Raw genomic sequence first — 72,089 nt, forward strand, 5'->3', positions numbered from 1 at the left:
GGTGGGCATTGTTTTTCGGTCGTTTCGATTTTACACTTTCTTACCGGCCGGGTTCCAAAAACATCAAACCCGATGCTTTATCCCGTCTTTTTGAGCGTTCCGATCGTACTGCTACTCCCGAGCCCATTTTACCGGGGACCATCATTATCTCCGCGCTCAGGTGGGAGGTCGAATCGAAGGTGTTGACCGCCTTAGAAGGGGTAACGCCCCCGGCTCGTTGCCCACCGAACCGATTGTTTGTGCCGGAGAGGTTACGGTCAGACGTTCTCCAGTGGGGTCATTGTTCCAGTGTTGCTTGTCACCCAGGGGTTAGTAGAACTAGATTTCTGGTCAAGCAACGATTTTGGTGGCCTGGTATGGCTCGTGACGTCCACGATTTCGTCTTGGCTTGTTCAGTTTGCGCTATTGGTAAGACTTCCAATCGACCTCCAGATGGGTTACTCTTACCGCTGTCTGTCCCTTCAAGACCCTGGTCCCACATTTCGCTAGATTTTATCACCGCCCTCCCGCCCTCTAAAGGCAATACGGTGATTTTAACCGTAGTGGACCGGTTCTCGAAGGCGACTCATTTTATTCCCTTGCCCAAATTACCTTCAGCCAAGGAAACAGCGGTAGCTGTCATTGACCACGTCTTCCGCATACATGGCCTCCCGACAGACGTGGTTTCTGACAGGGGTCCCCAATTTGTGTCCAAATTTTGGCGAGAATTTTGTAAATTGTTAGGAGCGACTGTTAGTCTTTCTTCCGGGTTCCATCCCCAGAGCAATGGTCAAACCGAACGAGCCAATCAGGATGTCGAGAGGGTTTTGCGATGTTTGGTTTCCAATAATCCTTCGTCCTGGTGTCAGCAACTCTCAGTTGTGGAGTACGCACACAATTCTTTGCCAGTGTCATCTACGGGCATGTCTCCATTTAAGTGTAGTTTAGGGTACCAACCACCTAATTTTGTCAGTACGGAATCCGAGGTTTCGGTCCCCTCCGCACACGCATTAGTCCAGAGGTGTCACCGCACCTGGACCAGAGCTCGCAGAGCTCTGCTCCAGGCTAGGTCGCGCACCAAGGCTAAGGCCGATCGCCACCGGTCGAAGCCTCCCCGTTACGTCGTCGGTCAAAGAGTGTGGCTTTCTACCCAGAATATTCCTATGCGGTCCGTTTCTAACAAACTTGCTCCCAAATTTATTGGCCCGTTTTCTATTACCAAAATTATTAATCCGGTAACCGTGCGTCTTAGCCTTCCTCCGGCGTACAGGAGGATTCATCCCGTGTTCCACGTCTCCAAAATTAAATCGGTGATTTCTTCCCGTCTTAATCCGCCTGCTCCGGTTCCCCCCCCGCCTCGTCTCGTTAATGGGGAAACCACCTATTTGGTTAATCGTATTCTGGACTCTAGACGGAGGGGACGCGGTTTTCAGTACTTGGTGGATTGGGAAGGTTACGGTCCGGAGGAGAGGAGCTGGGTTCCTGCTCGGGACATATTGGATCACCACCTTATAGATGATTACAATCTACAGGTAAAGCAGGCTGGGAACGTCAGGTGACGTCCTAGGGGAGAGGGTACTGTCACGGTAGGAAATCCAGTGTTTCCTCTGTGTCATGTTTTGTTATTGTTTTTGTACTTACGTTGTCTCCATGTGCTCGTTTAGTTGATTGTCATCACCTGGGTGTTGATTGTCTCGCTCCAGCTGATCGTCATCATACCTCTGCTACTTATACTCACCTCGCTCTCTCTCTGTTGTCAGATCCTCTCTTATGTCTCCATGCACTAGCTGGATTACCGTCCTCCGTGTTTGTGTGCTGGTTTGGATTCGTGTTGTCGTCCGCGTGTCAGTGTTCCGGTCTGTTCCTGGTTCCAACCATTGACCACCTTCACCTGCACCGCTGACTTCACAATCCCGCTCTTCTCACGCCACCGTAGACCTTCCTTGCCATTGCCAACACTCTGGACACTCTTTATCAATAAACAACATCTGATTGCCTGCAATTGCTTCCTCCTCTTTTATCTGTCGTTACATTGTCTCAATTATGTATTCCATGTTTAGCCAACTTGATTCACAGTTGTAGGAACTTGATCAAATAAATTCAACCAACATATCTTACAGTTATCTCAAATTATATTTTAAAGTCCATTTACTTGATACCGGAAGTTGAGTCAACAGACGGCATGTTGCATTAATTCGTGTTTTGAAGTGTAATAAACTTGACACTATAAGTTGACTCAAATTAACGCAAAGCAACAAGATGACTTGACTTAGTTATATGTACTCTTTTTTTTTTTTTTTTTTACATTTTACGTTGCATAATTGAACTTTTTTGCTGTATTATGAATGAGTCAGGTCACATTTATTTCTATAGCACTTTATGCAACATTGATTGTTTCAAAGCATCTTCACAATAAAAAACAGGAAAATAACAGTTAATGTTGTTATTAAATTATTATTTTATTTAATAATTATAAATTATTAAATAAACTCAATTTCAGCTCTAAAACTGATCTATAGAAGTTAAGTCATTTTTCAGCTCATGATGTCACTGTTGGTAAAAGTTGTTCAATAACTGTGTCAGTGTTGCAGAGTTAATCAATTATTAAATAAGTTCAATTCAGAAAGTAATAGTATCATTATTGAGATCAAGTCAGTTGCTGTAAAGTGCCATTATCCAGCTCAGGTTTTTATTTTATTTTAAAGGTGCTATATAAATAAAACTTAGCACCCTGTCCTGTGGAGGCAGTTGATGCTGAATCATGTACTTTCAGTTGTAAACCCATGAAGACGTCTGAAACAAAACAGCACCTCCTAAATCCTAAGAACAGGCAGAGCAGGGTTTACAGGTAGAGCTGGATCAGAGAGAAAAAAATGTGACATGTACGGTTAAAGAGGAACTGATTACTGCATTGTGCGTGATGTTACAGGTGGATGTCATCCAGCTAAGTGATCAACTGCAAAGATAATGAGGCCTCGTGACTATGTCGTTACACTCCTGCACAACATAACCAGTGGCAATGGTCACTCTGCCTCGAGTCAGAAACTCTTGCATGGCCATAAATACACAGCGGGCTCAGCTCATTCTTGCTCAGTAAACACAGCTGTGGACACCATGGGGCATTTAAGGTTGTACTGTACAGCATCTGCTGATCAGGCACACTGTCTTGAACTTCATTTACGCTTCACTGGCATTTGGCCCAACAAAGATTAATGCAGTTGTATAATTGAATTACAGCCTCACCAGGAAGACAGAAGATTGCCACATGCTCTCACTGTGCAACAAGGCATTTGAGCAAACATTTGAACACATGGCACTTCCTGAGGTTTGTTATTGTCAAAACAGCACTTGTGCACAGTGAACACAACATAAAACAGACATGGGCACACATATAGGGGACATGTGATCATGCAGATGTATTCTTTGGACAGGTTCAAGAGCTGCACGAGCAAGGGCTTGTTTTCTGCTCTGAAAATCCACAACCTCATTTGTCTATCGCTCGTGCTGTGAACTGGTCATATTGACCTGAAGGGGATTTTCTTTTCTTCAAAAGTGCTAGTAAATGTTATTGCGCTGGACTAAAACTTATTGATTTTGCTCACACAGTATATAACAACTTAATACAGCAGGCATGTACAGAATGTAGTTTCAGACCACAAAATGCCTTTATTGTAAGAATGCTCTGTCAGTTTTCTTCCTAGAAAGCCAGAGTCAGGTTCTACAAGCCTATATTAGAGGCCTGCTGACACAATATTTAGTATGCAATTTAATAAGAGTTTGTGACAAAGCAATTTGGACTTGAGCTGCATGCAAAAGCTGCTCTGTGAGAGTATTTAGACTATGCATCTGAAAATAGAATTGTATTGTATCAAGCAGGGGTGTGAAACCACATTACAAAGTGTCTCTCTCACATGCAAGGCAGTTAATATTTTTTGAAAGGGAATTGTTACAGCGCAGATTTCTCTTTTTTTTTATTACATTCTCATTCAGCAGGCTGAATATATTTCTGTAACGGCCGGTTAAAGAGCGGCATGTGGCCTCAAAGCATGTTGTGTTAAAAGAGATTAACAGAAATGGAAAATGACACCTGAATGGTGAAGCCTTTTGATGCACTAAGGCTCTAATGCTCGAGAAAGCAAACCCCAAACATCCCAATCAAATAACTGTTTTGGCGGGGAAAAAAAACAGGAGTAAACTGTATCTGTGGCCAGTATGTGTAAAAAGCATGACACACGAGGCAGTTGCTGTCATAGATATGTATACGTAGATGCCTCATTAGCGACTGTTACGGGCCGTTACAGAGAATGGGAATCTACGTCGCAACGTTGGATTCTTCCATGTTTTAGGTCACGCTCAGGAGCACACAGTGTGAACACATGCAAGTCACCAATTCAATTCAATTCAATTCAAGTTTATTTGTATAGCGCTTTTTACAAAATAAATCGTTACAAAGCAACTTTATAGAAAATTATGTTTCTACAATATTTAGTAGTAGTTAGTAGTTTGTGCACATTTGGCAGGATTTTAGAAAAAATAAAAATAATAATAATAATACAAGACGTAGTCAGCTAGACGATGAACTATCAATATTATTAATTAAGTTATTATATGATTCAGTCACACATTTAGCAATAATTGTTAGTTCTGTTTGTTGATTCAAGGTTAGCATCATCTGAGGTCCTCTGAGGGTCAGCATCATCTCTTCTCAGGTGTTCTGGATCCAGACTGGAGCTTGTTTAAATCCTAGTTACCACGGGATGTAAATCCCATGGCGAAACATAGAAACAAAATCCAGACATCATTAGCATAGCTGCTGATCCAACAAAGTAAAATTAGTTTAACCCAAGCTAATGAATAAAAATGCAACTTTGAACAGATGCAACTACACTCACAATTAAAAAGATACATTATTCGAATGCTTGGCGAAAGAGATGTGTTTTTAATCTAGATTTAAACAGAGAGAGTGTGTCTGAACCCCGAACATTATCAGGAAGGCTATTCCAGAGTTTGGGAGCCAAATGTGAAAAAGCTCTACCTCCTTTAGTGGACTTTGCTATCCTAGGAACGACCAAAAGTCCAGCGTTTTGTGACCTTAGGGTGCGTGATGGGTTGTAACGTGGTAGAAGGCTAGTTAGGTACGCTGGAGCTAAACCATTTAGGGCCTTATAGGTAAGTAATGATCATTTGTAACTGATACGGAACTTAATAGGTAGACTGGTTACATTTTTAACACACTCTGTTAGCTTAGATAATTGGGAAGTTTCATCTGGTCTCAATGAGATATATAGCTGAGTATCATCAGCATAACAGTGGAAGCTAATTCCATATTTTCTAATAATATTACCAAGGGGCAACATATATATTGAAAATAGAAGGGGACCTAGGACAGAAAAAGATGACCATTTACTATTAATATTTTTTGAAAACCATCTTACATACACTTATACTAAAATGAACTAATATGTAAATCTCTTTAAATAAAAAACTGCTAAAACACTTTGATTAGAGTAGCAAAACCATGGCTATTTTTAAAGGGGAGAATACATCTCAAAAAGTGGATAATTTATCTTTGTTATATACAGTATCATCATATTGCCCAGTAAAACGTCTCAGTGTAAAAGAATTAAGCCATTTAAGTAACAGAACTTACTAGAAGCTGCTTTTAAACTGTGTATTGTGGATGCTATGTAAATAAATATCTTGACTTGAATGAACCAAGTTGAAGATTTCTTACTATTAGAGATGCGAAAAACAATGCAAGCGATCAAATTAATAAATAAAATTGAATGCGTACAAACAAGTGGCTGCATCAATGAGCTGCCGCAAGATAACTTTTCATATATGATTTTCTTCTATTTGCAGTGTGAGGGGTTACAGTTTAATGTAAACAACTGTATAATCTACAGAGATCAATTATCAATGATCTAACCCTAAGACACTTTTGACATCTTTTGAGTTGTTTACCATACCAAGTTTCAGTTTAACTTTCATACAAGTTATGTGGTGAATATAGACATTTTTTATTATTTAGTGTTTATATGATTCAACTTAAGATTGCGTTGGAATCATGAACACTTACTGTATCAACATAGGGTTAATCAAAAGCAGAGATATTTGCTGCAGACATGGATGGCATAACGTTACTCCTTATCAATGTCTTCAGAAAATACCATTTATTTATTGTATTTTTTCAGCTTTCTAACACTGTGGCAAATTATGTAAAGTAGAATAATATAAACATTAAATAATATCAAACGTCTACATTCATTATATTATCCGGTCTCCTCTGTAGCTCCTGTGACCTAAATTCCCATAATGCATTGACGCCAACCGTCCGGTCCGCCGAAGGGTCAATGTGACGTGAGTTAATACATAGGAATAGAAAACAGGTTAATACATTTAAAAACAGAAACCAACACATTCTCACCTGTGAAAAGTGATACAATTATGATACGATTTATTCGGAAATGTAAATACCGAAAGTTTTTACAACCAATGGCTTCGAATCTTCATTGATTCTTATGGTGAATGACGTCAAAATGACCGTTAAAAATTGCGAACTCTTCTACGTGCTTGATGCAGTCGAATGGGGAATCTACCCAGGGTTGCCAAATTGGACTACTTTAACACTAGTGCCGCGGGATGTTTTTCATGTCCGCTGGTTTAAGCAACCCCAATAACGTTATATCGAGCCCCTAAAATGCATATTTTACCAGGTGAACCCCACTAAAAACTTTATTTTACCTCACCGATTATCTGATTTTTACCTGGGGATTTTACCGAAATGTGACTGAGCTAGTTTTGAGTAGCAATTGAGCGGGTTTTGTTATGAAAACCTGGCAACCCTGAATCTACCTGCACTTGGTTGCTGTGTGGTCACGTCCCTGTGTTCATATCACGGAATAACTCGGAAGCAGGAAATATTAGGAGTTACTGGTGCACCTGACGCCCGAGAAAAAGCGTCTAGTAAAATCATAGCAGGTTGATTTAATTATTGCAGCCAGCGGTAAGATATACATTTCCTGCCCACATTTTGTATTAACTATTATAGCATCTAAATCATTTTAATATATAATATTGTTGCAGGCTATGAACAAGAATTGTAAGTTAAGTTAGGCTACTGGAAAGAAATAACGTTACTGGGTTTGATTTCAAATCCTTTTTGACATATAATAACGATTCTTTTAGTACTATTGTGGACGAAAAAAATATAACTTTTAATGCCATTTATTGTCATCAGCAGCCTGTTTCCAAACGATGACTTTTACCAAGCCAGCACGACAGCATCGCACAGTTCTTGGTTAATTTGGGTTCAGATTCAAAGCTCACCAAATGATTCTTTGATTCATTAAAAGGAATTGGTTCATAAGAATCAATTGTTCGGAGATTGGACTACGTTTTTTGCACGTTTATTCATCAGCTGTTTAAAAGATTCACTGCAGTTTCATGTTGCTGATTAGTGCAGAAAGGGTTTTTTCCCCCCTCTAATTTATTTATTTATCATTTATGCATTGTGGGTGTTTTCAATGACAGTTTAATTTCACTGATAACTTTGCAAACGATATAATCTTTTAGGTCACTATGTCAGAGAAAGATGAAGAGACATTCAAGTCTGTGGACTTGGAGCAGCAAACTGAAAAGTCTCCGGAACCAGAAATCAATCCTCAAGAATCTCCTAGTGAAACAGACAGAGAAATAGACAAACCCAGCACACCACCTGCTGAGGCCAAAGTGGAAACCACACCCTCGACCTCTACAAAGACTTCAACAGTCAAAGCTAGATGGACATCATCTGTGGAACAGTTTAAATTGAAGAGATTTTTTGTCCTCAGGGTAATGTCTTTCTTTTTCAAGTCTTGTTGTTTTCTGGGTTGACCACAAACTGGTGTTCCACTCTGTTAGTAATCATTTCTGACACATTATGTACATTTATTTTGTGTGTTGGTGCAAACAAACCATGGTTGCTCTGTGGTATAATATAGTGCTGCTTACAACACCTTTTGTAAATATGAATATCCTTAATCACCTATTAAGCAAACAATGACAGTCATAATACTCTTTAATTGTCTGTTGTCTGCCAATACTAAGTCAAACATATATCTTAACCTAAAGAGATAGCAAAGGCATGTTCCTGTGTTTAGTTTCCTCAGTCTACCTGAGGTCATTTGATTAGCAAATAGTGTTTGTTGGCCAGCTCAAAGGCCATATTTTGCTTTGTGAAAGTGGTGAAATGGAATCACCCATGCCATAAAACTATTGTATACATTTGCATTTGCAGCCAACACTTGCAACTATTGTTTGCACTTGCAATACAATTGCATTTGTATGACTAAGCAATACAATGTGTTATTACTTGTATTTTAATCAAAAGCATCTCTGGCTTTGTGTTTCTGGTGTTGCACAGCACTGTAGCTAATTAATAGTTCGATTTTGGTGTGGCACAACACTATAGTCTATTAATAGTTAGAATCAAATCAGTTATACTAACCGATGAAGGAAAGAATTAAATATGCATGACAATCTGTAATACTTTATGCACATTTAAATTGAAAGTACATAGGTTTAATATTATAGTTTTAATCTTTTTCAAAGCTTCTCCCATATGGACCACTACAACCATGTTTACACAAACAAGAACATTATGACATTCTAATATTTGGTCAGTGTCAAACACACCTTTTTGGAATTAATAGATGATCTAGCATTTTGCTCTACAGCACCCTCTAGAGGGGTCTACCCCCACCAACACCAAATGTACAGATGCTTAATGAAGATTGTTGTGTTTGACATTTTAGCCTGGAACGTTGAGCCATGGTATTGAAGATGTTAAATCTCTGGTAAACCCCACAGAAGATGGTGCTGTCCAGAGTGTCTGGCTCATGGCTGAGTAAGTGTTTTTTGTTGTTGATGTTGTTGTTGTTGTTCTCTTAGTTAAGAGTACTTTAAAAAAAAATATCCGTAGAATGTTCTGCAAATGTGCAACATTTACATGGAGTAAGCAAATCTCTCTCAGGTCTTTTGTCAAGTAAGCACTCACTACAGGACGCAATCCATTATCTCACTCAGTGTTCTGTAAATAAGTGAAATGTGCAGGAAATAATTCAAATTAATTAAACCGGCAGCAGAATGGAGCTGCTAGAAGACATTTTGCTAAATGTGCTGGCAGATGTCAACTTCTATTTGTCTTCGAGCAGGCTTACAGGAAACAGTTTTAAGGCCTTGCTATATGATAATAAATAATATATATTATAGTTCCCAAGTTCCAGACTGGTACTCACGTGTGCACACCCACACACAGAGAGACACACGTTTTTCCAGCAATGCCTGAGCAGTTCTGTGGTTTGAGATTAGGCTTGAAACAAAAAATGAAGTTAATGGAATTCATGCATTTTGACTGCTATACATTTTTTATGGAAGACTATGTTTTTTTGCTGTCAAAACAAAGACACCTGAAAGGCATGATATACAGGTTAGTTACTTAGTCTCATATGCCACATTTGTTCATTATCAAACATTCATATAACATTAAATGCATTATGTTGCCCTATGTGTGTCCTCACATTATGTGCATAATTTAAAATCTATGTAGAATTTTCTTAGAAAAATCTTACTACTAGTATGTTACTGCTTATAAAACAGATCTCTGGGGGGCCCAAAAGTTTGTGGGTTCTCAGAATTGCCTTAACTACCAATTGCAGAAGAACTCACAAAAACTCAGCATTAGAATTCACAGCCAATGCAGCTAGCTATTGATTGATTGGCTGATTTGCAATAGAATAGTCTTTGAAATGTATAAAATGCACTATGCATAGAATGGGGTCGGTGAAAATTTTGAGAGAAAATATAAATGTTTGTATATTTTTGTAAAAATAAAGAAAGAAATAGGTTTATCTCTTCTTACTTTGCCTATAAATGTAAAAAAAAATAAAGAAAGAACTAGGTTTATCTCTTCTTACTTTGCCTTTAAATTAAACAATGATTGCTTTTGTTGTATCCATGAGTTTTTAAAGACAATTTTCTAATTGGATTAATATTTACACTTAATATTAAATAGTCCATCATTAAATTAATTTTAATTAAAAATTTACTTTTGTACTTTAACTCTACTCTAATATTTGGTAGAAAAAAGTTAAACTGATACACTATTTAGTACAAAGTAAATATTTTCCAAATAACATTTAAATAATTGCTTTCAATGTGACAATTTAACTACAAATCATTAATTTAAGCATTTTAGACCGGGGGTCCCTCGCAAAAGAATCAACATGCTTTGCAAGAAAAGGCGTGAAAAAGCCTGCTCTAAGTTGCCATTTAGAATAAATGGAATAGAAACAATACTGAGACAAGATTCATTTGTCTGCATGTTCCAAACTAATCTGTCAAACTGTGAATTAACGTATGTCCAACAACTTGTTTTAGAATCCTACTGTGCTTGATCAAAGTTGTGGAAGAATTGTGAGAGATAGATATGTGGGAATGTAGGCCAGTGTAGTTACATTGATGTATTGTATGCATCACAGCAGAGGTCTGCAGTCAGGCCCAGTAGGCTAACATGTTCCGGATAATTAAACTCTATTTTAATGAAAGATGCTGTAAACAATATTAGCTAATCTGGAACTCCTGCCAGACCACAAACATCCTTATGTACTATTGAGACATAATTTATTGTGCAGGAGAGCAGCAGCACATCATCTGAGTGATGTCAAAGTAGTCAAAAGCAGCAGGAACAGAATTTTTGCATGACAAATTGCTTATGAAGTTTAATATGGTTCTTAAGTGATTGATCCGCTTCAACTACCAGGTGATATTTCAGAACATTTGGTTCAGACAGAAATCATAAAAATTCAGTCATTCCATAAAAAATTTGATACAGCAAAGTTAAATAATTACTTTACTAAATGAAGATGGCATTTATAAATAATCCAACACCAGAGTAATTAGCGATGCACAATATTTTTATTATACTGTATCAATTGAGATTTTTGTCTTGTTTATAGTTGTCGTCAATATGGGATATATAAATGTATACATTTAGATTACCTTTACTGTTATGTGATTATGTTATTCTTTAAAAATATGAATAATTTAATGACGTTCTTAATCCTCAAATCTTAAAATGATTTTTTTTTTTTGCTGTACATGATAATGTTACATTTGCGATTAACTTGTAGCATATAAGACAACTGAATATCAGTGTTGGTTGTTTATCTGTTATTATTATCTGTTAAGATTTAACTAGAGACAGTGAAGGAGGGGAATAAAATCAGGAAAGGACTGCAAACCAGGACTCAGACTATGGCAACAGACTATGACTCTGCCATTGGCCAGAATTTTAGTATTGTGCATCTTTACAATATCCATATTTTTACTACTCTCCCCATTTTCCTGTTTGTGTAGGATTGATCATTGGAACAATGAGAAGGAGCGTTTGGTGCTCATCACAGAGAACACCCTCCTCATCTGCAAATATGATTTTGTCATGCTTAACTGTGAGCAGATTCAAAAGATATCACTCAACTTCATTGACCGCATCTTCCATGGTACCTTCTGCTTTCCGCCACATACCCTCCTGAAGTAAGTAGCACCCTTGCTCTCATCAGCATCACTTCATTCATTGTTGAAAAGGCCACATCTCATAAATGAAACAAAAAAAAGTCTTAATTTGCCAGTATTTCCTCATCTTTTACACACACATCTGATATTCACATTGTTTGCTCAACTCTGAACAACAAAACCAAAAACACAAACACAAAAAATTGTCTACACTTCACTGATTGTTTTTGCCATGTGTAACAGAGCCTCGTAAGTTCAAGGACTCTCAGAACATATTTTTCTGAGAAACATCTTTCAGACTGGCATAATGCCAGTTTTGGAAGTCAGTTACAAATTCCTCCCCACTTTTTGCATGTCATGCTTAATTGCATGATAAGAGGAAAGTCTGGGGAGAGATACAGGTCATAGAGATGTGCTCTTCCAGATGACAGCTTGGCAGGGCTTGTTGAGATTGAGAGATAGACATGTGTTCTGCTTCGGTAATGACATTGTGTTTGTATTCACAATATGTAAACAAAGGAAAAAGTCAGTGTTACCTTAAATTCTTGGCGGTCTTAAAAATGTAGGCGTGGGCTAATGGTCAGAGTCTGACTTGTAACCCAAAGGTTGCAGGTCTTGGTACCGACAGATATTGTAGCTTGGTGGAGTGAATGACCAGCGCTCTCTTCCTCTCAATACCATGACTGAGGTGTGACTCTTGAGCAAGGCACCGAACCTGCTCTCCGGACGCCAGAGCAAAAATGGATACCCAGTGCTCCGGGTGTGTGTGTTTGTTCATTACTCACTGCTATGTGTGTGCACTTGGGTGGGTTAAAAGCAGAGTACAAATTTAGAGTATGGGACATACACTTTCACTTCCCCTAATAGCATATGAACACTTTATGCAGAAAACCAAGGCAAGTGAGCGTTTTTTAGTTTTCTGACATTCGAAGACAATCAGGATCTTTGCTTTATGTGTCTTTGTGAGGAGTTGAGGAACTGAGCTGCACCACAGACTTAACAGACCGCTGCTTCCATTGGGTGTGCGCTTGCAGCAGTGATGGCTATGGAGAGGCATTTGTGGTTAAATCTTAGAAGAAAGAGAAAGCCTTTCTTCTAGATGCTTCGCTTTCACCTTCTGGGCTTTCTGGCATTTCCGTTGAGGCGGTGGTTGAGAAGTTCAGGGAAATTCAGTTGTAGTCCGCTGCTTTCAACTAATTTATTCCCTGCCGTCCCAAGTCTTCATCTTAAATCTCTGAGGGGGCTGGTCCATCTCGATCTTAGGATCATTGGCAGGATCAGAAGAGTAGTGTGTCTACTCGGGGCCCTCCTTCCTTTAGGAGTCAGGCGCAGAGGCGGGCAAGTGCTAAGAGGACGAGAGCAGATCTCAGGATGGTGCTGGATGAGAAGTGTCACCATTCTAATCTGCACTCTGATTTGAACACTTCTTGTTAGTATTTATTTGATCCCCTGCTGATTTTGTAAGTTTACCCACTAATAAAGAAATTAGGGTCCTGTAATTTTTATGGTAGGTTTATTTTAACAGAGAGATACAAAATATTAACCAAAAAATCCAGAAAAATCACATTATATAAAGGTTAGAAATGAAATAAGCATTTGATACCCTACCAACCAGCAAGAATTCTGGCTCTCACATGCTGGTTATGTACCCATGTGCAACACAGATTAGTCTTGCCAATAAGAAGTTACTCCTTACATCAGCTCATTAGGTGTATAAGACACCTGTCCACCCAATCTGTGTATTCCATTCCAACCTCTCTCACCACCATGGGCAAGACCAAAGAGCTCTCAAAGGATATCAGAGACAAGATTGTAGATCTGCACAAGGCTTGAATGGGCTACAAGACTATCAGTAAGAAGCTTGGTGAGAAGGACACAACTGTGGGTGCGATTATTCAGAAATGGAAGAAAAACAAAATAACCATCAGTCTGCCTTGGTGTGGAGATCCGTGCATGATCTTGCCTCATGGGGTAAGGATGATCATGAGAAAGGTGAGAAATCAGCCCCAAACTACATGGGATGAGCTTGTTAATGATCTTAAGGTAGTTTGGACCACAGTCACCAAGCAAAACATCAGTTACACACTACGCCGCAATGGACTGAAATGAGGTCCCCCTGCTCAAGAAAGCACATAAACTGGCCCGTTTAAGGTTTGCCAAAGAACATCTAAACGATTCAGAGAAGGCTTGGGAGAAAGTGCTGTGGTCAGATGAGACAAAAATTTAGCTCTTTGGCATTAACTCGACTCATCGTGATTGGAGGGAGAGAAATGCTTTCTATGACTCCTAGAACACCATCCCTACAATCAAGCAGGGGATTAAATAAGTATTTTCGCCACTGTACTAGCTCTCTTACTGCATGACACAAAGGCAGCAATACGATCACTGGCATTTATTTTTTCTGATAACAGTGGAAACAACTTAAAGGGTACATAACATACACGGTTTCACCTAATCTCATGTTAATCTTGAGTACCTATAGAGTAGTACTGCACCCTTCATATATCCAAAAAGTCTTTAATTTTACCATATTTATAAAAGAAAAATATAGCTTTCCGATTCTCTCCAGAAAAAGCAGAGGCGTGCCATGGACGGGGCTATAATACTGATGTTTTGTGTTGTTTCCATTAACATACATTCACTTATGTGCTGATTTCCAACAAAAGATGCAATTGTACTTACATGAATGGGGTATTTTATCCCAGGGACCGCTCCATGTTTTAATAGCAAACGATGTGCAAATCCAATGTCGACTTGGGCCTTGTTTATAAAACATTCGTCACTGAAATGACCAGAACACACAAAGGCACTCCGTTGCTGTCCCTGAAAAACAAACTGCATCCACTGTTCGTGTAACGCTGGGTTCTTTAGGAAGCTGAACATGGTAAACTTTCCTTTACATCCAAAAATGCAGTTATTTGGAGTCATTCTCGAACAAATCCTATATAGCCCTGCTGACGATTTCCCAATGAAGCGCATTGATGTGCAGGGTCTCGCTCTACTCTGGTCAACGTGTGCGCGGGCGTGCTTTTCCAAGAGAAATGCTCATATAAGGAGTTCACTATCGTCTACGTCATTAATTCCACGATTGAAGAAAAAAACAGCTGAAACTTGTACCAACCTGGAAGTAAGATTTTCGGCACAGAAATTCTCAGTCATTCTTCTAAATTATTTTTTAAAACTTTGGCCATGTTAAGCATGAGAATCCATCTCTTTAACACAGTGAACAACTCTGAATACATGAAAAACCATTGTAACCCCTCTTTAAAATACTCAATCATTTTTTCCTCTACAGAAAAATGTCAAGGGTATACTGTTTGTATGCACTCACAATATCAACAAAATGTTGTGTTTTTGTAAAATAAAGAAAACGCTTTAAACAAAATACATTGCGTCAAAGCAACTGAACAACATTCATTAGGAAAACAGTGTGTCAATAATGCAAAATGATAATTAAAGGCAGTTCATCATTGAATCATACAGGATGTGCTTTCTGCTGTCTCAATCTCTTTGAACTGGGGAAGTTGTGGCTTAGTGGTTAGAGAGTTTGACTCTATAACCCTAAGGCTGTGGGTTCGAGTCTCGGGCCAGCAATACCACAACTGAGGTGTGCTTGAACAAGGCACCGAACCCCCCAACTGCTCACTGGGCACCGCAGCATAAATGGCTGCCCACTGCCCCATATGTGTTCACAGTGTGTGTGTGTGTTCACTGCTTTGTGTGTGCACTTTGGAAGGGTTAAATGCAGAGCACAAATTCTGAGTATGTGTTGCCATACTTGGCTGTATGTCACTTCCCTTCACTTTCACTTGGATTGGCCACAAAAATAAACCGAAACTAAGCCTATAGACTACTTGCCTCACAGACATGAAAAAGATATCTATAGAAAGCTTGAAATTGTATACTTTGAAATGAACCAATTCAACTTGAAAACAAGAACTCTCTGACTATATAATTTGTATGAAAGGTGCATTTCTCTCTGAAGGTGTGTCCTGTTCTGCGAAGATGGTGCTTGATAAGCCAGGGTGATGGCATCCACAATCCAGTGGGCCATCCCTTTTTAGAGAGAGCCTTCCCCTTCTGCCGGCCTCCATAACAGAAAATGAGCTGGTCTGAGGTCCTAAAGTGTTGTGTCCGATCTACATAGCATCTCAGGGCTCGGACGGGACAGAGCAAAGCTAGGGCTGGGTCTGCCTCCTACGGGGGCAGCACTTGCAGGTTCACCTTGTGAAAACTTTGGGCACACAGACGGGCCGGGGCCTCAGGAATACCTTGGAGTCAGCCGGCCCAAACTCTAGGCACAAATCGTCGACAGAAAATACGTGTAGATTTAACTTTATTCCCCCCCTAAGGAACCTGATGACCAGGTCATGCTTACCTACAGACTTACCTTCCACAGGGTCATCGTTAGCAGTGATTGCAGCGACCTAGACTTTCAGGGTGGAGGGAGACAGCCTTCACTCCAACTCTTGCTGCAAAAAGGGAAGCACGACCCTGATTGGGCATCTCGGGGGGTTTCTCGATGAGAAGAACACCACTCGATGAACAAGTTCCACTTCAAGGTGTAAGTGTGTTTCGTAAATTGTGCTCTTGGCGAAGTGATGGTGTCCACTACCTCTTGGGGTAGGTCACCAAGAACCTCCATATCCCGTCCAGGGACGAGACATGAAGTTTCCAGAGCTCTGGACATGGCTGCCACCGGGTGCCTGTCTCCGAGTCATTAGATCTTTCCTCAGAGGAATCCGCCAGGGATGCTCGCAAGAAGCATTAGTTCGGGTAACCAGGTCCGAGTTGGCCAATACAACACCACAAGTGTGGTCATCGCATGACCCAGAGAACTCCCGGTGACCTTCGTCACTCAAAGCGCGAGTTCAGTAATGTTCAGAGCTCTTTCAGAACTTCCAGATTTTTATGAATAGAATTATAGTGAGTGCTAAAGTTAGAGGTTCAAATAAAGATAGAAGAGATGGGTTTTAAGCCGATTCTTGAAGATGGCTAAGGACTGAGTTGGGGAGGTCCTTCCACCAGGAGGGAACATTTAATTTTTGGGATGGCACAATCAAGCGACGTTCACTTGCAGAACGCAAGCTTGCAGAGGGCAAATAAGTCTGAAGTAATAAATTCAGGTAAATGGGTGCAGAGCCAGTGGTAGTTTTGTAGGCAAACATCAATGCCTTGAATTTTATGCAAGCAGCTTTTGGTAGCCAGTGCAAATTGATAAACATGATGTGATGTGTATTCTTTTTGGCTCATTAAATATTGATCTTTCTGCGGCGTTCTGGTTTAATTGTAAAGGTTTGATAGAACTGGCTGGAAGACCTGCCAAGAGAGCATTGCAATAGTCCAGCCTAGACAGATCTTGAACAAGGAGTTGTGCAGCATGTTCCGAAAGAAAGGGTCTGATCTTCTTGATGTTGAATAAAGCAAATCTGCAGGATCAGACAGTTTTAGCAATGTGGTCTGAGAAAATAAGCTGATCATCATTCATAACTCCAAGGCTTCTGGCTGTTTTTGAAGGAGTTATGGTTGATGTGCCTAACTTAATGGTGAAATTGTGATTAAACGATGGGTTTGCTGGAACCACAAGCAGTTCTGTCTTGGCAAGGTTGAGTTGTGATGTGACGTGACATTCAGCCAAGTATGGTGACCCATACTCAGAATTTGTGCTTTGCATTTAACCCATCTGAAGTGCACACACACAGAGCAGTGAACACACACACACTGTGAACACACACCCGGAGCAGTGGGCAGCCATTTTATGCTGCGGCGCCCGGGGAGCAGTTGGGGGTTCGATGTCCTTCATGGAATTGAAGGAGAGAGAACTGTTCATGCACTCCCCCCACCCACAATTCCTGCCGGCCCGGGACTCGAACTCACAACCTTTCGATTGGGAGTCCGACTCTCTAACCATTAGGCCACAACTTCCCCTTTGATGGTCCATCATCCAGCAAGAAATGTCTGTTAGACAAGCGAGAAGTTACCATCGGATCATCAGGATGGAATGAGAGGTAGAGTTGAGTGTCATCAGCATAGCAATGGTATAAAAAGCCATGTTTCTGAATGACAGAACCTTATGATGCCATGTAGACAGAGAAGAGAAGTGGTCCAAGAACTGAGCCCTGAGGCACCCTAGTAGTTAGATGTTGTGACTTGGATACCTCACCTCTTCAAAATACTTTGAAGGACCTATCTGATAGGTAAGACTCAAACCACTGAAGTGTGGTTCCTGAGATGCCCTTTGCCAGTAGGGTTGATAGGAGGATCTGGTGGTTAACTGTGTCAAAAGCAGCAGACAGATCAAGCAGGATAAGTACTGAAGATTTGGATTCCGCTCTTGCCAGTCTTAGGGTTTCAACAACTGAGACCAAAGCAGTCTCAGTTGAATGTCCACTTTTGAAGCCAGATTGGTTGCTGTCAAGGAAGTTGTTCTGTGTGAGAAATCCAGAGATTTGGTTGAACACAGCTCATTCAAGTGTTTTAGCAATGAAAGGAAGAAGGGAAACTGGTCTGTAGTTCTCTAAAAGAGATGGGTTGAGGTTGGGTTTCTTAAGTAGTGGAGTTATATAAGCCTGTCTAAATGATGAGGGGAAAACACTATTGTGGAGGGATGTGTTAATGATGTGAGTGAGTGCAGGTACAACTGCAGGAGAAATGGCTTGAAGGAGATGAGATGGAATAGGATCAAGCGGGCAAGTAGTAGGATGATTAGAAAGGATGAGTTTGGAGACTTCTGCCTCAGAGAGTGAAGAGAAGGATGTAAATGAGTGTATGTTTGTTGGTGATATGAGCTTGACTGATTGTGGTGTGTGAAATTGTGAACTGATGTTTTTAATTTTATTAAGGAAAAACATGGCAAAGTCGTCAGCTACTAGAGATGAAGCAGGAGGGTGAGGAAGAGGACAAAGAAGTGGGGAAATTTTTTTAAAAAGCATGCGAAAGTTAGATGAATTGTTAATTTTGTTATGGTAGTATGTCATTTTAGCAGTGGAGACATTAGCAGAGAAGGAAGATAGGAGTGACTGATACACATTAAGGTCAGTAGTATTTTTGGATTTGCGCCACACCCTTTCAGCAGCTCTGAGCTTAGAACGGTGTTCGCGTAGAACATCAGATAACCAAGAGGCAGAAGGGGTGGTACAGGCTGGCCTGGAAGACAAGGGGCAAACAGTGTCTAAACAATATGTAAGAGTGGAGCAGAAAGTATCAGTAGCACTGTTAGCATCAAAAAGGCTACCAGTTTAGGGGAAGAAAGTGAAGATGAAACCATTGCAGCTAACTGGGAGGGTGAGAGTGAGTGTAGGTTACGTCGAAAGATTACATGTGTAGGGGTAAGTGATGTGTCAGGGAACATGTTGAGGTTAAGAGTGAGGAGGAAGTGATCCAACGTGTGCAGTGGATTAACCAGTACATCATCAGTAGAGCAGTAAGGCCACTTAATATAAAGTGAGACCAATTTAATTAATATAAAGTCAACTAATAACACATTTAGTCGACGACTAATCTACTAGAAAAATCTTTAGTCAGGGGCAGCCCTAATGACTTCCTTGCAAAATTAATTATTGGATTTATGTAAGTAATTTTGTCTTTGGATTGTAACCTTAAGTGGCCCTGAAGTGCTGTTCCAACTTGGATCAGTAACTTATAATATTCTCACAAATATTGGGAATATTTTAGCCAATGGCTTTGAACTCTCATTCATTCCTGTACTTTTCTCCGTCCTCAATGTGCGACGAATGAGGAAAATCTGAGACCATGAGTAATTTTTCCTAACTGCATTAGCAGTTTTTACAGGGTGATAAAACCCACAATGCAGCAGGATTTAACAAATGGTATCAGAGGGGAAGGAGGCTCTTTTCTTCTTTTAATTTTTGTGTGGAGGGATTATTTGAATGGAAATAGGATGTAAGGAGGACTTTATGACACAGGGAGGGAGGGGAGAACTGTCAGTACAGCTCTTGAGAAACCGATTAGAGGTAGAAATTAATGTAGTACTTTCATCTAAACCTTTTAAAGCTGGCTCAGGGGACACCAACCCAAATAAAACTAATTTGATGAATAAAATGTAATGCGGCGTGAAGTACTTAGGAGAGGCAGGCTGTATTGAGCTGACTTTATCTCCCCACATTACATTCAATTATAAATAAAATGCCATCGAAAACCACCCTAGAGTGTAGAAGGAAAAAAGCAAGCTTTAAAGCCACTCTTTCTTTTTTCTTTCTACTTCCACATTTTGCTTAATCATTTCTTTCCATCTCCGACATAATTTTTTATTATCTCTCTCTCAATCTCATACTCAAGCTGTCTGCACTTCTCTCTTTTAAATTAATGTGCACGCAGTTCCCTTCATATGTTGTCCTTTTTAACTTACAACACCTCTTAAATATTATTTATTTTGTCTCATTGACTGTAATCACTGCAGATGATGAGCCCTTCAGTCTTTTATGGTTAGTCACCTCAGATGACACCTGAGATGTTTTTTGTTCAGAATCTCACTTACAGTACAGTAGTGGGACAGTAGAATACAGGATAGTAGAATACTACAGTAGAATTGCCTCAAAAAGGCAAATCTCAGCTATTACTTAACACCATCATTCAGTTTCAGTCCGATTAATTATTGAGCAAATGGAATGTCTTATGGTTCTGTGCTATGGTCAGTATTATCTTCATGTTAGAATGTATACATTGCAATGCTCCAGTGTTATAATTGCAGGCATTTGTGCATTCTATGGAAATTCAGTGTGCAGATTTTAGTCTCTGTTTGTGTTGTTTCTTTGAGCTATCAGTAGTTGACACTGGATCAATGCAGTGAATCAGCAGAATATTATTAAAATATCCCAGACAGTGTGAACAGGACCCCAACAAAAAATGCAGGGCTCTTGAATCATCTTGAAGGCATCCACATTTTCACTTACTACTTCAAGTATATTTCTGGAATATATTGGCACCATATCAGTTCTAATGTTAGTGTTTTTTTATTCATTAATCAGTTTTGGTTAGGATTAGATATACTACCATTCAAAAGTTTTGACTCTGATATATTTTATGGTTTTTAAAGATGAATCTTATGCTCAACAAGTAATACTATGAAATATTATTGGCATTTAAAAAAATTGTTTTCTGTTTTAATATATTTTTAAATGTTTTTGTTTTTATTCCTTTAATGGCAAAGCTACAATTCAGTGTAATATGATTCCTCTGAAACCACTCTAATATGCTGATTTGGTGCTTATGAAACATTTCTTATTATTATCGATGTTAAAAACAGTTAATATTTGTATGATTTTTTTTTAAAGCATCTTTGTTGAATAGAATATTCAGGAGAACAGCATTAATGATATAATGTTATGTAAAAAGTATTTACTGTCACTATTGATCAATTTCATGCATTATAAGATTACATTTACTGTCATCTAGTGTATTAGCACTGTCATGTACTGCATAATTTTTAGCATATCTATTTTTAGAATATCTATTATAATGTTGTGATGCCTAAATTAAATTGAAGCATTTAAAACTAGTGTGTATTATACTTTACTTTTGTTTTCAAAATGTAATGAATAATATTAAAATAATTAATGGCATATTAACATCAGCCAGAATTTGTATATTGTGCATTCAAACAGCATTTGAAAACGGTCAAAAACATCATATTTAAAACCTTTCCTCAAAAGGTTGAAAAAAAAAAAAAGTGTGCCGATTCGTGTGGACTTTTGCCATGAGTCATTACAGTGATTAATGACTTTACTAAGGACAAGACAGCCCTGTTAACTCTTTTTTTTTTTCTGTTCTGTTTTTAATTCCAAGACTGTACATCTCTTAGCAAAAAGAGCATTGGATGTGTATTCAGTCAGTCAGGAAAAAGTTTTCACTTGGTAATGAAATGTATTTACTGTACAGCCAAACAATGCAGTGATTACACCATGTCCAAGTTTTCTTAGCCCCGATGTGGTGCAAAGAGAGTTCATTCACTGCGGCTGGATGAAGGAGTGTTTTCAAAATGTGCTTTTCAACCCAGACTGTCTAGACATTACCCATCTATCCTGCACATCACTCATGTTTTCACCGTAGCTTGTGCTGACAAGAACTTGTTTGAAAAATTTTTACAGAATGTTTCTATAAAAGAATTTTTAAAAAGCAAGTCAAATGTAAAAAGGATGTTTATGAAACAGTGTTTTCAGCTATCTGTCAAAGGAAAGCATCTAGAGAATGAAATTTGCAATTAAGCACAGAAGATTGCCATTAAAAAACTTGGATAGGCGAAGCAATGACCATATATCACCACAGAGATGACCGAGAATAACTGTTCTGTTTATTATTATGAACTGAAATCAAAGCTGAATTTTCAGCAGCCATTACTAAGTCTTCAGCGTCACATTCTAATATACAGATATTTTGCTCAAGAAACATTTCTTAACATATTTTTATGGAAACCATTATAATCTTGGCTTATGTCTTCTGCCACTTTTGATCAATTTAATGAGTCATTGCTTTTTTTTTTGTAATTACTGCTTTTTTATTTTTATAGAACACATAAAAATACATCGCAACAAAGACATCCCAGAACCTCCCCCCATCCCACACCTATCCCATCGCACCCCAAAACCCAGATAAATACAAAAGTAAAACAATACAAGATCAAATAAATAAATATATAAATACAAACAGTACTAATAGTAATATAAACAACAGAATGACATCTTTAGACTAAATAACAAAATCTTCGAGACTATGGAAATCCAGTTCTTCCACATAGATGCGGGGTTAGTCTGTGAAGAAGACAGTTCCAGGTATAGTATTTCCAATAAAGAATGAATCCAACACTTAGCAGAAAGGTCATGAGAGGTGTCATTCCAGCGTTGAACTAGTATTTTTCTTTGCCGCAGTCAAAGCTGCTAGCCAAAATTTCTGTTCTTTCTCATTTACAGAAAATTGAGAATTATTATTCAACAATAAAATTACAGGATCTTTTGGAAAACGAATCTTGATAACCTTGTACTGCATAAAAACATCAAGCACAATGTCCCAAAACACCTGGACAGTCCCATAGCATATTATGTTTCAAAGTGTCAAGGCAACCTGGTCCGCAAAATATTCAATATGGATGGGGTGAAATACTCATAGCATATAACGCATTAATGAGTCATTGCTAAATAAAAGTATACATTTCTTTAAAATAATTTGTATTGAACTTCAAAATTAAATGAAATGCTGATTTTTTTTTTTTTTTTTTTTTTTTTTTTTTATTTAAAAACAAATTTGAAAATGTTTTGTTCTATTGATAGATAAATCTAAACTAATCAACCACGTAACATTACTGAACACTTGATTATGAATCACACAGGTTTGCGGTTTGGTCAGCAGAGGGAGCAGTTTCACACATTTAGAGCAGCATCCACATACAGTATTATTCTCCCCAAACTGCACTGTATCCAAAACCACCTTGCACATATTACCTGATTAAGAACCAGGCTAGCAAAATAACTTCTGAATCACTTTTTAGTTTTGCAGATTTCCTAGACCTTGCGATCTATCTTCGCTTGTGCCATTAAGTGCTCTGGGCGGGGTGTAAACTGCACAAACAAAAGGACTGTATTGCAGCATTCATAGTGATTGACTTCCTGGAATGGATTAGCTAAAGTTTACATAGGGATTTGTTAACCATTTCTTAACTATGTGTCAACATGCTAGTGCTTGTCAGGTCATTCACTGTATTGACTGTGTCCACTGCAGTCATATAGATTAATGTTTCTGCATCGTTTGGACATGAGTGACTCTGGGATGATTTGTCAATGTCAAGAAGCATAACGCTAAATCTCTAAATCGTGTGTGTTTTATACGGTGAGCGCGGATTTATTCCTGACTGCAGTAAAATATTGTCTACAGTGCTATGAAAAAGTATGTGAAACCTTTGGAATTGGTTGGTTACATGTATTAATTGGTCATAAAATATCATCTGATCTTCATCAATGTCACAAGTATAGACAGACACAATGTGTTTAAGCTAACAACACAAAAACAATAGTAATCTTTCATGTCTTTATTGAACACATCTCATTAACTAACACTGCTGTAAGTAAGGAAAAAGACTTTTTGTGATGAATTTCACAATGAATTTCTTCTACATGGCAGTACTAAATAAAAACTATGGTATTTAAACAAAATAAGGAACAATACACTTCATTGTGCGGTAAAAAAAACAAAAAAAACATTGAAAGCTCAAAAATTAAATTTGATGAAAAATTGATGACATTTAATGCAGAAAATCAACCAATTCAAATATGAACATACTTTTTTTGCAACTGTATGTTACACAGAAGCATTACGATATGTATGATTTCCTGGCATTTACTTCCCTGAATCTTCACCCCATGAGGAAATTAGTCACTGGATAGAATAAGGCCCCACCTAGTATGTCTTTCTCTCATCTTCCCTTTTCTCTTATTCTCCGTCTGTGTCTTTCGTTCATGCAATTATCCTGTCAATTAAAACAGTGGCGTATAGACGTCTATGCGGTGAGTGTTGTCAAATCTGGTCATGCTGCTCAATCGTGGGATCTATTGAGCAATCTGAGGATTTGTTTGTTGGCTCTGGCACTCCGCGAGCTACTTGCCATGACAGCTGTGGCAGACCTCTGATATTCATCTAGTGTGTTACCAGTCCTCAGTCATACAAAGAGCAGTGGACCGCTACAGGAATTTCAAGACGCTGCACCACAGCTTTACTAAGAATACATTGGAGTGTGTGTTTCTTGTTGTTTATTTTTGAGCTGTTTAAAAAATGAAACTCATCAATCCTACATTAAACCTCCCATGCTACTGTATATGAATTGTTTTATCTTCTTTCTCATGTCATCTAAGGTAACACTAAATGACTGTAGAAAAAACAGTTTCCCATGTGTTTGTCACTGACATGCCATTTAATCTAAGGAATGTGAAGTGTTTTCCCGTAAAGTTCATTTTGGTGTTTCTGTATTTAAGTACACTACATTGTAGCATTAAATGACAAAATGGCATTAAGAAAATTTCTCATTGATCCTGGCAAACCAATCACATAATGGCTCTGATGAATCCCTTTCAGATATTTATGTCAACCAGTCATCATTTGCAGATAGCATAGAAATCATAGAATAGTGGTGTAAAATGAATCACAACTGTTGCAGAAGTGTTTAAGATCACTTAAAAACAGATGTTTTTTGATAACAGACACCCAAAACACTTTAAATTAAACATGTCAGCAAACATATATCAATTTATAACATGACAATATTTTATTATTATTATTACACAAAAGCAGTTTATTAAGGCATTTCCTTTGTGAAGGGACTCTGACACTTCTGGAAATTTTGAAAATGATTTATATTTTTCATAAAAAAATAATTAATAGTTAAGTTTTTGCATGTCATTTTTTTTTTATTTCTTTGAACAAGAATATTGTCTGCACTATGAAGCAATTACAATTTAATGACTAATGTGACTTTGAAAATGATAAAATGTATTTATAATATTTATATACACTATCCCACTATTGTTTTTTGTAATTGTAAAACTGAGTAACATTTTGTGCCAAAGCATTTTTTTTTTAATTACTCTTTTGCATCTTTATATTTGAAAAATGTTCCTTCAAATACTGTACATAAACAGACACAAAACATTATTCAAATTTTATGGCCAGCAGGAAACATTAAATGAAGTGTGACTTTTTTTCTAGGAATACACTTCTGTGTGTAACGCATCCCAGGGAAGCTTGTGCGTCATGCATGACGGATCTTAGCATTCATTTTTCACCTCCTCTTTTTTGCCTTTTCATTTCATCCCTCCCTTTCCCTCCCTTTCTCAATCATGTAGAGTGATGGAATGAAATAGTCTCTGCGTATGCAAGAGAGAGAGAGAGAGAGACTCGTGGCAATGATCAGTGAAAGCTCAAGCCTGTACCATAAACAGTGAATGTCCTAGCCCTCTGGCTGCTGCGGCCCAGCCCTCTGCCTGTCTCAACTGGCCCTCATGTACTGATAGCTTTCCTCTGGAATCAGCTCACACACACACACACACACACACAGAGAAAAACACACATCTGCTTTCCCACAAACAACGTATGCACATTTGATGCTTTTAAGCAAACATACAAAACGTTATATACTCAAGACACAGTCAAATTTTCAGCCTTTTATTTCTGAGTCAGATTTTGTGCCGCCCCATAATAACCTTTCCTCCTTTTTTCTCTCAACACAGCAGTTTATTCAGCAGGGTGTAGTCAGCGAGACCTCAGCAGCCATTGTCAAGTTCTGAAAGTGTTAGTGTAAACAGGCAGCACCGGGAGAGCTGGAGACACAGCCTTGCCCTGTAGTTATGTTTTTTTTTTTTTTCTATCTAAAGAGTCCCTCTTTCTCTGTAGCTTTAAGGTATGTGTGTTTGGAGAGGATCTGGTCCTGCTTAAGAGTCTGTTGGTTTTGTCAAAGTACGACACACCTGGAAATGCAACAGGAACTTTTTTAAGCATCTGTGCACATAATCAAATCAATCGTCTTGAATTGAAGATGGGGATATGTATTGATAAAAGGATTTATGTGTTAAGATTCCAAGCACTGACATATGTGCACACTGAAAGCAGAATGTTATATGTGCTACATAAAATACCCTAAATGAAAAAACTGACATTAAACATTAAACAAGAAATAATTTATCTCCCCCCCCCCCCCCCCCAAAAAAAAAAATACATTTCATTTATTCATTTACATTGTCATATAATATCTTGAAATAAAAAACTTTAAAATTATTGAAATTATTAACTTTAAGGCGCTGTTGCAACCTTTTTTAACCTGTACAAATTAGTATTATTTTTATTATATATACACTTCTTTATTTAGGTTAATAAACCTAAAGTATATGTTTTTCAGTATATGTAAGCACTGCGTCATAACTTTGAGATATATAATTTGTGACAAATTCGGAGAACTAGTGAATAAGTGGAGAGTGTTGGGGAAAAGAATGAAGAGAAAATGAATCAGTTGTTTCAACCCTCAGGCTGAATGTATCTATCTATCAGCCCAGAAAAACAAAAAAGGACAGTTAAAAGCTCCTGCGGCTAAACACTGAATGCTTTGTAGTGATAACAGTAGATGCTTGACTTTACCTGGAGCCCAGTCTTTCTGTATGAGAGTGAACTGGTTACGTGTTGTGCTGAAGGGCACATCAGTCTCAGTCAGACACACGAGAAGTGTTTGTCTAATGAAATTTCACTTCCAATAAAAACCCTACACTTTAAAAGAAAATAAAGGTTCTTTACTGGGAATGGTTATTTCATGGCATCGCTGCAAAAAACCCTTTTGAAACCTTTTATTTTTAAGAGTGCATCTAAGATGACAAATTCCCGAAGTTGAATTTACACCAAGCTCCTTCCATTAAAAGCTCTCTTGAATTAAGGAAATGCCAATTACATTTCTCTGATTTCCCAGACCTCTCTGTTAACTAATCATTCTGAAAACAAAGAAAAATGTTTTTTTATATATATATATATAATTCCTCATTCTGTAAATTGTAAACAGGCACCATGCAATAGGTTTCTGGTGCAAATGCAAAAACAGAGTGTGATGCGGCACAATAACAGCCAATCACAATCTATTCAGTTTTTAATTTACATTCATAAGGAACGTGATTTTAAACCAATGGCATGTTACTGTGGGCGGGGCTGCTTGGAGCAACAACACAGAAATAGAAACCAAGCAGGAAATAAGCAGGTTCCAAACTCATTTAAACGCTGAAGATGTTTTACTGCTTTTCAGTTTATTTTGTTGCACTAATAGATGATGCAATACTTACAAATTGGTATTAAATGAAGAATGCTGATAAGTCTCTTGGTACAACTGTATGGTCCATTTGTAAAAATCACAGCCTTACATGCCATGACTGATGGAGAAATGGTATATAGTCAATTGTGAAAGATGTTTGCAAAATATGGAATGGTGCCAACACATTTCAAAGAGCGAATGTTTGGAGGTTTTAAAGCCCTGTGTTTGCTGCCAGGCACTCTTTAGTCTTTTGAGGTTTCATCAGCCTGGAAAATAAAGACATCCCCTCTAGGCTTTTCATTAAAATCTATTTACTTAAAATGGCATGAGAGAAAGGCAGGGTGAATGAAAGAAAATCTGATGAGCGGAGGGAATTGCCTCTAAGCTTAGCAAACATTATGTTGGCTTGTGCATAAAAGAAGCAACCTGAAGAAAAATGGTGGCAGTTTTGGCAGGGAGTGAAGCTGGTGGGGGTCTGGGTTCAAGCAGACCTAATTGAATGCATGAAATTGTGAGTCACTGAGCAGATAATGCACTTGTTAGTAAGGGTTTGCAGCTGAAGAAAAAACAGTGCAGTTGAGTAATTTTTGTGCATGCTTTAGCAAACTTTTTGATGCTAGGCACCTTCAAATGTGCTGATCCCCTTTGTGAGATACCCACTTCCTAAAATATATATATTACAAAACTGTTGAGATGAGATTTTGAGTTTATTTTTCCCTCTTAGCAGAGTTTAATGTATATTTCTCTAGAAATGCTGTCATTTATGTCATTGCATACATGCATTACGTTATGTGTTTTTCAGGAGAGAAGGTGAGGGTGTGCGGGTGTTTTGGGATAAACTCAGAGAACCGTCTTTCACTTCCCGCTGGAATCCGTTTTCTGTTGACTATCCTTTCACTACATTCACCTATCACCCTGTCAAGAGTGCCAATGAGGAGCTGGGTCGCCTGTGTGATGTGAGTATTATAATGCAACACTTCCGTCAGGTCTCATGCCGTACATTTCTATAAGATGTCTTGTTTTAGTCATACTATTAGACTTAAAAATGGCAAAACCCAAACTTTAAATGAGCTCAATTCTCAAATGCCGTTTATTGACAAGTATTTCGGAGGCGCTGCTACAGACAGCTTACAGAGGTGGAGTAAGAATCCACAGTTTCTTGGAATTAGAGTTTGGAAGAAATGACGCATTCATGGATGGTGTAATATTTATTTCACCACATGTTAAAGATTTCAAAGAATGACTGCCTGAGGCTGAGGAAAGGTTACTTAAGGCAGCGTTTCTCCAACTTCTAAAGCCACAGGGTCAGGAGAAATTTCCTGAAAAAACCTTACCAAAAAAAACTATTGACTTAAGTTATTGACTATAAGTATTAATGTATGAAAGGCTTACTTGTTTTACAAAGGGGCTTAGTGCTTTCGCATTCATTATACAGGTTTTAAGAAGCCAGGCACTTAAAGTTGATCATTTAGATATCAATATGGTAATAATGATAGTTTACTGTATATCTCATTGCAAAAGTAGGTGTATTATCAAAAACATGTTGTTTTTTAACAATAAGCTTACCAAACAAGGGCATCTTTGTATGCATATAAAAGCAACCTTCTATTTTATTTATGTCTGTAAATAATATTAATTAAAAGATTATGTGCGGACTGAATATAATGACACTTGTGAATTGCAATTAAATGAAAATGTTTCATCATTTCAATTTATGTTAAATGCAATTAGTTGAACATTGGAGTGATTTTTTTGCCCACTTCAGAAGTTTATCTTTATACATGTGACCCTGGACCGTCTTAAGTCAATGGAGTATATTTTTAGCAATAGCCAAAAAAACATTGTTGTATGGGTCAAAATTATAAATTTTTCTTTTATGCCAAAAATCATTAGGATGTTGAGTAAAGATCATGTTCCATGAAGGTATTTTCAAAATGTCCTACTGATACATCAAAACTTAATTTTTGATTAGTAATATGCATTGCTAAGAACTTCATTTGGACAACTTTTTTGCACCCTTAGGTTCCAGATTAATCTTTCAGATAGTTGCATCTCGGCCAAATAATGTAATTTTGTATCATTATGTATTTGGATATAAAATTGTATTTATACATATTTGTAATGATCAGGTTGCAATTTTGTACATTTAAAATGATTACATTTAAATGTAATGATGAATAACACACTACAATTACAAAATCAAGTATTTTATATGTGTAGAATATCAGTCAACATATCAGAAAAAGGTATATATACTAAACATAATTAAAACATTAATAAAATAATAATTAAAAATGTACTTTTAAATTATTACAAAGTGTTCGTTTTAAAACTATACTTAAGCATGTAAAGAAGAAAAAAGCTATTTTATATAGTGTAACAATATATAAAACTTCATAGTCACGGGAAAAAGGAGGCGGGAACCGTCAGACATTCAAATGAAAACTTTAATAACAAAATAAACACAAAACAGCGCGACAGCCCCTCACGGACGACTGCCGCGCACAAACAAAACCAAACCATAAAATTAAATCCATGCCTGGTCCTCTCTCGTCCTTCTCTGTCGTAACTCCTTCTCTTTATACTTCCGGAGCTCCTCCGTGGAACTCGAGACCGGTGAGTAGCGCAGGTTTCGCTCAATTCCAATCTGTTCCCACGGTTCTCGGCCCCGCCCCACTCATCCATATAGTTTTAAGATTTGAAGTACACTACAAATACACTTTCAATATAATTAAGCACTTGCTTTTTCACAAGGAGTGCTTAATTGTATTAAAAGCTGTATGATTTTGTAGTTGTCATTGCTAACTATCTGAAGTAGCCTTCTTCTTATGTCATGATGATCTATTGGAGTCGGGGGCCCGTGGACAGTTTAGGGCTATGAAAATTTTTAGACAATTAACCAGAAATAAAGTCCAAGTAATAGTTTAACCATATGCATAGATAGATCACTTTAAAAAACATGAGCTGCAAAATTGTCCCTGGCTCACTCATCATGGCCATGGGGTCCAGGACAATCTGCTGTCCTTTTAAGTATTTACAGTATGTAGTTCAAGGTGTGAGCGAAGGGTGTTATGCAGGTGACCACACAGATCGCATAACCAGTCATTTGCACTTCTGGGTGTCTGCTCCCACAGCCACATTCCCATTCCTCACATTCCACCGCTGCTGTGTACTCAACCTGACAAACATGAGATGAGTTAAGTTTTCATAAGATGTTTTAGTACTGAATAAATGACGTTTCCATATTTTCCTTCATTGTTTAGATTGAAAACTTCAGGGAGCAGCTGACTTTGGCAGCACAGAATGCCCACAGCAAGAATCCTGTACCTGGGAAAGCCAACGGAGTTCTTGTGCTGAACCAACCTATCCTAATCGAAACATACGTGGGTCTGATGTCTGTCATTGGCAACCAAAACAAGCTGGGCTATTGCTTAGCACGAGGCAACATTGGTTTCTGAGTGCACTTTGTGAGTCTTCCAGTGATGGTTTACACTAAGTAATTCTCTTATACCAGCTTGGCATGTGTAACTAATACTTATAATAAGATACTTAGGATATTTGAAATCAAGGAACATGTATCATTTGTATTCCTAAAATACATTCAATATCCATCAAACCTTTTAGTCTCATCTAGTTATACTGCCCCAAAATCTTTTTAAATAACAATGTCAGTTGGGTCATTTCCTTTGGGTTGTGTCATGACATAGAAAATATGTTGTCCCTCCTCCTACGACTTCCTGTGTAGAAATATCTTGTTTTTAGTTTTGTTATTTCCCTGCAGGATCTGATTCATCGGCTATGTGATTTGTAAAGTGCCTTTACTTTCTGTATTTATGCTGATATTCTACCTCATCACAGGGCTTCTTACAGAGCAACTGATGCATGAAGGTACACTTCACTATTATTACAGTCGAACAGAGAGCTGGATTTTCCCTCATTTTGTAATGACTACATTTGCTTAGTCGTCTTGATTTGTTTCTACAGCAGAATGTCAAACATATTGTGAAGTCTTTTTAAAAATAAATGCTTATACAGAAACTTGGTTCATTAGTGCTGAATACATTTTCATTAACTTCAATTAGGAGTAATTCAAACAAAATTGTGTCTGATGTGTGCTTCATTTATCTGAATAGTCTGCACTATTTTGATTTATAGGGCATTTCCCCATGCATGAATTATTAAGGTTGGGCCAGTGTAACCATATCTGGTTAAAAATATTATTAAATATATTCCATACTTTTTTACATTTTGCACTATATTTGTGTAAATTATACATTTAAGGAAATTGTCCTCTTAAAGACTGGCCTCAGTTAACATGATGTAGAACATTCACTGATTGTAGATACTTTTCATTTGTTATTAAAAAAATATACTTTATTGTGCAGCATCTAACCTTGGTAGTTTAGTCATTTCATAATTTTTTTATTATTTTGTATTATCATAATTAATGGAGAATTCACACTCATAATTTAAAACTATCAAAGACAGATTTTTAATTTTTAAGTAGCTTTAAAAAAAGACTTAAAAAATATTTGTATTCTATTACTATTATGTATTATTTTAGTTTTTATAATCTACATTGCTTTAAATGAATATATAAACCATAATTAGATGATCAAATATAAGGTAAGTGCTTTATTGACAGCCTCGGGGAAATTGGACATGAAATTACAGGTCCTTTAAGAATGCAGGAAAAAAAAGCAGAATCAAATAATAAATGCATACAAAATAAAAATACAATGTGTAATTAGTTGCACAAAAAATGCATAGTGAACACTGGATTGTGCAAGAGAACATGCAAAACAGCTTTTGAATAAATGGAACAATTAGTACATACAGTAAACTAATAGATATGAAAATACAGGTGAATTATTTTATACCTTATAGGCATGCTTTTTATATTTTAAAAAGTTTTGTTTACTATCTTTCTGCGGCACCCTCTGTAAAGCGGAATATATACCCATCACCAGTGTGGAGTCTGCAGACATTATAACTCTGACCTGGCGAACGTTATGTGTTAATCTCTTGTTCATCTGATGACATTTCTATATGCTGCACAATGGCTCGGTGTGTGCTACCAGATCTCAATTCAGAAGCTCTGCGAATATATGTGCATTATTTCCATTCATCAACCTCTCACAATATCAATTTACAGCAGAACAAGCTTGTGGCTTGTTTACTCAACCTGTAAGCTACCCTGTTCGTTTTGTACATGTTACCAATCATGAAGGTTTGTATTTTTGTCTTTAAGGACGTTAATACTTAAAAGGGTTAATACTTTTCCTGTGAAAGCGCGGATGTGTCTCGCAATCCAGGATCAGGCACTGCTGTCCCCCCGGGCCATGGTTTCTCCACCTCTGCTCGTAAAAGGTCTACAAAGAAAACCTTGGAACATTTGCCAAATAATGTCACATATCACTTCTATATCACACTCTAGTGTGGTGGAATCTTGATTCTACTTGGGAATTAAGCAGAAATACCAGTATTGTAACATATGTTTTCAAAAGTGATATTTTCATATACTGACCTCGGTGAATTAAGCACTTTATGGACTGTTTTCAGTTTTTTTCTCATGTGTTTTGTAAGCACATTGATGTCATCCCTGTAATTGCATGTTGTGTGTTGCAGAGCGGTGTTTCCATGGAGGCTTGACAATAATTGCTTTGGCTTTCAGTTATCTTTTGTAAAAATTCACCCATTAGACAAGAGCAGCACATGCCACCCACAAGATTCTAAATATATAAATTATTTCGAGATATTTCATTGCATAATATTTCACTGTTGCATAATTTAGGCTAATATTTTCACAAATTAAAAGTAGTGTATTATTCTATATGCATGAAATAGAGTGATTTGTTTCTTTTTCTTTATAATATTTATATTCAATCTGTATGCATTTATGTGTATTTGTAAAGTCAGTGTACCAGCAGAATGATTTTTAAACTGATATTTTATGGTAATAAAATTATGTCTCTTAAAGACATTTGACAATATTCTTACCTGAAGCCATCAGTGCAGCCCTTGACCTTACATAACAGCTGCCTTACCATGGAGAAATATATTTATTTTAATAAATATAGAATTATAGTTTTGGAAGTCAATATGCTGTACTACATATTAATTTTTATTTATTTATTTTTTTCATTTTTTAATGAGGCACAGCCTCTGACAAACTGATATCCTTTTGTTTTTTCCATGTTTAGTAAATGAGTGAAAGCTGACATGGACTATTTTGTAACTGACTTATTCTTTTCCTTGAGTCCCAATTACCATTCTAAACAATTCTGTTTCCCCATGCTCAAATCCAGTGTAATTTTTGTGACACGGCATAACCATCAGTAGCGGTATCTGAATATATAGTATTTTGATCAAATAAATGCAGAGCATGAGACTTCAAAAAAGTATTACAAATCTCACAGACTTCAAACTAAGTTGAGAGAGTGAGAGTTTAGTCATGAAACTAGGTGGCTCAGGCTTTTTTTTTTTTTTTTTTTTCTCAGGCTGATAGGTCCTTAATGCCATATGCTTAATGCAATCTGCTAGCTCACGTCATCACTACATGGCACAAGGTGATTGGTCTATGTTGCATCTGCAGCAAATGAGCTTGCTGCTTAACTTTTAAATCGTTTGGTTCTGTGTTTGCTGTAAGCGAGTCTTGCTGCGTGCTATTAGGTTCTCTGAAATACACCAATCAGCATCTTAAGATAAGTAAATGGTCTTTAATTTTTCTGAATCACAGACTGGCCTGCATTCAGTTCCTAAATGAAGTATCCATACACAAGGTTGATATTTTAAAGGAGCTGTATGTAGTTTTGAGAATTTTTGCTCTTTCCTCCTGTGTGATGCATTTTATGGAGGACTGTTTCCTGAGCTTGCAGAGTAGCCTACAATGGGTCTGTGCTCAAAGGCTGTTCTGTAAAGTGGGGCAGTTCCAACTTTTCAAGGACAGTCTGGTGCTTTTGACTCACAGTCTGTAAGTACTTTTTTTATATTTGAAAAATTTTCCACTGATTATTCAAATGCAAGTTTTAAGCCGTGTAGAGTAGCGCTTGTTGTTTGTCATTTCTCCGATCACAATTGCAGACATGGGTTCTATGTTTGCCCAGGGCAATACACAACGCAACACGTAAAAACAAAGTATAAGTCATTATAATCAGTAATTATGACCCCATTGGATGCAAAAAAATGCCTCGTATGTAATGAGTTTCATTGGTTTTGTCTCCTCATGCAGGGAGACGGCATCGGCATCACAGTATGTTAAGGGCCATAACATTTCCATCACACACTTGAGGTTTTCAGCCAATCACAACACACTGGATAACTGGCCAATCAGAGCACACCTGACATTTCAGAAAGTTGAGCTTTGTAAAATCGACGTGTTTCAGAAAGGCCGATGTGGAGGCGGAGGCGTGGTTTAGCGAAGCGGGAGAGAGAGTCGGGAGACGAATGGTGAGTGAGTGGGTTGAACAGAAATAATCAACACCTGTCTCTTGTTTCAGTAATTGGTGTAGAGAGAGTATTTAACACCAGGGGAAACCGGAGTAGTTGAGAGAGAGAAGGACTGCTGACGACCGCACGAGCCGGAAGCCGCAACCCGGAAGTGTTTATAGTTTTTGTTGTTGCCGGTGTGAGTGTCACCGTTGAGTTAACTCTTTTGCTTAATAAAAGTGTCAGCAGTCAAGCCGACCCCTCGTCCTCTTCCTTTCCATCCTTGAACCTTTGTACACTGGTGCCGTAACCCTGGAAGGAAGAAGGACCGCCGCCGCCATGCAAAACCCGTCCTCCACGCCATTCGCGGACATTATCGCGTCCCTCGCGGTCCTGCATCGCAAACAACATCAGGCCCTGCTGGACTTGAGGACCGACTAGGAAAGGCGGTTCCAGACCATAGTACAAGCCCAGCAGAAGGACCACGAGAGGTTCCGGAGCTGGATCGACCGGGAGGTTGCCATTGCACAAGATGGGACCCCAGGATGATCCAGAAGCATTCCTGGAGCTCTTCCAGAAGTCAGTAGAAGCGTGCGGATGGCCCCGCGAACAGTGGCCGGTGCGCCTCATCCCCCTGCACTTGGGCGAACCTCCTGGTCTTCGACGACCTGAAGAGGGCCATCATCCAGCGGGTTGGCCGGAGCCCCGAGCAACATCGCCAGCGCTTCCGGTCCCTGGACTTGGGGGAAGCCGGTCGGCCCTTCGCGATGGCCCAACAACTCCGGGACTCCTGCCGCAAGTGGCTGCTGGCCGAGGGAAGTCACGTGGAGCACGTCATTGACCTGGTGGTGCTGGAGCAGTTCATCGCACGGCTGCCAAAGAAGACTCCCGAGTGGGTCCAGTGCCACCGTCCCACGTCGCTGAACCCCTATCCTCTGTCTCTCTCTCTTCTTCTCTCCCCCCTCCTTCTCTCCTTCTCTCTCTCGCCCTGTCCCTCTCTCTAGGTCCCGGCCACCCGGGGGCGGGGCGGGACCGACCAGGGGTCCTACGAGGGTTCAAGAGCCCCGCTCTCTCCACGCCAATCGTTCTACCCACTCCCTGTTACTGGGACGGGGGGAAGTTCTGGGATGGCCTGTTGGCGTTCCGGGGACCCGGACCATTTCGTGGACCGATGTCCAACGATGGAGGTGGGGACAATGATCCGGGTCTCGGATGTCCCGCAGGTCACCCCCGGTCACCCCTGGCGAATACCAAATTCCTGTGAGTATCAAGGGGGTATTTATCCGGTCTTGGTGGATTCAGGATGTAACCAAACCTCGATCCATCAAAGCCTGATTCAACCGGGGGCATTGGATACCAACCGCGTGGTTAAGGTGCAGTGTGTACACGTGGATTTAATGGAATATCCAGTAATGCCTGTCGTTATCCAATTTCGGGGTCAAAAGCATAGAGTCATCCGATAATTTTGGGTATGAATTGGCCTGCTTTCGCGGCTCTATTGGGGTCTCTGTGCGCTAATGCCTCTTGGGGAAATAAGGCCCGGAACAGGGCTGCGCGGGTGCAGGTGGGAGAAACTGAGTCGGGACTGCCAGGCTCTGCTCCAGATGACTTTCCCCTGGAGCAGTCTCGGGATGAAACATTGAAACATGCATTCCAACAGGTCCGTACCATCGACGGCCAGCTTCTCCAGACTACCCAAATGCTCTCTTATCCGTATTTTGCCATTTTAAAAGATCGGTTGTATCGTGTGACCCAAGACGCTCGGACAAAAGAAGATACAACCCAATTGTTAGTTCCAAGGAGCCGCAGGGAAATGCTTTTCCAAGCGGCTCATTCTAATCCAATGACGGGCCACCTGGGACAGGCTGCCACACTAAATCGCCTCATATGGAGGTGGGCGGACGCACTGTTTCGTTTAATCTCCCGGGTGGGGGTTCCGAAAGAAATCCTCACCGATCAAGGCACTGGGTTTATGTCACATACGTTACGCGAACTTTACGAATGATTGGGCATTAAATCGATTCGTACCAGCATCTATCACCCACAAACCGACGGCCTGGTCACATGTTTTAATCAGACACTTAAGTCAATGATTCGTAAATTCATGCAGGAAAACGCCAAAAATGTGGATAAGTGGTTAGAAGTTAGAACCCTTGTTGTTCGCCGTGCGAGAGGTCCCGCAAGCCTCCACAGGGTTTTCCCTCTTCGAGCTTCTTTACGGACAGCAGCCCCGCGGGGTCCCAGCTCACTGACATAGCAAGACTGCAGGCTGAATTTGCTGACGTGTTCTCGCCCCTACCCGTCCCAGCTCACTGACGTAGCAAGATTGCAGGCTGAACTTGCCGACATGTTCTGGCCCTACCCGGCCGTACCAACCTGATTCAGCACCATATGGAGACTGAGCCGGGGGTGGTAGTTCGGTGTGTGGTAGCTTTCACAACGCCGTTTAGTTTACACCAATTTGTTACCCTTCTGTTCGGGTTGTTCGGGGCTCCGGCCACCTTTCAGCGGCTCATGGACAAGATCCTGTGGCCCCAGGTATCTGGGCTTCCACTTGGGGCATGGGCAGGTGCGTCCCCAAATTGACAAGACAGCCGCGGTTGCGATCTGTCCGCGTCCTAAGACCAAAAAGGTAGTGAGACAGTTCTTGGGGCTGGCGGGATATTACAGACGGTTTGTGCCTAATTATTCGGACCTCACCAGCCCCTTGACTGACCTTACTAAAAAGGAGGCACCAGATACAGTCCAGTGGACGGAGCCATGTCAGCAGGCCTTTACCCAAGTGAAGGCTGCTCTATGTGGCGGGCCGTTGTCACACGTTCCTAATTTGTCTCTCCCTTTTCTGTTGCAGACAGACGCGTCGGACATGGGGCTGGGGGCAGTCCTGTCTCAGGAGATCGAGGGAGAGGAACGGCCGGTGCTGTAGATTTGTCGCAAGCTCTCTAGGAGAGAGACTAAGTACAGCACCATTGAGAAAGAATGCCTTGCCATCAGGTGGGCAGTCCTCACCCTCTGCTACTGTCTACAGTCGAGCACTGAGGAGCAACAATAATGTACATTATCTGGAATTTTTTTTTTACCTTAAACAGCGCAAACATATTGCGTTACACCAAATACACAACATAATGTTCTTTTTAGCAATATGACCCCTTTAAAACAAGAAAAATAATATTAATACAAATGGAAATGGAAACAAGACTATTTTTCTTACCCTATTGGCAGGTAATTTGCAAAAAATAAAAGAATACCTTATGTAATTTTTCTTAAGTAGAAAATGCATCTTGACTTAAGAATCTGTAGATATATTTTGACTGGAAAAAACAAGACAAAAATACTAAGAAAGAAATTAAGAAAAGCATTTTTTGCAGTGCAGGTACATTCATTCATTGCATCTTTTCATCATGCAGACACTAAAAGTGACAAAGGACAGTCTTTGTTATTAAGAAATTATTAAGAACTTATTAAGAAATCCAACAGTTTGGATTAGAGACCATTTAATTATGTGAAAAGAGCATTAGACTATGTGGGAAAAGCTGCTACACAGTGAAATATAAACTTAATGATGTTTAATATGTCAAATGCTTGTAAAGTCATATAGTCTATACTCATGAATTAAAGTTACGTATAGACTCCGAAGTATGCAGACATCTTTTTTGCCATGGCACTGTTGCCACGGTCAATCATAATTTCGGAGCTCCATTGATCATGGCTTTACATAATCATGGTGCACTTGCTAAACTCAGAGTTGATTGAACCAACTCAGTTCAGCTGTTCTGAACCCGAAAACTCAGAGTTTCCCATCTCAGGGTAAATCAAATCAGAGTTCAAGTTTCAACCTTCTCAAGTTTTGAACCTCCTTACTGAAACAGGCCCAAATATCCATTTAAGCAGTGTCATGCAGGACCATGTAAAGAGCGAGAATGTGCGTTTGACCTAGTAATTATGGCCAAATTGCTGCACTCATGAAAAAGTCTTAACCAAATTTAAGGTCATAAAAGGTCCATGGGTAGTTGATGGTCCCCATTGACTTCCATAGTTTGGAAAAAAAAAATACTATGGAAGTCAACGAGGACCATCAACTTTTTTTGAAGAAGAAATAAACTTATACAGGGTTGAAACAACTTGGGTAAGTAAATGATGACAAGTTTCACACAAACTCTAGCGTATGCGTACAGTCGAAATATCTAGCCTTTCAAAATATACTATTTTTGATGTTGTGTGCAAATCTGGCAGTCGACAAATGCACTTTTGAGTTACATCAATGTCTAGTTTCTGCTCTATTTTTCCTCCTAAGCTATGGTCAGTAACAAATATTTTGATCTCTTTTGAACAAAAGCTGAGCTATTTCATACCCTCTCACTCACAAACACTTGTCAATGCGTCCATCTTTTGTTGTTGTTGTTCCATCTCTTTAGTTTGTTTTTTACTGTGAAACAACAACACGGGACAGTGTTGCAACCTTATGGACCATCTGATTACTCCAAAAAACAATTAAATGTGCATATGCAACCTGCACATACAAAGTATGCGAAATTGGTCTTTAATGAAAGTCAGGTGGTGTGCTGCTTTGTGTACTGCCATTACCAGGGAAACCGCTATATTTTTGCTGTTCTGAAAGCTCCACCTGCTGGCAGAAATCAATTTGCATTTGTAACAAACACAGTTGTAAATGTGAACTGGTCGATGGACAAGAATGTAATACTAAAACATTATGAAAATCTAAAAAATGAAGACACTAAAAATATTTGTTTAATTAATATAATAATTGATTGATAGTAATTGTGTGAATTAATGTAGTTATTGATAGTTTTGCCTCTTCTTAAAATTTTTTAAAGGCTGAAATGTGATTCATAATTTTATAAAAAATTTTGTGAAAGGTGAAAACCTTTGTGAAAACCTGTTTCTAATCTTTAAATCATGCTTTTAAGTCATTTTACAGTTTTATATGTTACCATAGACATTGCCCTACACTGCTCATATGGTATACATTTTATTTGTGCAGGTCTTGAAGTCTTAAATAAGTTTATAAAAATCCTGGAGATAGCCTATTTATAAATAGGGCTCATTAAGCTCACTTAGCTTGTTAAGATCACTTAGCTGGTGGCTGCTGGGGTTTTTTAGTTATCAGATTGCAACATTATATTTCATTTTTTAAAGGTGTAGTAGGGCATCTTAAAAAATGCTAACTTTAGCCTGATAGCACTCAAAGCATACGTCCCACCCTCCAAATCGCCTTCCAAAGCCACGCATCTTAAACGCATGAACGTGCACAGGCCAGACGACCAGGGACAACATTACTACAAAGCATCATGTGTCATTCCCCGATGAGAAAACTTTATAGTACAGTTAGTAACAGTACTATAATACCAAGGAAGGAAGGTCAGGTTGTGGTTGTTTGCCTTCCATTCTCGTTCTGTCTGCACAGAGTACGTGAACGTGCTGATGACTTATCTTGTCTTCACGAACAGGGTGCGCAGAGCTGTGCAAATACATATGTTGACAGGCAGGTAGGAAAGGCTTTCGTAATGTTTGGACTGAACATTTTGATATGATGAACATTTCTTGGTCCTACACCTTCCAAAGAATATATAAATACATATAAATATATTTAGACCACTTAACGTAATGACTGCTATCAGGATGTGAAGAGACTTTTAACCACCATGACAAAAAATGCACCTTTAATTATAGTGCACATTTCTAACTTGGTAAGGTTGAGCCACATTGGCTTAGACACACATAGATTGTTTAGGTCATTAGTTCAATAGCCTAAAGTTATGACATGATAAAAGGTATACATTGCTAACCCACTAGTTAAATAAAATCTGTCTTCGCCAGATATGTATAATTCAAGCCACTAGATTTAAAGCTATCTGGTCAAGAGACTAGCAGTTGTCCTCTATTGTAAGCCATTCAACAAAGCAGGCCCAGGCAGATGTAGATAGTGAACTTGTGCTTCTCATGATTCTTCAGAGCAGCAGCAGTACACGTCTTGGTGGTAGATCTGATTTTAATATTTCTTAATGTAATTTATTTCTGTGACAGCAAAGCTGAATTTTTTCAGAAGTGATTATTCCAGTCTAGTCCCATGATCCTTCAGAAATCATTTTAATTTGCTGATGTGGTGCTCAAATATTTCGTATCACAGTTAAAAGTTGTGCTGCCTAACATATTTGTGAAAACTGATACTTTTTTCAGGATTTTTTAATAAATAGAAAATTCGAAATAACAGCATTTCATAGTGTGTTTGTGTGTTTTAAGATAATTTATAAGTCTTTACATCCACGTTTGATCAATTAAATGCATCCTTTCCAAAAAATAATTTTGCATTGTGTATTATTTATGGTTTATATATTATTTAAGATGAGAGACGGTATGTGCGTGAGTGGCATATGTATTGCCTTGGAGGGTTTTGTCTTCTAATAGGTCAAGCTTCAGCGGAAAGGCAAATCATGTCCTCTAGACAGCTGCTTTAAATTTCTGTTGTCATATGAAAAGAGACTCCCTATTGCCCTTGAGTGGAATTTGACTGGCAAAGTGGCTGAGGGTGGAGAAAAGTTGAGAAACCTTCAAGGCACCCATGACCCCACATGACCCATCTAACACCACCGCAATATAGCATGCCTGGAGCAAGTAATACTATACAAACAGTTAATTGCCGGTCTGACGTGACACATAGCCTGTAGACTCCCAGTATCCAACAAACACTTACTTGAGACATCTTAGTTTTAGGTTTAGAGGTTGAATGGGGTAACAATTATCGCCATAGCGGGGTAACATAGTAACCATAGTTTCCCTAGTTGATTAATCACAGTACATTAAGACATTGTTTGCAGTTGAAGTTTTATGAAATACATGTAATGGATAAATATGCAAAATGGTGTATTATGTACTAAATGCATAAACATAACATTTGAAATGAATTAGGTGACTTATTTTAGCAATAAAATGGGCCAGTTTGGTGTATGTAAAGCCCAGGGCACACCAAGCCAACGCATGGCTGTCGGGCAATGTCAGGTGGTTTTTGAGCTTCAGTTGGCTTTAGTTTTTCAGTGCTTTCTGCACCGTTGGCTCTAGTCGGACACTGTTAGCTGTTTTTTGGCCGATTCTGCATGTTGACCATCGGCTATTATCTTTCCGGTGTGTTCTAGTGCAATTCTTTTTGCCCTGACGCAGGTGATGCGAGGCGCTAGTTCTTTAGCATCGATATAGTGCTGAGTGTATAGAGGCCCTTAGGTCAGACTAGTGCCACTCCGTCTCAATGTCTCTAAACATTGCTTGTTTGTTCAGTAAACACGAGGCACCTGTTTGCGGAATTCGGGTTGCCAACTAGACGAGTCCAGTGGCATTTATTATGCCTAATGACCCCAGGCACCTTTTCCTTTTCACTTTCTACTCTTTCCATCTGTCAGCCATACAGCTGTGTGTTAGCATGTACCGGGCAGGCGACACAGATAGGAATACTTTGTTTTTATTTATCTCGTCCTCATCCCCCGACGTTTCTGCCTCAGCTGTCAGTGTTGTGTCTGGAGTGTGGTGTCAAACGTAGCGCGGAATGGGACACTTGGAAAAGACTCAACTTCGCTAGCCCTCTCAGCTATGCAGAATGTAGCGGGTAGAGAGGAGCACGCCCTGGATTCAGATCATGGAAAACAATAGCTATGACAAAAATGTCAAAACGCCATTGCTGAGTTGCAGGTTTGGCGTCACCACTGCAAAAGAACAGCCCCTGTAATTTTCTTTACAACCATGAATTATTTTCATTCATCTCCAAATGTTAAAAGATGATTTATGATTACATTCTATTGCTGTCTTATAACTATCTGTCTTCTGTGGAACCCAAAGGTGACATTTTATTTTATATTTTAATGAAAGTATGGAACTGGAACTGTGAAAGTCCAAAATACCAACTCAGTGATTTGTTCTCAGCATTACAACCCATTGAAGAGGGGGGTTGTGAATAAAGATTAGATGGTGTGAATATGAGGAAGCGACCAGTTTAATTAGGCAGTCCTCTAACAGACCTGAAATTATTTCAATTTCTCGAAATCGAAATGCTTTGACCAGTTGGCATCATTGCAAATCAATGAAACAACAGTAACACACACATTACACTGCCAGCTAAGGGAAATAGATAGCCAAATTGCACATCAGTAACATGTTAAAGTGTCTTATTATAAAGTGGCAACACTTTTGGTCATTTGTTTATTCACAACTCCACTGAAAAAAAAATGCTGAAGAGTTTAATTTGAAGCAAAAAATTACAAAAAAAAGAGTATGTGACACTGAATTAAACATTCAGTTATGAGGTAGACTGAAATAGTATTTGCTCGTAAAACATACTTCAATACTCTGTTTTATTAAGAACTTCACGGAAATAATGTTGTTATCATAAGCCATGAGGGGAAGACACATTCCATGAATAATGGCCACTTGCGCAACTTGTTATCTTACCATGAAGAGGAAAAGAGGAAAGAAAAACAACACACCATGATATGATAAAGATCTTTGATCCAGAGAGGTATGTCACTGCATTTAGAAAAAGGTGACAAATGAGCCTTTTCTTCTGTGATTTTTTCTTATGAAGATGCCCACATATTGTTGTCCCCTTAAGTTCCCCAAAGCAAATTTTTCTTCATTTAAAGCTTGATATTAAAAGAGAGAGTGTGTTTCTTTCAGCCCTAAAAAGAAAAAGTTAAAACCCCAATATTCTTAACTCAGATTTTTGAAAGAATAAATCATAGTTTTTCACTATTTATGCATTGCTTATTGCACTTAAATTCCAAGCACTTTCCAAACTGTTAGTTCCTGGTATATTAATACAGTCTTACAAAGTGCAAACCTTAGTGATATTTGTTCTGTATCAAAACTGTTGCTAAGCCACGCAGCTACTGAGACTGCAGGGGGCCAGCGTGAGGCCTACTGACAGGCGTTTAAAGGAGCATAGCTGTAAGAGAAAGAGCAGACGTTGTTCTGGGGCCCACTTTAAGCCCTGAAGGTGCGTTTTAGTGCACACTCCGGGTTCACATCTCGCTTGTGACTCCCAGCTATCTCAAACTTTATGCTCTCCGGTGTAACCGAAGCCCCAAAAATGCACCCCCAAAAAACCCCTACGTGCCTCGCTGGTTTGAGCGTTTAGGATACCACAGATAACGAGCGGCTGCAATGCAAATGCATTCGGCCGCAAACATTTTTTGCTGAATTTCTGTGTGGTAAATATAGTGTAAGAATTGTACAATTAAAAAAAAAAAAAAAAAAAAAATTTAATTACCTCTTGTTTTGTCATGCAATGCACCTGCATGCTTGGTTGCGTTTTTCTATTTAATTTGTTTTGTTTGTTTGCTTGTTTTTATCCCACCTGAAATCAGCATGCAGCATATTTATATTTCAAGTGTGTTTTTGTTTGCCAACAGGGGGCAATGCATGCCTTTATCCAATGTAATGTAATGCAATCCAGTGCAATGTATTGTGGCAAGTTTGTAGTCACTGAAAAACAAGCAGACAGCTGGGTAAATTACACTTAAATATAACAATTAAAAAGAGTAGATTTTTTATTTCTTTGTTAAAATCAGAATTTTTAGGGGGAGGGCATATAGTTCTAATATAATAATATGCAAAAACTAATTTAAAGAATTATATTGTACACAAAAGGAAAATCTAAGATAAAGGTCAGTTCAGGTAAAATGTCATGTGGTGTAACTCCCCTCAAAAATACAATGCTATTTATGAACCAATAATTCAACACATTGATATAAGGAGGTACATTTCTAATAAATACATTAAGTTTGTAGTTCTTTAGGTAGCTCCACCCTTATTCTGCCTTATGACACCTGCTTACAACTTTCTAAGCTGTCTTAAGAAGCACATAATTCTGTCATGTTGTGTGTTTACTTTGGAACCGTGCTAAGCATGCACTTCAGTAGAAATGTTTTCCTCCACCAGCCTTTCGTGTTTCATAGTCTGAGCATGCTCAATTAAAAAAAATAGAAATAAATCCTCATAAACTCATAAATATTGCACATAAAACATGAGCCAGCCAAAGCTCAGGTATTTACATTCAGGCTGTGTATTGGCGACCTGAGCTAGAGCAATGGCCATCCGCTCACCCCTCAGCCCCTGTGGCCCTTAAGCCTCAAACCCCTCTTGACAAGTGGGAGAGTTTATGAGCCGGGTTAAGATGTCAGTGGGTGCACGAGTTCAAGGAACGCTAACGCCCAAAGTGCACGCAACCATATCCCACACCCCAGCTCCATCCCCCCGTACCCTGGAGCTTTTCTCTTATTGACCTCTGAAAGCAGAGCATTGTGATTTGGATCTCTGTTATCGAGAATCACAACACATTTTATGTTATCTCCTTTCTTCCTTTTCTGTTTTGAGCGCTTGCTCACTCTCTTGTACTGCTACTGTTTCTTTACTGCCGTGTCCCCAACAACCTCTTGTAACTCTTGCAAATATGTCCTCCTTGAAATGGTTAGCATGCCACTCGCAGATGTCCATGTGGTGGGAGATGAATTCGAGTGAGTAGATGAGAGCGACAGCTGGGGGGTTACAATTTCACCAGATGTCCACTAGGTGTTAACCCTTGGTCAGAGATGAGCCACTCTGGACCCTCCTCCCCTTTGCGCTCTAGATGTATTTAGGATAAATGGTAAATATTTTTTCTGCGCAGAATGACATGGGGAGGAACGGATATGGGGAGAAGGGAGACGAATTCTCTCGGGCGAGACTTGCATGGCTTTACACATTGCAGACTGTAATGATGGACAGTAGTCTCATAATAACCCGTGTGGTGCTGAGACACTGTGGGTGCCTTGTTTAAGTAGGTTCACATCTGTAAATTTGATATTGGGCGTCACTATAAGTTTGTTTTTTAGTAATAACTTTATAATCTGCGAATTTTCACATTACTGACGCAATGATAATACAACCAAAAAAAAAGTATGGAGCCAAAAGAGGCTCAGTAAAGATAAATGCACACACTACATTCACATATGCACACATAGGATTCATACATGCACACACATGATTCATAAATACACACACAGGATACACAAATGCGCACAAAAGTTTCTCAAACTATAGCGGTGCATGATTCTTAATACTTTATGCACTTTAAGAACTTTTTATTTCACAACTGCAATTTTATTTCTCATAAATGCAAATTTTTAACTTCCAATATCACTTCAGCATATTTAGCAATCACTACTTTATCATGACTGTCTTTACACTTCACAATAAAACTATCTCAGTTTCTTCTTTTTAAACTTCTAATTTGGCTTTATATCCCTTATTAATTAGATTTTACACATTTTAATTTAAAACAAAGGGTTATTTATGTGTGATTTCATTCACTGTATTCACTTTTTGCAGGTTGTTTATATTTATATATATATATATATATATATATATATATATATATATATATATATATTTTTTTTTTTTTTTTTTTTTTTTTTTTTTTAGTTCAATAGAATTGTTTATGCATTTGAAAAGTCACCACATTGACTGGAGGTTGTGCATGTAATTGATTGATTGATTTGTTTGTTTGTTTGAGAGGTACAAAACTAAGATGAAAATGCATTTTCATTACCAAAAGACTGTTAGAGACACACCTGTAAGTGTGTTCTATATTCAGTAGCAGGAAGAATAACATAGTGCAGCACGTGTTTACGTTGATTCCAGGTTCTGGTTAATGTCATGTGACCTTTCCTTGATTGATGACTTGTTTTTTATCTGGTGCAAAAGCCAGTATGGTGCACTTCATTACTAAGAGAGCAGCTGGGTTGCTGGTAATGATTACACATCCTTTTGACTCCTAATTTACAGAGTTTTTAATGGAAAACAAGCTACACTAAGCATAAAATGTAAAAAACATTAATAATGTTTTACTGATAGCTATATATGGTGTATATACAGAGAAGGTGTCTTGTAGTCCAATGTAAATTTGTGTTTCTTTCCATTTGATGTTGAAACAATGGGTTAGGGTTAGCATATGGAACACTGTTTGTCTTGCAGTAACAATAAGAATACTATAACACAATAATACAATAACTTTTTAATCTGGTTTAGACATTTTTGCAATGTACATTCTGTTTAATCATGTCCAATAATGTATTTTGTAGTGTCAGTTAGATTTTTTCCTATTCATTTTAGTACTGTTTCATTGACAAACAAAGTTTGCATCTGTAGTTTTTTTCCTGTTGTAGGTTATTAAGCTGTATTTGCCCTGTGGGTGCACAGCCCGTAAAGAAGAGCCGGGACAACCTGTATTGCAGCTCATTTCTTTTTAATTAACATTTTCGGCTCTTTTCCGCAAGTGATGCACTGAAGCAATTGAACACACAGGGATATAGCCGCAGGTTGCTCCCACAGATTTCACGGTGGTTCCAGCAGTCATTTATCATATATAATCATATATTTATTTTTATTTTAGTTGTAAAGTGTTCCATTCAACCCTCCTGACTTTGGAAGTAAAGAACTAGGACACTGAATGAATCAGCATCAACTTTCATGTCATTTCCTGCTTTTTGATCTTCCGCCCTTTGTATTTCCAGTAGTATATAGTAGTGCTACTTTCATTTGTGAATGCTGTGTCCAAAAATGAGAAACCAAAGATGACGTATTATACCTAACATTTTAAACAAAAACAGATTTATCTGTTAATCCAGGTACATGTGTGATCAGATGTCTAGTTACTAACATCTAAATACAAAAAAACAGAGGTGTAGTTAGCACATTAGTTCATGGTAGCCTAACCATAAGACAGATAAAGTACATGGTGACCCAGACTGGTGTAAATCCAGCTGCTGACGTGTTTATCACCCTGAACTCTGTATCTATCATATCCTATTAAGAAGTGAACCTCATCTCCCAGTCTTTTGAAAACCAATTAGTGCTAGCGTCAAACCACAGAATTGCTTAACATGTGATCGTTTTTCATTAAGGAAGGGTCTTTTGAAGGAGATGATATTATTGGGTTATTCATATAATTTACATAGGAAATGCATAAGCCTTAGAAACAATAGATAGCCTTTACAACCCCTCCAGTGTCCCTTGGAAACATGCGTACACACACACACACACACACACACACTAGCAGCTGGTTGTCCTGATTGGCAGGTGATGTGATCTCATAGGAACGTGGCCCACCTTAGTGTGTGTGTTCATGTACACACACACTATTACCTCCTTCTCACCCAGATCGGCTTTCATTCTCTTCCACGGCAATGTAAATTCCTTGCGCCAATCCAATTAGAAAAACAGATTACATGGCCTTTGCATCTAACTGAGCCCATGACTCTCTATTTCATGTATGAAAAGATTGTTACAGTTGAGAGCCAGTGGAAACACAGTTATTGTTAAACACTGTCACATCAGCATGCTTTCTTAGAGATGACTCACAATGGATTTTAACAAAGTGAACTGAATGGCTTTAAATGTAAAGTAGCCACTAGGCATCCTTCCATCTAAAGGCATATGTGTTCATGTGGATACAGGCCAACACATCTGCCAAAGACAGCAGCTTGAACTAATGTTTGGCTCTTATTTAATGAAATCTGTTTCCATAACGACTGAAAATATGTGGATCTTGCCTTAATGGACATGTTGAGTCCATGACTTTGTAACTGTTACACAAGTAGCTATTGATACCTGATTTGTAGCTATCAGCTAACTCTCGAGCCCAGTAAGATATATTTGCATGAATTAAAGCAGCCCTTTACATCATTTCACCCTGTTTTATTTTTAAAGCCTATCCAGTGACAAAAGACACCTTAGAGCCTCGCTCAGATTACGCATGGATGTGTGGTAGCTCATGGACTCAGGATAAAATGTCATTGAGATGCCACATTATGTACTATGCATACATCCATTTTAATGGTTTGACAGGCAAACCAATCACACTTGTCACTCAGTTGCCTGGATACCAATCTCCTGGTTGCTAAACACCAGGCCATAAGTTTTACGTCATGGGCTATTTTTCTGAAAGTTAGAATATCAAAGATAGGGTTACTTCACAGAAGTGCTGAGCCAGAGACACCTGCTCAGATGTGTACAAGTGCTGTTAAAAGAGGGCTGTCTTTACTCGACCCCTTACTGCACCAACACATACACACGATAACTTTGTCAGCAGTCAGTCTATTATTTTATATGGTCAGTTATGGCAACATTTAAAAAAAATGTCAGACTTGACAATTAAAGCCAACAAGTTAAAGTCACAGTGAAATCTTAATTTTTTTTTTAAGGAATTTTGCAGCATGTATTGTAAATGTTTAAGCCTAGCACAATTTTATTTATTTTATTGTTGATATTTATTTTTTATATCACGTTCTTTCTAAATCTCTTCCCTCTGGCAACTTGTCACTCACATCAGTCAAATGATCCAGTCAGTTTCCAATTGACAAAATAAAGTCCTGTCCAACCACTTTTTTTTTTTTTTACTCGTTTATACATCACAACAGGACAGAAAATATGATTGAAAATCATGCCATTTAATGCTGACTTTGCAATATTTCAATTATTTCAATAAATAACACCCACACATAAATCACTGCTATCAAGAATTAGCTAGATACTGGTCCCGTTGCCTCATGGTCCATGTGAGTTCTCCGACATAATAAGCTGTCAAGTTGGTACAAGTCCTGAGTTTGGGTCCAGCTTTGGTCATGTTCCTGTCCTGGTCTCTCTCTCTTTAACCCACTGATTTCCTTTTTCTATACAATTTGTATATTAAAGTAATAAGTCTCCCAAAAATTAGAATTTGTTTAAAATTTACTCAACCCTCACGCCAAGATGAGTTTTTTTCTTCATCTGAACAGATTTGAAGAAATTTTGCATTACCTCATTTGCTCATCATTGGATCCCCTGCAGTAAGTGGATGAATTTGTGGGTGAACTATTCCTTTAATGAAATAGTCATTTTCTCTGAAAGCCTTAAAACTGTGCTGTGCAGTTAGTATTAGATATCAAACATTGTGCCTTGAGCATCTACAAAACATTGTGCATTGAGCATCTGCCCTCTGTTACACTAGCCTCCCTAAATCTCATTCCCGTCCAGATCTAGGCATTAAAGTATCTGGACCTACTCACAATGCTCTTCCTAGCTTGGCTCCGTTACACTTCTGCATTGAATCCAGAGCATCATGGTGCTTTTGTTGATTCTTGTGTTTAATATTATGCATTTTGCACTGGTGCAATTTACATCCTCCTTCCTTTAAATCATTTTTATGACACTGGAAATGTAAATTCTTAATGACATTGCAGTGATTCGTTACCACTTCTAGAGAAACCAGTGCAACGACTTAGCAACGTTCAGCGATGCTGGTGGTGTGAAAAAGCCTTGAGATCTGAGGTTTTGACTGTTGTTGTTTTGGAGAACTTTACTGTTATGAACTTTGTCATATTTACTGAGTATTTTCTGTCTGTAAATGAAAGGATTTTGTATTGGAGAGGTAATGAAAAAAACAAAGTCCAGAAAAACCTGTTTAAACAAGAACGGTGGCTTACCCATGTCAATGTATGCTCCACTTTTTTAATATGATCAGTGGTAAGGTGTTTTGTTTGTTGCCTTTTTAAATTAAAATCTGTTGAACATTTAATAATAGTTTTATTATGAATAAAATGTTGCTTGGATAACCTGTGGATATTGTCTGGGGGACATGGACATGATGGTTAGTTTAACCTTTGCAGCATTAACTGACCTTTTTGAAATTAAACTGGCACTTGCATAAGAACAAAGGCAAAGGTGAAGAAAGCCAGAAGAGTGTGTTGTGTAAAAACAGCACTATTAAAGACTTCAGGAAGGGTTACAGGTTTTGCAGCTGGTGTAAAATTAATAACAAAACAAATCATTTGTTTGTGGACTAACAACTTTTACTAGATGTGAATAATATTATTCTCCAATAATCCTAAACCTGTTTGTCATTAAAAATGCAACAGAGGAAAAAAAAAAAAGGGTTCCCACCAAAAGCTGTCCTACTGGATGATTCAAATTTGGCATTTCGCCTTTCACTCCTTGCCACCAGCAACATGAATTTTCCCATGAATGGTGACACAACTGATTTTAGGTGGGGAAGTCACTGTGACAAAAGTGAGCTAAGGGTAGTATAGTGTGGGAAAGTATTTGTCTTTGTCTACAGTTTTATACTTAGAACAATAACAAGGTGAAGGAACTAGTATTATCTCTTTAATGACCTTTGTGAGAAGTGGAGTGTTTGTGTGTGTGTGCATGTGATTTATTGTTTCAGTAATATGAATCTTTTACTTTTTTTGGTAGGATCTAATAATTAATTCAAAACCAAATTAAAAATACAGTTTATACACTGTAAAAAAGATCTAAAAGACTCTTAAAATGCTACAATAAAAACCTGTTAATTGGTTGCAATGAAATACTTAAAATTAAAAAAAAATTGGGAAATGAAAAAGAAAGTAATTGTATAATTGTGTATTATTGTATTATTCCATTTTGGCACTACTAGAATTCCCTGCATGAACCACCCACCCCATCCACCCAACACACACACACATTTTGTAGGAGAATCATCTTGGTTACTTATGTATCCCTCGTTCCCTGAAGGAGGGAACGGAGACGTTACGAATGGGATCTCGCCCGAGAGCCAAATCACCTTTGAGTGGTACAAAACGAGCCAATGGTACACAAAGTACCTTGTCTGCGGAATTTGCATCGCGAGCTCCGCCCCGCAGAGCGGGTATATAAGGAGCAACGGGAGCAACTCGCATTCAAGTCTTCACTGAGGAGCCGAGCCAGTGACCCAGCCGTTCAGCGGAACAACGATGTGGCAAAGGGACGTAACGTCTCCATTCCCTCCTTCAGGGAACGAGGGTTACATCGACGTTCCAGCTGGACATATGCTAGCAGGCTGCCTGCCCATGGGAGGACTTACAAAAGGCAGGTATCTACCAAGGTGGTGATACATAAGAACTCTGAGGTACCCAGCCCGCAGGGTGGAAGTTTCAACGACAGAGCTGGCAAGGGGCTTACCAAGGGAAAGACACATGCTGCGGAGAGACTTACAGTGGACATACACATGTAGGAATACCCAGAAAGGGGAATCACGACACATGGAGGCACCTAGTCCCAAACATGGTTGACCAAAGGGCATGTATGCAAGTGTTGGACATCAACAGTACTGGAGGAACCCAGGGTTCTGACTGAGGAACTCACCTGTGGGGAATAGCGCACGCATCCAGTCTGCGGAGTGGAATGGCGCAGCAAGCGGATTGACACCGAGCAGGTCCTTACTGGCCCGAAGGGGCGAGTACCTGGGAGGACACGGGCTCTACACAGAGATTATAAAATCTCGCGAATGTGTTAGGTATCACCCAGCCCGCAGCTCTACAGATGTCTGCTAGCAGGGCGCCATGCACCAGCGCCCAGGAGGAAGCTACGCTCCTAGTTGAGTGAGCTCTCACCCCTAGAGGGCATGGCAGTCCTTGAGCCTGCTAAGCCAGGACAATAACATCCACTATCCAGTGGGATAACCACTGCTTGGAGACAGCCTTTCCCTTCTGCTGGCCTCCGTAACAGACAAAGTGCTGGTCTGAGGTCCTAAGGCACCGCCAGGGCTGGGTCTGCCTCCTCCAGGGGCAGCGCTTGCAAGTTCATCACCTGATCCCTAAAAGGAGTGGTGGGAACTTTGGGCACATACCCAGGCTGGGGTCTCAAGATAATGTAAGAGTTAGCCGGCCCGAATTCCAGGCACGCTTCGTCAACTGAAAATGCCTGCAGGTCCCTGACCCTCTTCACCGAAGCCAAAGCCGTCAGGAGCGCAGTTTTCAAAGATAAAAACTTTAGCTCTACTGAGAGCAAGGGTTCAAAGGTAGCTCTCTGCAGTGCTAATATAACTACTGTGAGGTCCCAAGAGGGGACTTGCTGAGGGCGAGGCGGATTGAGCCTTCTTGCTCCTCTCAGGAACCTGATGATCAGATCATGCCTCCCAAGAGACTTACCTTCAACAGGGTCATGGTGAGCCGAAATGGCTGCCACATAGACCTTGAGGGTGGAAGGAGACTTCGTTCCAACCCCTCCTGAAGAAAGGAAAGCACTGACCCAATCTGGCATTTCCAGGGGTCCTCACGCCGTGAAGAACACCAAGTGATGAAGAGGATCCACTTCAAAGCATAGGCATGTCTGGTGGACATGGCTCTATCTGAAGTGATGGTAGCTACCACCTGTGGTGGCAAGGTACCTAAACCTTCCGTGACCCGTCCAGAACCCACACATGTAGGTTCCACAGATCGGGACGTGGGTGCCAGAGGGTGCCCCGTCTCTGAGAAAGAAGGTCCTTCCTCAGAGGAATTGGCCAGGGAGGGGCTGTCGCGAGGAGTACAAGTTCGGGGAACCAGTTCCGGCTGGGCCTGGCGGCCAGCTGTGTGCCAGGGCATCCGTGCCGAGGGTGCCCTCGGTCAGGGAGTAAAACAATTGGCAGTGGGAATTTTCTACAGGTCTACCTGAGCGTCTCCGAGGTGTTCCCAAATCAGCTGAACCGACTGGGGGTGGAGTCTCCATTCCCCGGGGCGAGACTGCTGCCGTGAGAGCTCGTTGGCTGCACGATTGAGCCTGCCCGGAATGTGAATGGCACGAAGCTACCTCAAATACTTGTGACTCCACAGGAGGAGATGGTGAGCGTGTTGCGACATGCGGTGGGAACATAGACCACCCTGACGGTTGATGCACGCTACGGTCGCAGTGTTTTCCGTACGGACCAGAACGTGCTTGTCCTTCAGCAGGGCCCTGAAGTGGTGCAGAGCAAGACGTACTGCTAGCAACTCGAGGCAATTGACATGCGGCAGGCTGGAGTGATGGTCACTCGGAGCGTGCCCTGTAGCCATGCCCATCTCGGGACTCGGTCCTGAAGCCAGTGCTGAAGCAGTCTCATATGGAGTACCCCGAGCGGTATGACCGCCGCCGCGGACGACATATGCCCCAGGAGCCTCTGAAACAGTTTCAGTGGAACCGCTCTCTTGTCTCAGGCAATTCAGCAGTGACTGCGTGCGCTCATTCGTAAGCTGCGCGAACATGGCGACCGAGTCTATTTCCATACCGAGAAAAGAGATCCTCTGCACAGGGGAGAGCTTGCTCTTTTCCCAGATGACCTAAAGACCCAGTCGGGCGAGGTGTCTGAGCACCAGATCCCACAACCGCTCTCGAGAGTGAGCTAGGATCAGCCAGTCATCGAGGTAGTTGAGGATACGGACACCTTGTTCCCTGAGAGGAGCCAGGGCTCCCTCTGCGACTTTCATAAAGACGTGGGGAGACAGGGCCAACCCGAATGGGAGAACCTTGTACTGATATGCCTGCCCCTCAAAAGCAAACCGAAGAAACACTCTGTGTCGAGGAAGAATGGAGACATGAAAGTACGCGTCCTTCAGGTCGATCGCTGCAAACCAATCCATCGGACGAATGCATTCGAAAATGCGCTTGGGCGTTAGCATCTTGAACGGGAGTCTGTGCAGAGCTCTGTTCAAGGCACGCAAGTCTAGGATTGGCCGTAACCCACCTGTCTTCTTAGGTACTATGAAGTAAGGGCTGTAAAAGCCAGACTTCATGACGGCTGAAGGGACAGGCTCTATCGCGCCCTTTGCCAGCAGGGTCGCGACCTTCGCCAGCAGGGTCGCGACCTTCGTGCGCATGACAGGGGCATCTTTGCCCACCATCGTCACGTGGACACCCCGAAACCTGGGGGGACGCCGGTCGAACTGAATCGCGCAGCCAAGCCTGAGCGTCCGGATGAGCCAGCGGGAAGGCCTGGGGAGCTCTAGCCAGGCTCCCAGGAACTGAACCAGCGGGGTCAAGGGGACTACAGGTGCCGAACCCTCATCTCCCGAGGACTCAAGCCCGCCTTGTGATGCGGCAATCGACATACGGTCCTCTTCGCGAGCCCCGAATGAGATGTCAGGAGCCTGAGAGGGTTCAGCAAACTCATCCGGGAACTCAACCGGCTGCGTCGTATGTGAGGGGGGTGTGGCCCAAGGTGGTTTGCTCGTCGGGGAAGCCCACACAATAACCCTCAGATCACCCTGGCCACCAGCCAAAGTAGCCCTCTTACGAGAAGAAGAGCTAGAACGGGGTGTGGCAGAGGGAACTCTATACCTTTTAAGGTAATCGAATCTCGATCTCAACGCAGAGATGGTCATGTCGCCGCAATGAGAACATGAACCATCCACGAATGCAGTCTCAGTGTGCTGGAAGCCCAGACATGTGACACAGCGATCGTGACCGTCACGAGGAGCGATGTATCCGCACCCAGAAACACACGGGCGAAATGACATCTTTAAAAAGATGATTGCAGCGGTGATTGCAGCATGCGATGTGCTCGGCTCCGAAGCGAAAGCTTGAATGCGAGTTGCTCGCGTTGCTCCTTATATACCTGCTCTGCGGGGCGGAGCTCGCGATGCAAATTCCGCAGACCAAGGTACTTTGTGTACCATTGGCTTGTTTTGTACCACTCGAAGGTGATTGGGCTCTCAGGCGAGATCGCATTCGTAACATCGAACGTGATTGACTGAAAGGGAACTGTACTTTACTTGAGTTTTTATATGTCAGCTTTTACTTTTACTCCACTACATTTCCTAATTAAAATGTATACTTCTAATCCGATACATTTGTAAGGCTGCTACAAAATAAAGTTGGAAAAATGGTGACTGCAAAAAATGCGTGACTGCAGCTTGCAAGTAGAGGTGGGCGATACTGCAATTTTTTGGTATCAACACCAAGTAAATACAGACCAGTCACGCGGTTACAGATACTTTTTATTTTAAAAGCATGCATTTGAATAAACCAATTACACTTTGAAAATTTCAATAATTAATAATGATCTGAATAAAACATTACGTGCACCATTGCTATGTGGGTATTCTTTGCTTTTCTGAAGGGACTCTGCCAGTGTCTTCTGTCTCAGTGGGACATTCTAAAAATGCTTATCGTGAAAAATGGTTTTCAGCCCATGGTCATGATTTTCTCCCATGGAAAACAGTCGGGCTAAGAGAATGCTTGACGTGGATTAATGCATTAAGAAATTAGTATTAAGACCACACTCCATATGCACTTTATTAATGTAGCAAACTATATACAAATGATCAGATGAGCACTGAAAATGAAAGCAAAGTGCAGTTTCACATTAAGTATTTTCCTCCCATAGGAAACCACAAGGATTTATGGTTGAAGGCATATAAAAAGGCCAAATTGGGCATACAGTTTATAAAAAAATACTGTAACGAGGTTCTTTCGTGGGAAGAAGGAGGTAGAACCAGCGGACTATCAAATTAAGCTTATAATAACAAAATAAATACATAAAAAAAACAGAAACCAAACACAACTTAAATCCAGGCCTGGTCCTCTCTCGTCCTTCACTGTCGTCGGTCCTGTTTTATATCCTTCCATCTCCTCCGTGGGACTCGAGACCAGTGAGTGGTGCAGGTCTCGCTCATTTCCAATCACTCCACCGGCCTCGCTCCGTTCCTACGGCTCTCGGCCCCGCCCCACTCGCCACAAATACATACTATGTATTATATGAAGGATCTGCCTCCTCCCCGCTTTATTTCTTTTGCAACTTGGAGTTCTCTCTCACTCTATTTTTTTCTTTTTTTTATTTCTGCCATATCTCCTACTACAGCCAAAAGTGTCTGCTTGCGCTTGGCGCGCTGAGTCACGTGATGGCATGACAACAAAACACAGCAGAGCAGGGAGGGAAGGAGGAACAACACTTGCATATGAGATGTGAAAGAAGAGGTGTATAGACACACTTACACATGTACAGTATAAGGGTCATTCCACGAAATCAGTGCCTTTTGCATCCCTTAGAAATAATCAAACATAGAATTAATATAACAACAAATAACATAACACTGGCCATCTCGAACTAGGCAGCAAGTGAACAATTTCACCCTTTGTTTTGTTCTTAAAAGGAATGATCCCTCTTCATGTTCAATATGACACACTTGTGTAAAACCTGGTGAGTTGCCGGGCAGTTTTGGAGTTTTTCAGAAGCCTCTGTACTCCATGAATTATCACCTCTCAAAACCTGCACTGGACACCGGTCCCTCTGACTCATATGGATACCCCCACCATTAGTCACAGCAGGCAATACAGACACATACACTTGACCCCTGCACAGAGTGGCCAGCGTATGTGCATCCCACGCAGTGTACGCTTGACCTCATGTTGAAGACTGTCTTCACCAGCTGCCCCCCGACAACTGCTTCGTGCCGTTGGACAGGACAGTAATAGGTTCTGTGAACTGCCGTGCCATGATGCATAAAGGAAGATAAAGGCATGAAGATGAAATAAGGGGGATGATGTACTTTAAGTTGCATGTGCTTCAGTCATTGCCTTATAAACAACTACTTTTAACCCATCTATGCAAGTACAGATTAGCATGGGCTTAACCCTGCAGCCCAAGCCTGCAACACTCTGTGAGCTACACTGCAAAGAGATAATCAGCGCATTAGTGATGTGGGATTGGACACAGGTCACACGGCCCACTGTAGAGACTGATGTAATCACTAGGGCTCTTAATGAGGATGTGTATTTCATATGAAGTAATGGGGTTGGAGTGACTAACATTCAGTGTCTGCATTTTAAGAGCAATTAACACTGCAGTGATGTAAGGGTTTCATGTGTCATTGCAATATCACCTGAACTTACCCAGAGATCATATTAGTAAAGCTATTTTGTTGTCGCTTGGAGAACAGGGTGTCAATCACTACAGAGCTTTAGTCCAAGTCTGAACAGTTTGTCTAAATATACATGTGCATGGTGAAAACACTATATGCTACACTAAGTCTTCATGATCTTTTCATATACAGCAGCCCAATAAGTGTCTGTCATGTTTTGTACACAGGTTTTGGATTTTAAATCACAAAAATGTGTGAATTGAATTGCATTTAATATTAAAATAACAAACCAAGTGACTTCTGTAAACACCGGCTGCTGGAGTTTTTCCTCAGGAGTAACATTACTTTTCTTAGACATTTGGTCTGGAGGTGATTTTTAGTGGCGAGCCAGTTTCCCTCTAACAGGTGTCCAAGGTACAGTAACTACAGTCAAAATGAGAAGTTTATCACATTGACATTTGATAACCAGAAGTTAACCAAATAGGTTTAGTCTGTTTTAAAATGCAGATAAATTATTCAACCCACTTGGCCTCCAAGATATTCTGCTGCCATTAACTAAATTTAATGAAAACCACTGAACAGTAAACTGTTATGAAAGTTTGTGTATTAGGCTCCAAACAATTATTCAACCCCCAAAAGTTACATTTTGAGAATTAGAGTGGTGTTCTGCTTATAAGTCTTGCCTTTTTTACACCAGACATACTGCTGATCCATGGGTTCAAAAAGTTCCAGTGTGTTCACATCACTTCAAAAAACAAAAACAACACAAAAAACATTGTCCAAAAACATCAATGTCAAATAAGACATTCGCAATAGGAACACAAGAGGAAATTAAAAAAATAAAAACAAAACTTTATTTTGTAACTTAAAGGGGGGGTGAAATGCTATTTCATGCATACTGAGTTTTTTACACTGTTAAAGAGTTGGATTCCCATGCTAAACATGGACAAAGTTTCAAAAATTAAGTTGTACCTTTGAAGGAGTATTTTTGTTCCCAAAATACTCCTTCCGGTTTGTCACAAAAACCTACTGGCGCTCGTGATTCTTTAGCTCCGCCCACATGTCACGCCTCCAGCCGGTCGTGTTTTTCCGGGAAAAATCGGTACAGACTATCTTTCTCTTATGAATACAATAAAACTAAAGACTTTTTGGAGTTATGAAGGATGCAGTACTACTCTATAGGTACTCAAGATTAACAGGATATTGATTGAAAACGAGCATTTCATCCCCCCTTTAAGTTTATTTATTATATAAGAATTCCACACATAAAAAATGCATTCATGTTACACATTAAGCTGCAGACTGCGAAAGACTGTGCTGCGTTTTGCAAGATTGTGTAGCAATTGTTGTGTTTTGGAAAAATGGCGTGATTCTTCAACTCCATAATAAAATATTTCAAATGTAACTATAATCTGTTGACATTGGCAGAATAAAAAAAAAATCTTTGATTATTACCAAAAACTAATTTGCTGACTCCTGTTATTATCTTGGTAAACACCCGCATTCAACAATAGTTCTGTGTGACCTACACAGCTGGTCTTTCATAGGAGTCCCCGTCCACTTTTCAGTAGATACACTGATTCAAGTTCAACAAAACTGAAACAGAAATGTACCTGACATTTAGCAAGTGAGTCACATGTGGATTCAGTTACTGCTCTGACAGATTCAACAAGTTCATCCAGTGAAGGATTCATCATTCTGATTCAAACAGGTAACTCCTGAGTTTGTGAGTCTTTTTGAAAGATTCATTCGAAGAACCAGCTCCTTTCTGGATCGAACTACACTTGTCACATCACTTGTGTTTGCTTGCTTGCAGCCCACAAGGTAAACTCAACAGAAAGGTGCTTTTTCTTGCAATTATTTGTAATATTAGCCTATTATTTTTTATCTTATTAGATTGCAAACTCACATGAGGTTTATTTTACTGTGCACTGAAAGATTCTACCTCCTCCTAAAAGAGGTGCAGGAATCAGTTCTCTCATGCATTTAGTTATTTAATATTTATCCAGTTCACAATAGAAGTGTAAAATAAGTAAGGTTGTATCGACTGATAATTAAGTTCAAAGTATTTTCACCCCCCAGTAAACTAAAGCCAAGTACAGGGGAGCAAAACATGTTGTTTAAGTTGGATTCTGTTCAGGAATGGCAAAATGAGGACCCACAATTTGCAGATGTTTGAAAAGTTATCTGTCTGGGTGTGTGCAGTGTATGCTTAACTCTGTGCTGGGTGTGTGTAGGGGGTTGGTCTAAAATACCTTGCCGCTTTGGCATGTGTGGGGAAAGATATATCAAAGGACGTCAGACTGGTAAGTTGCTAGTTAGCTACTAGCAAGGAGAATTGTACTGTAAAGTCAATTTAGCCACATGGATTATTGGGTAATACTGCAAACCTACAATCGGGCCTGGTTTCATTTTGGCATAGGTCTTCCAGTTTTCACAATACAGTCAAATTCGAATTGGCAAATGAAGGACAGGACTTAATTTTGTCAAAATGTCACTTTAGTAAACTTGATTGTGAATGAGCATTCATGTAAATGCCCACGTCTTGAACAGAATAGTTTAGTAGACCTTGTCCATATCATAAAGCTTCCCTTTATGGTGTATTATGGGGTTGTGGCATAGGACAGAAGAAGGATGACTCTTGACTGAGGCTCTCTTTAAAGGTACAAAAGTCCGGCACACCAGATCGTGTTCCCTGGATACCCAGCATCTATTTATTATCCTTCTCCCCTCTGTGACCTCCCCTTTATTTTAAACCTCTGATTCATCTGCAATTCAACCCCTAAAAACCGCAAAACACCTCTAAGTTTACAGCCTCTGGACCATACCGAGATTTTTCAGCGGTTTCTGTGCAATGTATTGATGCTTTTATTTTTGGAATCCCACTGTATGTTGTGAATGACATACAACAGCGGTTCTAATTTAACTCACCTTGTAGAATTGGTAGCAAGTTACCAACAAGTTGACATCAAGAGGAGAACATCTATTAGTTGGTTATATTCATCCTGTTCAATGACAGCAGGAACCTGCCAATTTAGATTAGTCTGTCATGTCACAGGCACTCGCTCTACATGTTAGCGGATGAAGGGACGCAGGGTGAGAAACTTCTAACAAAGAGTCCCAGCACCATTGACAGGTTACAGAAGACCACTGAGGTCACTGAGGGCTATTTGATGTGACATTTTTTTCACCTGGTCAGATCAAAATAGACCTTAGGGGCTGGTGTGATGCAATCACCAAGCATGGCTGAAAGCTCCTGGGATACTGGATAGAAATTGCAGCCAGCAAATGGACGGTGGAATGTGCTTTTCAGGTTAGTGCTTAGACAGACATCGCTGGGGACATGGACTAGAAATGGAAAGGGTGGGGGTTGTTGCTTAATATCTATATCCTAGCAACTGAAGGGGTATGATACCATGTCCAGGGATTGGTCGGCATATTGGCATTGACGCCGCCCCTTTGCTTGTGGACTGTAGAAAGATTAAACCAAAATTAAACCATCCTCCACACTTGATTCACTCCTGTGCACTTGACCTTCTAGCACTTTAATCTCACTGTTTCTTTTTTGTTTGTTTTTCATGTTTTTCATTTATTTATAACTCCAGATCTGCTGTAATACATGTGCTTGGGCCACCTGCCGCTAACCTTGACGACCTCAGTAAAGACCTCAGTCTGGCAGTATGACCTCTCCTTATGCAGCAGTACAGTTCTGCCCAGAGCGAGCCTTTCAACGGTAAGACGGGGAGAATTTGTGTATTCTGTATTCTGTAAAAGCCATTTGTAAGGTCACTAGGTTTATCTTGACCACTTACTTGGGCATGCACACATGGTGCATGTGGTTTTATTTAGTTGCTTCATTTGTAAATAGATACGAGCACATATTGCAAAAGCATCGCATTCCTGTTCTTATTCTCCTCGGTAAAAGAGTTACTGTCGTGCTGGAGGTGCTAACAGTTGTGTCTGGTTCTCCAGCTGCTGCCTGGCTTTGATATTTATAAGTGTGGTGTTCTTATGGCAACAAAGAATGCGTTTTGTGCAGTTTAAGGTGAACTGTCTAGATTCTCAATCCTCAGCTTGCTTGTTGTCAGCTCTTTATGCACTTGCTACTGGACATTTGTTTCTGTGGATCTGAACAGAGTTCAAATCTAAACAAAGCTGTATTAATAGCTAGGGATTAAATTTTCATGCTTGTATCGTTAATGATGTTCTAATGTAGTATTCCATTTCAATGAAGTATTGGCACCTCTTTAAAAAGGCAATTGAAATAGTAATTTCTGATTGGGTACAAATAGTACAATACAAACTGCTCTGATTATAAATCTATCAAATAATAAATTATGGTAAAATAGGTTAGTCTATATAAAATCAGTGTAACCATTTTTTTTCTAAGGAGGTGCCAGCTTTCTTTAATTTGGTATGTTGGTATGAAAATAAATGCTTTTTAATCTGTTCATGTTTGATTATTCAGTTTTTCATGTCTGTAAAAACAATGTTATTCTAACACATGTAAATTTCAGTTGAAAGCCATGCAACTGGTATAGTCATGTAAATCAAGTAATTTGCTTCCCAAAAAAACTAGTGCTAGTTTTCACTTTCTGAGTAGGCACACATATTTAATGAATAGTGTAAATATGTAAAATTTTAAACATGTGATGGCTTAATTATTAGCTAAATTTGCCCAGATTTGGTTTAGATTAAAATAAATTATAATTATACAAACTTATTTATATTTTTTTTATCCTTGCCTGAATGCTATTGTGGTTTTATTGTTCATTTGTTTATAAGGCAAAAAATGTTGGAATTTTACTGAAGGATAAAATTCACGGGAAAAAAAATGTTTAAACCAATGTACAAAACCACTGTTAGAGAAAACATGTGTAATTGATGTAAAACCTTATCATTACCATAATATATCTTTGTGACATCAAGCGGCCTCACTTACCACTATGTTGTTAGGTCTTAGCCTATGAGCACATGTGGGTATACCTGCAGAGATGGTTGTTTTTGTGACTGATCCAGCTGCTATCAGTAGGTCTAATCTACCCCACAGAACAGGAGAAACAGACGTGTAAAAATAACATCAACAGAGGTTCTCAAAATAAAATGAACATGCATTTCTTTTGAAGTTAAATGCTCCATTTTTTTTTTTTTTTTACCAAATCAATTAGATAATCTTGGAAAGTAGATTTTGTTATTGAGTAATATTTATTTGCCAAGCAGTTAGAAAACATTGTCACACAAATGTTTACTTTTATATGAGCATAGAACATTGTACATGTGTGTTCTGTTAGAAGAAACCTTTCTCATATTTACCTTCTGCTTACCTCATTAATAATGCTATTTGAACAAAGCAGATTGTGTATTCCTTACTACCAACAGTGAATATTTATTATTATTTAAAAGAATTGAAATAAAATCTACAGTGTATATATATACATATATATATATATATATATATATATATATATATATATATATATATACTCCTTATTGTCAAGCATACATTAATTTTTTCATACTTTCTAAAATGAATAAATAATGAGTGCATAGTGGAATAAGTCCATATTATCTTTGGGACAGTTCACTCCTTTGCCACATTTAATAGAATTTGGAGCTATTCACAGTGAAAGCATGCATCGAGGAGAAATCATGGGGGCCACCATTCTTCACCATTGTCTGAGCTACCTTGTCCATCCTGCAGCCCCAGGTTTGAGGGATGAGGGAAGGGTCGGCAGATCCCTTTGAACGATCCCTGGTCTCTGATTAATGGAGATAGCAGAGAAGCCCCTCTCACTTGTCTCCCCAGATTGCAGGGCTCTGTTTGTTTTGATTGCATTTTCATCGCTGGATGTGCCCAACCTGTCAGGAGACAATGGGCAGCCCTGTTAAGCTGCGACTTTTGACCCCGTCCTGTCTGCGAGGGGCCTGGTCTGTGTTTAAGTGGACGCAGTGCAGCCTCTCCCTCAGGCAGGATGCATAACTCCCCCAGTAACCAGACACCCACCCACAGCTTCCAAAGAAGCTGCCACTAGAGATCAAACCCACCCTACACATATCCACAATGAAAAATTACAGTTGACTATTCGCCAAGAAGAGGAATTTTAGAGGAATCGAAAACCAAAGCTAAACCAGTTTTTATTACCCATCGTGATGAAAGGAAGCACAATTTTGTCATTTCTAAACTGGGGGATGTGATGGTTGATTTGAGACAATGACAGATGTGGCAGCCGCAGTGTTAAAGCAGAATTCAGAGGAAATCTGAGCAATCTGAAATCGTTAGGCTTCAGTATTTTGACGGAGAAAGACAGTTTTCCATTGCTGCATGACTTTAGAATTACTCATCCTCAAGTTGCACTATTTGTTTTATCAGGCTTTATGAGTGCTATTATGATCATATCAATAAGTGAACATAAATTATCTAGATGTTTAATTGATGGAACGGTCATTCCCACTTTAGCTGATGATGGATCAGAAATCTGCCCATAAATTTCAGCTGTCATTTCTGTGGGTGTAAATCAAAGCTGGATATTTTCACTCATGGGTGCTGCAGCTTTTGTGAGACCATGATGTCATTCTTGGCTGAAAATCTCTGTAACACATATATTACATTTCTATCTGACGTTCAGCATCCATTCGACCTTCATTTTCTGACCTTTTGCTGAGCTTGCATCCTCACTCGACTTTTTAATTTTATAATTCCCCTGGCCCAGGTTCGATGATGATGATGATGATGATGATGGTGGTGCTGATGATGTCATGACACCAGTGCTGTCAACCTAGCTCTCAGTTCTCAGCCAGGGATCTGAAACATGTCCTGTCGCAATGTGTGACCTGAGACAGCAGCCACTCAGCACCTGCTGGAGATCTATATAGTCCTCATGCTCTCACCAACCTGTAATGGTGACAATATTAAATGCAATAACATATCAATGAGGGAGAGAGACATGTAATCCCTATACACAGAGCTGCTGGAACCCTGTGTAAGTTATTAGCCACTACATTCTCTGACATGAGAGTAGTACTATCTTGTTTTGTGGTTTTGTTGAGTGTGATAGCAAAAGCTAAATCTAAGCGTACTGACAATTGTAGAGCCATTTAGCACTCTCAGAGAACTATAAATGAAACAGTCCTCCATGATATATGATATAGATGACATATCCATGTGACAAACACTTCGCTTAAGTTGCTTCCGCTGGTTTATTGACCGTTACATCGTACTGAGTTGTTTATAGGGGTTTTTTGGAGAGATTTATAGCACAAGAAAATTTATGTTTTCTGTATTTAAACTGGTATTGCTTCCATAAATTATATTGATAATCCCTTTTAGAATTAAATGTATACTTAACCCAGAAATGAAAATTTAGTGTTAATTTACTCACCCTCAGGTCATCCAAGATGTAGGTGACTTTTTTTGTCTTGAGTAGAGCAGTAAAGATTTTTAGCTGAAACGTGGTCCTTGATTCATAAAAAGTCAGCAGCTGCCTGTTTTTGAGAAAACTGTATATATAAAATGGAAACAAAATTAATACCTGTGGCAAAGCAAAATGCTTGATCTGTGCAAGAATCTGAACATTATTGTACAATATAATCCTTGAATCATTAAAAACACTAATTTAATAAGACTGTTAAATGTAATCTTTACTAAATTTCAAAAATGTATATACATGTTTATGCTGTTCCTTAATGTTGTAATGCTTAAATCCACTTTTTTTCTAGCATAAGAAAATTCAAAAGTGCACCAAACCAATACTAAAAATAGCATCTACAGTGATGGAGTAATGCTGCTTTTTATATGACAACTGAATTCTGCAGCCAAAAATGATTGCTAAATCATCTCAGTCAGTTCTGTTTATCTGTTTAAGACCCCACCCTTTTTTTAAAAATGACATGTAATAAATAAGTACCCAATGTTCTCCATAGTGCCATTTTCTTTTCTTTTATTTGTAATAATGAGTGACTGATTCATTAATACAAATAACTATATGAATAGCTGTAAGTGAATTAGGCCCAGGCTTTTATTTGTATTTGCTAACTCCCTTAAAATCCCCTCGGATTGTTCATGTTCACAATGTAAAATGTAGTGGGGTTTAGATTTGAATCTTACAATGGGAGGTAGGAATGCTGAGGTATGGACCTGTGGACACACCGTGACAATTGACGCATTGGGCTTGGCATTTATGTGTCTTCCAGTGTGCCAAATGACAATATCTATGAGGCTTAAAGTAAACATTGGGGTTGAAAAAGCTTTTATCCCCAGTGACAGGCCTGGCAGCACACCGTTGTCCCAGTAATTCAACTCTAGCATTCACTTTGTGCCACACCTCTTCAGCTGAACAAAGACATAGAGTATATTCCCTGCTTTTCTTGAAGAGCTACGTTTGGGGAACCAATGGAAAGAAAATGGAAAAGAGGAATTTTTCAAGGTATTGAAGCTGAATTCCAAATGCTTCTATTGTACCTCCCATTTTCCCCCTCTAGGAAATGGAAGTAGTTTTAATAGGTTTTATTATGTTGTAAAAACTGAACATATATTTTGTCCTTTAAAGGGATAGTTCACACAAAAATGAAAATTCTGTTTAGAACTTAGCCTCGTGTCATTCCAAACCTGCATGCATGATTAGAAGAACATTGGGGTTATAACCCAATGGCCCCAATTGTAAAAAAAAAAAAAAAAAAGAAAAAAAATGCAGGAATAGTTAAATTTTTTGGTGTAACGTCACTTTTAAGGAACACATTGTGTAATATTTCATCCAAAAATGAAAGTCCTGTCACTCACTCACCCACAGATTTTTTTTCTTCTACTGATCACAAAAGGAGATATTTTGTAGAATATGGGTAACACCAAACACTTAACGGTAGTCACTGACTTCCATTTTTTTTTAAAACAAGTATGGTTACCCACTTTCTTCAACATTGTTTGTCTGTCTGTCTTTTTGTTTGTTTGTTTTACATTCAGCAGAAGAAAAAAACCTCATACAGTTTGAAGGTGAGTAAATGACAACATAATTTTCATTTTTGGGTGAACTTTTTCCTTTAAATACTATAAACTGAAGTTTATCTTCAAAGGCTGCCATCGAAGTGTCAGTTTACAGTGATTTCAAGCACTAGTGTTGCTTTGTATCTCTGTCTAGGATACAGTAATCTGACATCCTTCGACCTTAAAGCATTTAGCATTTATTAGGCATGCCTGCATAGCTTTGTATATTAATATCTCCCTACCTCACAGAATGTAGGGGAATTCCAGCCTCACACCCGAGTGCCAACGTTAGATTATGGGTTGACACCCCAACTCCCAGACGCTCACACACACACACACACACACACATGCATTTACTACCTTTTAACCCCCATCCACAGCCAAGCCCAGTTCAGCCACACACATTCCAAATGCTGCATAGCAGTGGTGTTGCTATCATATAGACAGCGAGGGGGAATTCCGCTCTGCTTGGTCGTCAGCGTGTGCTGCTCCTCAGCAGGAACAATGAGACGCTGAGCTCTGGCTTGGTGTCATATTTCAGATGGAGAGGGTCATCGTGTTTTCACTGACAGTCTTATTCTCTCTACTGCTCCTAAATGTCATGTTAACACGGGTTATTGTTGTTGCATTAGACAGGAACAGAGTATGGCCTTTGTGAGGGAGAGGCAATTAAGAATGGGTTATGTTTTTACAATCCAAATGGGTGCAGTGCCTTTTTTCACCATTAATGTGGTAATGAATACTGTATCAGTTTACTATACAGTTAGTTACAAGCGTGAATGCAATGCACATCTCTATTACTGTTTCTAATAGTCAGGATAAGTGTATTTTATAACTCGTCCTACACCACTGGTGTGAAAGATATAAATTATTTTTCAAATTGTGCTGCTTGATATATATATATATATATATATATATATATATATATATATATATATATATATATATATATATATATCATGTATATGATATATATATCATATAAAAATGTATTTTAAATATTAATAAAAACCTTAAGCTACCATCTAAAATTACTCTAGCGAAAACCTGGCAACACCATTAGAAACTATTTACATTTTAACCATTTAAACCACAACACCCTCCAAAGCCCTGGAAGTGAATTTTGCATGGCAAAATATATTCTAATAGTATATAACATATATATTCTAAATAATATATAATATATTTTCTTCAAATAATTTGTTTCCAATACAATACCTACAATTTTGGAAATGTATCTTAATACTGGTATCCTTTCTTCTTTCTTTCTTTCTTTTTTTTCTTCAACTGAGAAATGTTTTACATAGTAATTCTGTCAAGTGTATCGGGACATGATTTCTGACTTAATTTTTGTTTCCATCTTTCTAGATTGAGAGAACCAGCAGCAGCCCGTCTCTCATGGGCTGAAGGTTCTTTCCTGGCCTCCATGTCACAGGGCCAGGGCTCTCAGGGTACAGATATCCTCGGACAAGACGTCCTCAACCAGCTGCTGGAGATGCTGGACCAGTGAGTTATGGAGTCCTTTACTATTTTACTCTTACTTTAATAAATCCCCCACAGTTTATAAGAAGTCAACTCTTACTGGATAAGTGCTAGAGCACTTGCTATAGCAAAAGTTTTAATAAAGTAAAGTAAATTATTTAACTTAACTTAGTCCCCCACTGTGTTCACCTGTAGTTCAAGTGTTACATAAAACAGTTTTAAGTCGGTTTACTGGTTTCTGTTCTAGGTCTGCGCTACATTCAATGCAGCCTATCGAGTTCAACTTCTCTGAGGGCTCTTCAGTCGGATCGGCATCCAATACAATACAGATTAGCATGGACTGCATCACGATGCGTGGGCCTGAGGAGACCCTTACAGTGAGTGCTTCATTTCACTCAACAGCTTTTCACATATTTTCACATTTAAAAACTGCAATAACAATAGTTTATTTTTTGTTATTGCAATCCAAAGTGCAATAATTTCTCTTCTCTGACGGATATTGCAGTGTGATTAAGATCAGTGGAGTTACTGTGAAACCCTTTCTTGACACGTTTCAAGAGAACAGATTATGCGAAATGCAAGTTCTGACCTTCTTTATTGAATAAATAGTCTTTAAGTATTAATGTTAGTTAAAAATATATACCTCCTATGTAATGTAAAAGTGATGCCAGTGTATACATATAAATGTATGCATATGAAAATGTAGATATATAAATAGACTGTTTTATAAATTTACCATTACTCTAACTAACGAACCCAGCAGCTCATTAATCATAGTGCATTTTTAAATTTTAAATTAGTAGTAGAATTTGAAGTATTATTATTATTATCCTATCAGTATTAATATATACTGATATACTGATATTGACTTATTAAAATTACAAATATGCATTCATACATGGTTAACCAGTTTTAATTCTAATTATTAAAGTTCTATTATTAAATAACGCTTGATTATCATAACTTTATATGATAATGCTTTATTGACTGTTAAGAGTGTACTTTCAGATATTTAAAAAGCCGTGCCATTTTACAAACATAAGCTTCTATTCTTTTGCCAAGTTGTGCGTAGTGGGTTGTTTTAGAATGAACAAAATCAATTAATACAAAATATTTAATAATCTTTTGAATATTTGTTGTCCTACTAGTTGCAGTGCTGAAGCAGAAGCATTTAATTATTGAACTCTGTAAAAATCCCCCGCAAAATTTAAAGCAAATGTACATGGGGATTTTTTAAAACCTCCAACTGAATGGTCTCAGACGGGCTTTTCTTTTTTCTTTTTTTTTTCTTTTTTTTTTTCTTTTTTTTTGATGGGGACAGTAGATAATTAGATTTAGAATACAGTATGAACTGTTGAGTTTCTGTAATAGTTTTGTTAAATTGTTTTAGAGCCTTTTTTCTTTTAATTTGCTTTTAAATATTAATAAACAGCTAAATACTTTTTGAATGTGCTTGAAATTTGCAAGCAGACTGCAGCAATTATCTTATCACTTCTGAAACTTGGTTTTGTTTAGTGTGATCACTCTAGTGAATAATTTCAGTAGTGGGGAATTTAGTGGTAAGCCCCGGCAAAAACAGTTAACTTGTACTAGCATGTGGGGGTGTTACTGTTTATTGAGGGTGTTTATGGGTTTTCCCTGGTCATTCTGGATAGTTTTGGTGGCAATATAGTCAAAAGCTATGTCCAGATCTGGATGAATGAGTTAAATAAAAAGTCCTGATGACGATAGCCTTGCTTTGCTACAATGGAACATCCGATCTGAAGTGCTCCAGATGCAGCATTGTGTCATGCAAGAACATTTCTTATTTAATTTTTTTACTTTTTTTTATTTTTATTTTTTTTGGATGATCATCAAAATCTAAGAGAAGTGGATCAATGAATTATGAAGATGGAGATTTACAACAGTACTACACATCAGACAGTTTCTTCTTTTGTGTAAGTTAGCATTTTTTTCCCGTTCTATACCCTGGACAAGATTTGTTTCTAGTTCAAACTACGTTTCTTCTAAAGTTTGCTTTAAAAATTGTTCTTGTGATCTTTAACACTGTTTAACTACTGATCATTTGCCTTGGGCTGACTCTATCAACACGTATAGTTCTAATATTGTGTTCATACACAACAGAAGAGCAATGGAAAGTTTGACATTAAGTGTATGACCTGTAGCTGACGTTGAGGCCTTGTAGGATTTCTCTGGGTGCGCAGGAGAATTAGGTGGTTGTGGCTCCCCTCCCAGCAAAGGAATGCAGTTGTCCGGTAGTAAAGATGGGGAAAAAAAGGGAGAGACTGAGCAACGCTTTGCTTCTTTGGCCCTGAGGGATTATCTTTTCTCTGGATCTGGTGATTAATACCCCCCCATACAACACCACCCGCCCCCATCTTCCTCGCAGTAAAGATCGGGTGTGGTGCGCAGCATGGCACGCTAACATCCGGCTCTTGCCAGCTAGCATTCATGCTAATTGAAAACCAGAAAACTGTGACAAACTGCCAATCGTTTGCTGCAATGATGCTCATTAAACTTTGCAGAACAAACGTTCAATGAAAGACAGCCGTTTGCATAGTTGCCGTCGCATTAAAGCAATAGTTCACCTAAAAGTTAAAAGTGTCTGTTTACTCACCCTCATGTCGTTCCAAACCTGTATGACTTTCTTTCTTCTGTTGGTATTTTGAAAAATATTGGACCCCGATGACTTATTAAAAGTTCCTTTTTGCTGAACTACCTCCTAATAACCAGCTCAGCATTGATCGGTGAACTCCTTCACCTAAAAAAAAAAGATTAAGAAAAAGTATGCCGCCTTTATTAATTATTGGATGATGTTGGCTGTTTGGCGCCCTCAGGGTCCTCTGTGTATTGTGCAGGGGTGTTGTGTTTTAATCTGAAATTGCTCTTTCTTGGGTAGGTGTGCTTTCTCTGTAGCTGCAGGGCAACAATTTAGAGCAGCACCTGCCGCTTTGACTGACGGAGGCTTGTGTCCTATTCTGTCTGTGTGAGATCGGGGATGGGGGAGGAGAAAGAGAAGTGTGGAGTCAGGTAGAATGGAGGAATGTGACAGAGGACATCAAATAGCTCAGCTGATATCATGGTGAGATGGAGCAGCTAAATGTGGTGAAGTTCAGATGTTGTTATTCATTTCAAAAGACATTTAGCCCCATGTAGCCTGATCTAGAGTAGTGATGCTCAACCAATTGCTACCACTTTCAATTAAAAGTGTGTTTTTTGTGAAATGATTTTATATTTTGCAAACTTTCAATTATAAATGGGTTCTAATAGATTGGTGAGAGAAAACTGTTCATTGAGTAATTTTTTTTTAATCTGGGTGTTGCTGAGCAGCAAGAATTCAACACAATATGTCCCTTGAGTACATTGAAGGTGGTGAGGCAATGGTTTGTTTAGGCTGTGTTGTGCCCTAGCCCTTGATTAGTCATTTGTAGTGATCTTTTCAAGTAGAGCCTGACTCAGCATTAGGCAGGAACACATAATTAAGGCGTGCTTCCTTACTGCCATCCATCCATTCTGTACTGTTCACCTTACATTACATTTCTTGTGAATTATTAAAACTTTTGTGATGAATAAAATTGTGTTTTAATTAAATCAGTCTCTCTTGGTGCTCCCAATTAAAAAAAAAAAAAAAAAAAAAAATATATATATATATATATATATATATATATATATATATATATATATATATATATATATATATATTTATATATATATATATATATATATTTATATATATATATATATTTTTTTTTCAGTGTAAATGTTTTCATAGTGCTGATGCATGTTCAGTTCATATCGTCGTGCCGCTAAAAAAAGTTTTTCTTAAAACGAAGAAAAAACAACATTTGTGTGCGATTCCATTCACCTCTTGATTTTAGACTTAACTCCACAGTTGAAATCATGACTGCTAAATCACTGCTGACTCTTCACCCCACCAGTTTGCCTCAAGCAAAATGAAACAGTACTGGCAAGGTACAGAGTAATCCGTCTAAACATTTCTCTCTCTCTCTCTCTCTCTCTCTCGCTCGCTCTTTCCTTTCCTTCACTCTCTTCCTTTTCCCCCAACACTGTTGTCTCTTATACTATTATACATCAAGGCATTAGGACGTGTTACGTATTTGTAAGAACTAGACGACTCCCTATAAATACAACAATAAAGGAAGAAATTAAAGAAAACTAAAGTTTTTCACTCTGAAAATTACAGCATTGACATTTGACCTAGTTTTTTTTTAAAGGCTCTACATTGTGGTACGAT

At 39.0% G+C, this 72,089-nt stretch overlaps 2 protein-coding genes and 1 long non-coding RNA gene across 12 annotated transcripts in view; 2 read left to right on the plus strand and 1 right to left on the minus strand.

Annotated features, from left to right (window-relative positions):
- The first annotated feature begins 6,856 nt into the window (after window positions 1-6,856).
- On the plus strand, window positions 6,857-31,354 carry LOC128015569 (tumor protein p63-regulated gene 1-like protein). Its single transcript, XM_052599486.1, has 6 exons — window positions 6,857-6,985; window positions 7,555-7,812; window positions 8,775-8,866; window positions 11,377-11,553; window positions 28,119-28,272; window positions 30,580-31,354. The coding sequence occupies exons 2-6, from the start codon at window positions 7,561-7,563 to the stop codon at window positions 30,772-30,774; spliced, it is 870 nt and encodes a 289-aa protein (XP_052455446.1). The 5' UTR covers window positions 6,857-6,985; window positions 7,555-7,560; the 3' UTR covers window positions 30,775-31,354.
- A 29,526-nt stretch (window positions 31,355-60,880) lies between these two features.
- tp63 (tumor protein p63) overlaps window positions 60,881-72,089 on the plus strand; it is a 38,755-nt gene continuing 27,546 nt past the window's right edge. For 2 of the 8 annotated variants that reach the window (XM_052599498.1, XM_052599501.1), the window contains exons 1-3: window positions 60,881-61,108; window positions 67,721-67,858; window positions 68,082-68,211. In XM_052599498.1, the coding sequence (XP_052455458.1) occupies window positions 61,056-61,108; window positions 67,721-67,858; window positions 68,082-68,211 (321 nt within the window). In that variant the 5' untranslated portion in view covers window positions 60,881-61,055. The remainder of the gene's footprint in view (window positions 61,109-67,720; window positions 67,859-68,081; window positions 68,212-72,089) is intronic. The other 6 variants (XM_052599494.1, XM_052599497.1, XM_052599489.1 and 3 more) reach the window with 4 other exon arrangements.
- On the minus strand, window positions 61,950-66,953 carry LOC128015575 (uncharacterized). 3 transcript variants are annotated; one of them, XR_008183951.1, is made up of 5 exons: window positions 66,595-66,952; window positions 64,755-64,857; window positions 64,028-64,267; window positions 63,061-63,234; window positions 61,950-62,414 (listed from the first exon to the last, which is right to left on the minus strand). It is a non-coding gene; the product is annotated as an uncharacterized LOC128015575 (long non-coding RNA). The 3 variants fall into 3 exon arrangements; XR_008183950.1 differs by lacking the exon at window positions 61,950-62,414 and having other exon boundaries at window positions 62,865-63,234; window positions 64,755-64,872; window positions 66,595-66,953; XR_008183949.1 differs by lacking the exon at window positions 61,950-62,414 and having other exon boundaries at window positions 62,865-63,234; window positions 66,595-66,950.

This window comes from Carassius gibelio, chromosome A6 (assembly GCF_023724105.1).
Source record: "Carassius gibelio isolate Cgi1373 ecotype wild population from Czech Republic chromosome A6, carGib1.2-hapl.c, whole genome shotgun sequence".
NCBI lineage: Eukaryota > Metazoa > Chordata > Actinopteri > Cypriniformes > Cyprinidae > Carassius > Carassius gibelio.

Bases quoted from the DNA above. Each gene is read 5' to 3' on its own strand.
- LOC128015569 (XM_052599486.1), top strand. From the start codon at position 7,561: ATGTCAGAGAAAGATGAAGAGACATTCAAGTCTGTGGACTTGGAGCAG. The intron at 11,554-28,118 runs GTAAGTAGCACC...TGTGTTTTTCAG, and splicing joins CCGCCACATACCCTCCTGAA to GAGAGAAGGTGAGGGTGTGC. The intron at 28,273-30,579 runs GTGAGTATTATA...TTCATTGTTTAG, and splicing joins AGCTGGGTCGCCTGTGTGAT to ATTGAAAACTTCAGGGAGCA.